The 69,622-nt window shown below is 44.8% G+C and overlaps 4 protein-coding genes across 9 annotated transcripts; 2 read left to right on the top strand and 2 right to left on the bottom strand.

Moving 5' to 3' along the window:
- Nucleotides 1-9,078: 9,078 nt before the first annotated feature.
- rif1 (replication timing regulatory factor 1) lies at nt 9,079-27,058 on the top strand. 4 transcript variants are annotated; one of them, XM_054747243.2, is made up of 35 exons: nt 9,079-9,231; nt 10,074-10,210; nt 10,295-10,373; nt 13,930-14,026; nt 14,102-14,232; nt 14,319-14,413; nt 14,494-14,683; nt 14,769-14,861; nt 14,939-15,077; nt 15,158-15,309; nt 15,393-15,507; nt 15,590-15,766; nt 16,073-16,183; nt 16,442-16,504; nt 16,929-17,029; nt 18,419-18,505; nt 18,574-18,647; nt 18,719-18,899; nt 18,974-19,081; nt 19,159-19,308; nt 19,386-19,485; nt 19,557-19,846; nt 19,926-20,128; nt 20,215-20,308; nt 20,393-20,524; nt 20,743-20,888; nt 20,971-21,057; nt 21,136-21,184; nt 21,271-23,706; nt 23,784-23,912; nt 23,987-24,073; nt 25,486-25,601; nt 25,684-25,834; nt 25,913-26,039; nt 26,361-27,058. In XM_054747243.2, the coding sequence occupies exons 2-35, from the start codon at nt 10,095-10,097 to the stop codon at nt 26,627-26,629; spliced, it is 6,675 nt and encodes a 2,224-aa protein (XP_054603218.1). In that variant the 5' UTR covers nt 9,079-9,231; nt 10,074-10,094; the 3' UTR covers nt 26,630-27,058. The 4 variants fall into 4 exon arrangements, with proteins under 4 accessions (XP_054603218.1, XP_054603217.1, XP_015821237.1 ...); XM_054747242.2 differs by having other exon boundaries at nt 23,781-23,912; XM_015965751.3 differs by having other exon boundaries at nt 15,587-15,766.
- Nucleotides 27,059-33,520: 6,462 nt separating this feature from the next.
- Nucleotides 33,521-49,232, top strand: LOC107389562 (acetylcholinesterase collagenic tail peptide). The gene is made up of 15 exons (XM_015965753.3): nt 33,521-33,803; nt 36,402-36,488; nt 36,792-36,901; nt 43,085-43,126; nt 43,236-43,262; nt 43,329-43,400; nt 43,526-43,591; nt 43,767-43,793; nt 43,887-43,931; nt 44,025-44,060; nt 44,132-44,212; nt 44,356-44,452; nt 48,079-48,176; nt 48,347-48,466; nt 48,714-49,232. The coding sequence occupies exons 2-15, from the start codon at nt 36,413-36,415 to the stop codon at nt 48,744-48,746; spliced, it is 930 nt and encodes a 309-aa protein (XP_015821239.1). The 5' UTR covers nt 33,521-33,803; nt 36,402-36,412; the 3' UTR covers nt 48,747-49,232.
- Nucleotides 49,233-53,212: 3,980 nt separating this feature from the next.
- On the bottom strand, nt 53,213-54,598 carry LOC107389565 (gamma-crystallin S). Its single transcript, XM_015965757.3, has 3 exons — nt 54,419-54,598; nt 54,027-54,269; nt 53,213-53,613 (listed from the first exon to the last, which is right to left on the bottom strand). Exons 1-3 carry the CDS (start codon nt 54,425-54,427, stop codon nt 53,341-53,343), a joined length of 525 nt encoding a protein of 174 aa, XP_015821243.1. The 5' UTR covers nt 54,428-54,598; the 3' UTR covers nt 53,213-53,340.
- A 4,610-nt stretch (nt 54,599-59,208) lies between these two features.
- tbccd1 (TBCC domain containing 1) lies at nt 59,209-66,932 on the bottom strand. Of its 3 annotated transcripts, none has more exons than XM_015965754.3 (9): nt 66,396-66,932; nt 65,810-65,874; nt 65,454-65,720; nt 65,180-65,338; nt 64,944-65,060; nt 61,957-62,209; nt 61,673-61,859; nt 61,053-61,580; nt 59,209-59,664 (listed from the first exon to the last, which is right to left on the bottom strand). In XM_015965754.3, exons 2-9 carry the CDS (start codon nt 65,870-65,872, stop codon nt 59,469-59,471), a joined length of 1,770 nt encoding a protein of 589 aa, XP_015821240.1. In that variant the 5' UTR covers nt 65,873-65,874; nt 66,396-66,932; the 3' UTR covers nt 59,209-59,468. The 3 variants fall into 3 exon arrangements, with proteins under 3 accessions (XP_015821240.1, XP_015821241.1, XP_054603222.1); XM_015965755.3 differs by having other exon boundaries at nt 61,957-62,206; XM_054747247.2 differs by having other exon boundaries at nt 66,439-66,932.
- Nucleotides 66,933-69,622: the final 2,690 nt, after the last annotated feature.

Raw genomic sequence — 69,622 nt, 5'->3', positions numbered from 1 at the left:
TATAAAGCGCCTTCCGCAACCCTATCGGGAAGTCCAAGGCGCTGAACAAGGTACAAGAGAAAGTTAAATATGGTGAATAAATCGAAAATTAAAGCAATTCAAATTACAAAAAAAGGTAAAACATTCTAGTAGAAGACAAATGTGTATAACAAGGGATAGAGTGAACCAATGAAAACAGGGAAATAAAATCAACATAAAAGAGGGCCAAATTCTTACATGTTCTGGAAACGCCAAGCGGAGGAGGTGGGTTTTTAGGTGACTCTTAAAGACTGGCAGAGATGGGGACAGCCTAACTGAGGGTGGCAACTGGTTCCAGAGTGACGGTGCTAGGACTGAGAAAGCCCGGTCCCCGCGAGTACGACATTTAGAACGAGGGACAGCGAGCAGGCCTTGGTCGGAGGAGCGCAGAGCGCGTGATGGGGAGTGTCTGTTCAGGAGTGTGGCCAGATAGGGGGGACCACCACCCTGGATGAAATTATAAACAAAGACCAGGAGTTTGAAGTGTGAATGATAACAGGCCGGAAGCCAGTGTAGGGAGGCCAGAACCAGACTGATGTGGTCCCGTTTCCTGGTCCCAGTCAGGAACCTGGCTGCGCTGTCCTGCACAACCTGTAGGCGACGCAGTGTTGACTGACACAACCCTGCATAGAGAGAGTTGCTGTAGTCAAGCCGAGAAATTACAAAGGCATGCAGTACCCGCTCCAGGTGGGCTCTCGACAGCATGGGCTTGATTTTTGCAAGGCGTCTCAGGTGAAAGAAACTGGACCGGATCACAGAGTTGATGTGAGCATTGTTACGACCCCAACCTGGTCTAGGAGCCAGGGAGGTCTTACACAGAAACGTGAGAAATTAAAGGAAACGATCTGACACCAAGTCACAATCAAAGAAAGTCCTTTATTAACTAAAAGCATCCCAACGGGAGGAAAAACCTGTTTAATTAAATGGGGAGTTTAACTTAGGCTGCAGGAGACAAAACTGAGGACTAAGTAACTTCATAGAGATTAAATGAGAACTAAAAACTCACTGGTTCCAAAAGTGAAAATCAGGAACAACAGAAACTTGCCCGAAGGCCTTACCAAAAGTCCACTGGTGACTAACTCACCTACACAACCGTCAGCTCTGTTAAGAGCAAAAGGAAAACAAACATCTTGAAAGTTTTCCCAAGCAGGTGGAAATTAACCATCCGGGGGCAACTATGAGTTCCCAAAAGTTCACAATCACAAGTCTCTCCTTTCTGCGTCCTCTCTCCGCTCGCTGTGCCTCCCTCTCTGCTCGCTGTGCCTCCCTCTCTGCTCGCTGTGCCTCCTCTTCTCCGAGCAGCGTTGATCTTTATCTCCTCCAACTGGGTGATTTCTGATGAGCGTCAGCTGCGTGAGTGAAGCCAGGGAGCCGGGCGCTCTCCATGGTCCTGGAAACGGCGCAGGAAGCGGTGCAGAGTAGAAACTGAGTGCCGGGGAACTCAGGGTTCGTAACAAGCATCAAATTTAAGTCCAGCATCAATTTTCACCCCAAACTGGTGACAACTGGTTTTGAGTAGAAAGCATTAAAGCATTAAACTTTTTTAATGCTTTAAAAGCATTAAAGTTAAGAGAATTAGTTACATTAAGAACTGCACAATTTATGTATAAAGTGATGAATAATTTGATGCCAAAACAAATTGAGGATCTGTTCCAGATCAGAGTGTGTTTATGATCTCAGAGGGTATAAAATGTTTAGAAAGCCTAAAGTAAGAACTAAAATGAAACAACTTTGTGTTTCTTGTGTTGGGGTTGATGTGTGGAATAAATTAGACCAGGATCAAAAAGATTGTTCAACAATGGTAAAGTTTAAGGGTTTGTTTAAATCAAATGTGATTAAATATTATGAATCAAGTCAATGAAAAAAGGCATAAAATATTAAAGGTCATTACTGTTTATAAAGCAAGAATGGGGATTTGAATATATTCTCATAAATTTCAATAATGGTGCATAAATTATGGAATCGGTATGCTATTCTAAAACTTTGTTGAAGTTTCAGATGGTTTGGGGGGTTGGGGTTATAAGCTTCTGCTTCTGCCTGTACCCAATTTTGAATTGTACAAGTTGTGTGTTTACTTGTAAACCTTCAAAAGTTTTTTATTATATATTAAAGAATTAAAGGAAGATGGCTCATCCATCTGCAGAGCTTGCAAAAGAAAAAAAACCGATGATACCCCCAACATGTTTCGTAATCTCTGAGATCATCACGCAGACAAATGACCTAGGACTGAGTCAGATTAGGTTTGTGACTGAAGTTATTCAACAGTTACGTTAGAACAGCCCAGTGAACAAGGGTTCCTTTAGTAGTGTGGTACTATGTGTCCCTTGCGCTGGTCTATCACAAGCCAGTGCAGCAAGTCGTTTGAAGATTGAAGAAACAAAAGCTCTTTGTAAACCCTATTCTACATAGCAGCAGTAATAATATAACAACAGAATTCAATATGACATTACTTATTGTTGTCTTACTAGTCACTACTGAAATATAAATAAGCCTATAAAATAATTCAAATTCAAAAATACTTTATTAATCCCAGAGGGAAATTGATTAAATAAATAAATAAATATTATAAAAAAAAACTTTGAAATATTTCCAGTCAATATTGTCAATATTGAACATTTAGAAATTATATTTAAGGATATTTAGAATAACAACTTCATCAGTAATTTAGCATCTCGTTTCATCAGGTGACTCTACTCTTCCGTGTTGAATAAACATCATGCCCTCACTGTAACCCTGACCCTGGCCAGTTGTCAACAGTTAAACCTTTTTTTTGTCATTTTACAGAAACTGAAAACGGACCAAAATCATCAGACAAGCGGGGGAGTAGAGGCAGGTGGAGTGTACAGTCAGTAAAGACGACTCTACCTTGCCCTGCCTCCAACATGCCTCCATCTAAAAGGCTAGGTTATCCAGAGTTATCTTTGTAGTTATGCTGCTATAGGCTTAGACTGCTGGAGGATACACTGACCACTTTCTACACTCTACTACTTTCTTCTACAATCTGCTCTTTAACTGTATTATTTCCTGCTATTTCAGCTGTTAACTTTATTTTTTCTCTAAGTGTTTTTCTCCCCAGAAGAAGCTACAATGATTTTCTGCTGAGCTGTGGTGGCCTCATGGAGGGGGCCCTCGGCTAGCACACTGCTGCTAATCACTTAAACATTCTCCTTCTCCTGATAATAACTTTTTGTTTCCTTGACGTTGGATGTGCTACTACTAGTTTACCCGTTTATAGATTCACTAGGATAAATACAATAAAGTTTATCTCTCACCAAATAGAATATTTACTAAGCAATCACGGTGTAACCATAGACACACTACTTGGTATATATGGTGTGTGTGTGTGTGTGTGTGTGTGTGTGTGTGTGTGTGTGTGTGTGTGTGTGTGTGTGTGTGTGTGTGTGTGTGTGTGTGTGTGTGTGTGTGTGTGTGTGTGTGTGTGTGTGTGTGTCTGCTCTGTCTTCTCGATCCCCAGTGAATCTAGGGATGGGTACCTTTGACATTTGAATCTATTTGGTACTAATTCCCGGTACCTAGGAATCGATACCGGTACTTAACGGTACCAATTTTAGATACTTTTGAGTGTTTAATATTTTAATTCTCTTTTGTGATTAAATATATATTTTTCTCAATATATAACAATATTTGATAAATATCATGATAAATAACATTCAACTGTTTGTATTTTAACATCGTCCTTGTAGTTTTAAAAGCTGATAATTAAACTGAAGCAAACGTCTTCACTGTGAACTAAATTTACTGTGTATCTTCATTCCTTTTACCGTCCTTTTTCATTTGATTTTTCCCACTGGGAAGTTAGAATTTCCGAGGAGAAAGCGAACGCACCATTAGCTGATAACAATGGTGACAATGGAAGCTAATTTATCGAGCTAGCATTATCTTAAACAGTTTATTTAGCTGCTGGAGCAGATTAAAACGATGATGCCTCACACTTAGATCGTTGTCGCTGGTTTCATCTTCACCCAATCACTCGTCGCATTTAGTAAAGTGAAGCCAAACTTTAGAGTGCGTTCATGTTCTTCTAGCCAGATATTCGGAGTTCCGAGGAGAAAGCGAACGCACCATTAGCGGAACGGAAGCTAACAAATCAAGCTAACGTTATCTTAAACATTTTATTTACCTACCGGAGCAGATTAAGATGAGGATGTCTTACTTAGATCGTTGTCGCTGGTTTCATCATCACCCAGTTACCCATCACATTTAGTGAAGTGGACCCAAGCTTTAGCGTGCGTTCTTTCTACCATGCTGCTCTGTTTACAACTCGCTCGCAGCGACAGAAGACATAACGCTCATGCACATGCGCAGCTGACTAGGCAAGTTCTCGTTATGAAGAATGGGTACCGAAACGAGGGACCGTTTCAAATTACGTGAATCGGTGCTCAGTCGGTACTGTGGAATTCGGTCAGTACCTTAAAATGTACCGAATTCGGTACCCATGGTGGATGGCTGCTTATACTGAGCCAGGATCCTCTGGAGATTTCTTCCTGTTAAAAGGAAGTTTTCCTCTCCACTGTCGCTATATGCTTGCTTAGTATGAGGATTGCTGTAAAGACTCTGACACTAGTCAGTGACTTGATGCAATTTGCTGGGTTCCTCATATAGGAAACTTCTTACTGATTGGCTTAATGAACTGACCTGAATTGGAATGTCTATTATGTGAAGTGCGTTGAGATGACTCTTGTCGTGATTTGGCGCTATATAAATAAAACTGAATTGAATTGAATTGAATTGAATTGATTGATTTGAGCCGGGTAACACTGTAACACTGGGGCGACGGTGGCACAGGAGTTAAGTGCTCGCCCCGTAATCGGAAGGTTGAGGGTTCGAGCCCCGCTCAGTTTGTCGCTGTCATTGCGTCCTTGGGCAAGACACTTAACCCACGTTGCCTGCTGGTGGTGGTCGGAGGGACCGGTGGCGCCAGTGCTCGGCAGCCTCGCCTCTGTCAACGTGCCCCAGGGCAGCTGTGGCTACATCGTAGCTCATCCCCACCAGTGTGTGAATGTGTGTGTGTGAATGGGTGAATGACTGATTGTGTTGTAAAGCGCCTTGAGGGGGTTCCAGGACTCTAGAAGGCGCTATATCAAATACAGGCCATTTACCATTTAACCTGCAAGATTTTGGTCACTCATCTCTGGAATATTGCCACACACGAGATGAAAGAAAATGATGTGTGAAAAAGTTCAATGTTTTTATGGTAAATGGCCATGTAACAACATAAAAGTAATGCTTAAGTATTGAGGAAGTACCTATTTGTTCCTCAGTAGGTACTTGGGAGGAGGCTTCACTTTCCATCATCTCGAGATGGACGGATGCTGACAAAGGACGACGAAGTGACAGACGGGTGAAATCAAGATGAAACAGTGATGTTGCAAATTACCTGCATCCTTCATGAAGTTTACAAAAGAGAGTCCACAGGCACTGCATTTATCTGGGATTTGTTCCTTATCGCTTTATTAGTCCCTGACAAGAGACTGATGAGCGTTTTCACCAGTAACTACTCGTTAACTACCTATTCTTCCCCGCTTCATTACTCATTGCCCCCTAAGTCGTCCCCAAGTAACAAAGCACAGTTTTGCGTACCTTATTGTAAAGTGTTACCAATTTATCACATTAATTATTTATTCCTCACAGGAACCTCTCCTCACGACCGCATTTGTAACCTCTGCAACTTGTTTGGTTCTTCTGCACTTCGGCAGAAACTGTCTCGATCTTGCAAGTTTTCTTTTTTTCTGAGTAGAACACAGGGAATCCTCTCACTTGCTGAGGACGTGGCGTGACCAAATATGGTTAACTGAGGGCGTTTATGTATGTAAATGACTGAGTACGGACACGAGCACCTGGGTATACACACATGTGCGTACGAGAGGCCACCGCTTGTTTCATAAATCAGGATTTTGACTGTTGGTACAAACATTCTAAATTTCGTTCATAGGAAGGAATTTAGAATATTTTCTACGAGTGTTTGATACATGAAGCCCCAGGTCAGGGACGAGGTCCTGCCCCATGTGGAGGAGTTTGAGTATCTTGGGGGAAAATGGTAGGCGGATTGGTGCTGTGTCTGCAGTGATGCAGGTGTTGTACTGATCTGTTGGGGTGAAGAGAGAGCTGAGCCGGAAGACAAAGCTCTCGATTTACTGGTCAATCTACGTTCCTACCCTCACCTATGGTCACGAGCTTTGGGTAGCGAATGACAGAATGAGATTATGGAATGAGATTTGCCCAGGGTGGCTGGGCTCTCCCTTAGAGATTGGGTGAGAAGCTCGGTCATCTGGGAGGGGCTCGGAGTAGACCTGCTGCTCCTCCCCGTTGAGAGGAGCCAGTTGAGGTGGCTCGGGCATCTATTTAGGGTGTCTCTTGAACGCCTCCCTGGTGAGGTTTTCCGGGCACGTCCAACTGGGAAGAGACCCAAAGGAAGACCCAGGACACGGTGGAGGGACAATGTCTTTCAGCTGGGCAGGGAACGCCTTGGGATTACCCCGGAGGAGCTGACCCGATTGGTTGGGGCGAGGGAAGTCTGGGCCTCTCACCTTGCTTCCCCTTCAACCTGACTCTGGATAGGCAGCTGAAAATGAATGGATGGAATATGGAAGCAGTGTCTTTGAAAAACAGAAATTGATAACTTTTGCGGTTCACACCCTTTGTAGAATGTGTTTGTGTGATTTATACACAAAACAAAAATTCAAATGCAACACTTTTGTTTTTGCTCCCATTTTTCATGAGCGGAACTCAAACATCTGAAACTTTTTCTACATTCTACATTATTCGTGCTGTCTAATCAGCCCCTTGAAACGCCACAGCTGTGAGGTGGGATGGATTATCTTGGTAAGGGAAAAGTGCTCACTAACACATGTAGTCAGATTTCAGAACAACACTTGAGAGTCGTGGGTGTTTTGTGCTTGTAGAAAAGTTTCAGATTTTTCAGTAGGAATCATAAACTGTGATCATGTTGCAACCCTGGTTGATCAGTGGCTTAACATGGCTGAGCGTGTCCCCGGTGCAAGTTTTGCACACCTGAACTCCGCTCAGAGGCATCAACTTGGCAAATAAGTTTGTGAATGGTTGAGCTGTTACCAAACTGATTTGGGTGTTTTAAAATAATCAAGTGATGTCATTTCCTAGGAGGAACAATGTTTGATTCCTTCCCCAACTCCACCCCAGAACCAAAAAAACTAGAGCGGGAACGGGAACGTCTCTGCCACCGGGAAGAGTCAGTGGAGACATACGTGAAAAGGTCCACACGGCAGCGCTTCTCAGTTGATGGTAGATTGGCAGAAGGTGCAGGAGCCCCACAACATATCTTACATTTGACTCATGATGTGGCTCGTTTGGCTGGACATGGTGAGTGTTTGTTAGAAATTAGCTCTTGAGTGCATAGCGTGGAGACAATGGGAGACGACTGCTGGGCTCATGCCCCTTACAGGAGAGAGGCCCGCGGTAGGCCGGCTTATATTGAAAGCTCTTACATGGTTGGATAATCTGATAATGTCTAATCCAATAGTAGCCTTAAAGGGCAAAGCGTATACACAACAAAACTAAAACTTAGCCACCTGGCATTAATATCTAGTTAAATGTTACAATTGCTTACCACAGTCCTACTCATCTCAAGAAAGCACTTCTAAAAACAACAAAATCTGATTGCGTTCTTGATAGATAAAATTTAAAGTAAAATGTCAAAAGAAAAAAAGAATGGCAAGAGTAAGGATAGAGACACTGACATAGGGAGCGTTGGTGGAACTGGTGCAGGAAACCCGGGGCCCATGGGTCCAACGGGCCCAGAACAGGGCCTGGAAGAGAGAGAGAGAGAGAGAGAGCGTTGGTCAGCCGGCCAGCCAGCCGTGCAACAGATGAGAATGCGTCTCAACTCAGACACCCGATGCATTAATATTCATCCATGGTATAGTTCTATGTGTTTGCTAAGGAAACACAACTCAAGTGCGTTCGGGCTTGTAAGTGATCATGTTGGGAGGACTGGTTTAGGGTTGAATTTTAGTGCGTGCTACTGCAGAGGAGCACAGGAGACGGGAGTGGATACCAGCTGTGAGAAACAGCGACTGTCAGGTACTGATAATGATGCTGATAGGATAATCAGACTTGTCTGCTTTAGGGACAGAGAGAAATAAAAACTTGTAACAACACTGTGCTGCTGTGTTAGAAGTTCTGGCTAAACTTCATTATTTCCTTTCATGGGTCAAGGTGACTTTAAATTATGTCAAATTCAACTTTAATCTTCTGAGATGCGAATTTGTATTTGGTGGTATTTAAAAAAAATTCTAGCTATTAGAAATGAGTCGACTCATGAATGTGAACAAAATAGTACTTAGATAAAAATACATTAAAATAAGAATGTTGACAATTTTACACAAAAAGTCCATAACAATAGTTGTTTAATATTATTTATTAATATTATTATTAGCAAATACAAAATAAACATCCAACATTTTCATTGGAAGTTTATAAATTTTGAATATTTAGTGTTTTCTGTTTTAAGCAGCGCCTGGTTCATGGTTGTACATGTTTCTGAAATTTAGAGAATGAGATCGTTGAGTTCCTATTTATTGATGATATTTTAGTGATGATTTTGTTTGTTTTTAAAGCACATATTTCATTAGTTAAATTAGAAACAACATCATTAAAATTCAATAACCTAAGAAAAAGCACTAGACTTTTATCAGAATAAGATCTATATGTGATCGCCACTCTTTTCACAACAGTGTTTGGTTTTTTGATTCCTTGAGCTTTTTTCTTTGTTGGGGAGGCTAAAGCAACAGTTGCCCCGGAGCCCAGCTCAAACTTGCTACGCCACTGGATAGAGAATTTCTAAAAATCGAATAAAATAAGTGAATAAAATAAAGTAGAAGAGCACAACAAACTACCGCTGCGGTAGTCGTTTGACCCAGAAAAAACTTCGTATGAAACGTTCATAACTGAAGTCTGTCTGGCTGCTAAATGTTAAAACGACTTTCCAACCATTGTTTTGTCTTGATAATTAAGGAAGGAGGTCCTTGAAGTGACGTAACGGGGTCAAAGGTAATTTCGTACGTCTGCGTGATCATTTGGCGCCAGCAGATTTCGCGGGGTAAACGCTGCGTGGAAAGGCGCCGCCGAAGAACCGAGAAAAAATACGAAGTTGGAGGCTGCCTCCGGAGCACCAGGGGCCCGCAGTGGGGGCAGCGGTCGGTGAAGTGAACCGCGGTAAGAGTTGAGCCCTTTTCCGCTCGATTGTGCCCCGTTTCCCGTCAGATAAACTTGGAGGGTAGAAGGCGGTGTGGTAGCCAGGGGGGAAGCGGCTCGGCTCGTGTCACGCAGGTGAGTGTAGACGTGTTTGTGCCGCTGAGAGGCTCCTGTCTGCGGACAGGTGAGGTGGGACTGGGACCAGCAGCCCGGCTCGGTGTCTGCAGGTTCTGCTCGCTGAACTCCGCATGCCGCCTGCTAGCGAAGCTAACGTGTGGGAGCTAGTTAGCGAGTAGTTCGCTAGTTCCGTCGGCTCATTCGTTGGGTTCTGTTGTCCAGCTGTAGAGTCCAGATCAATGTTTACATTCTGGACCCGCACTTTTCTACTTCTGCAGCTGCCTGGAGCAGCGACTCCTCCGTTTACCTTCATGTTTAGATGCATTCATCTGCAAAGATCTGCTGAACGTGTTCTGTTCCGTTAGCAGCGACGTCTGTGCCCTTGTAAGGTAATATGTGTGACAAAGCCAGAAACTTCACCAGTTCCTTAGTTCTGTCTGGATAAGAACCAGCAATGCTTAATGACTACCCAAGACGTCAGCCACCTTATGAGCTGCACACCTGTTGGGTCACGTGTTCAGCAGGGTGGGCTCCAGTAGAACCACACAGACCGTTTACTGGTTTGTTTATATTATTCAGAAGGAGGTGGGAGCAGAGTCGCTCCTCCTCGTCTAAAGGACCCAGTGGTTCAAGCGTCACCGGGTGCCCTTCGGTGTTTCAGACATATTTGTGATCCGTCAGTCTGATGCTCATCTGCTGGGTCCAAACCCTTTTCTATCTGCTGACTTTGTCCTCTTGTGTCAAAGCTTTAGAAGAGGTGGGTCATAATGATGGCGACGGCAGGGCCCTCCACTTTCTCCAGCTTCCTGCCTCTGTTGGAGATTCTGGAGGACAGCAGCGCTGGACAGTCGGAGCAGACGGATGCCTACCTCACCATCGCCATGTAAGCCCCCAGTTCTGGTCCTCTACAGCACAGAGACGACTCCCGAGGCCTGAGCGGGTAGAATAACGTCTTTTTGGTTTTCAGTCGGCTCGGTGGAGAAGAAGGCCGCCAGTTTCTGCCAACAGTTGAGAAGAACTTTAGTCGTCTGTGTAAAGTGTTACTGGTAAGTTTGAGCTGTGTTTCCAGGGGTTCCGGGACATTTTGGGCAGGAGATGAGACGACTGTCCTCTCAGCTGTTGTCTCCGTACCAATGGCGGTTTTAAACGGGGGCCCACAGGGGCCTGGGCCCCTGTAGAACCGGCCCTGGCCCCTGTTATGGCCCCTGTGCTGAAGAGATCCGATTTTTTTTTTCGCGCGCTGCCTCGGAGACGGGAACTAATGCGCTGCAGCGTTTCACACGGAGCCTTTAGAGCGCAGCACACTCTGTGGACAGAACTGTTTACCCGGTGGATTTTTGAATAAAAGATTAAAAATAGTTTAAATGGAACCCGAAGAAGTTCTTGAGGACGCCAAACGGAAAAGACGCTAAGAGACGAAGGTAAGCAATAGTTTATTTTCCTGACATCAGTGTTTTGATCGTAGTCGCGCGTTTCGGTCGTTTACTTTTAAGTTCCTAACTGAGTCTATCCACAGTTAACACTGATTTGTTTTTCCTTTGTAACATTAACTGTAAAATAAACATGAAGTTGCTGCATTTTAAGCCTTAGACACGTTGAGATTAGATCACAGTATTCATTTATCTATGACTTTCTCGCAGCACTGACTGGAAGCATCAGCGGGACGTTTTGTCCTTTTTTTACCGCTGTTAATAAAGAACAGCGTAGACAGAGAGAGGATGAAAGTCACGAGGGAGCTAAGAAGCAGGATGAAAGAGAGAAGGAGGAGATGGTTGGAGAGGAACCAGAGAGGTCAGAGACTGTCCACCCTGAGAGTGAGGAGGAAGATGTAGGCTGTGAGGGAGAGAGTGAGGAGCAAAAAGAGGGACATCTTCTGTCGTGCACCGTGTACACTACCGTCAGGTTTGTGGGTGTTGAACAACCCCCTCTGTGTTTGCAGCTCATATTGTGTGCATTTGAGGCATGCTGACTCTGGACCAACATTTCTGTTGTTTATATTTAATAAATAGATAAAATAAGACTCTGAATTAACTAATTATGACTTTTATCCTCATGCTAACATTTATTTTTTTCAGATATCAGCAAGTGTAAGGATGACCCACCTACTCAGCATCATTTGAGGACATTTCCAGTGACATTAATAGGAGACAGAAGCTTTCAGCCAAGCTGGTATGAAAGCCATCCTTGGGTTGAATATTCTGTTACTATGGACTCTACTTATTGTCATGCATGCAGACATTTTAGCTCACCAAGTAGTGCAGGAAGTGTGTTTGACTCACCATGTGGATTTAGGAACTGGAAAAAAGCAACTGAGAGAGGAGGGGGGTTTTCAGTACATGCAAAGTCTGAAAGGCATAAGGATTCAATGATAGTGTGGAGGGACTACCAGAGGGCTGTGAAAGCTAATACAACATTGGCTAATATACTCGACAAGGAACTCAGTAAAAAGGTTAAAGAAAATCGTGAGTATATCAAAACAATTGGTGAAGTGATTATGCTTACGTGTGTGTGTGTGTGTGTGTGTGTGTGTGTGTGTGTGTGTGTGTGTGTGTGTGTGTGTGTGTGTGTGTGTGTGTGTGTGTGTGTGTGTGTGTGTGTGTGTGTGTGTGTGTGTGTGTGTGTGTGTGTGTGTGTGTGTGTGTGTGTGTGTGTGTGTGTTGACTACAAAAAACAAATTGTATTGTGCAGATATTTTATTTGTTTGAATGTTTATTTTTCATATGTACAGTTCATATAATCTTCAAATAAAGTCACAAACTATAATAATCAACTAGAATTATTTTTTTTTACTCAAGTCTCATGTTGCGGTGAAGCATTCAGAATTGTTTTCTGAGTACCATAAAAACATGCCAGTTTTACTTTCACAAGTAAACCATTACTGCATTTGCTGTAATAGTTTACTTGTTCATTGTCTTTAATTATGATTTTTTTTTCTTGCGCCCCCATGAAAAAATACTGGCCCCACTGTGGCCCCCCTGGAAAATTTGGTCTAGAACCGCCCCTGCTCCGTACTAACGTGCCGCTGCATTTTCAACGTGAATACTGCTCGTGTTTTCCTTTTATTCTGCTTCACCAGAAACTCTTCCAGTTTTACTGATGCCGCTTGTTTTGGGTGATGTCGTTTTCTTACGAGTTACAGTTCTGCTCAGGGACTACCAGGTCATTCCGAGCAGTGATGGGAATAACGCCGTTTAAAATAACCGCGTTAATTTTTTCTGTAACGAGCAAACTAATTAATTACCGTCTTCTTTTATCAAAACATCGTTTCTGTTACTGATAAGGAAATGCGTGCGTTAAGCAGCGCGGTGTGTTGAAGCTGTCATCAGCTGATCAGGAGCTAAAGAGGCAGATGTTTTCATCCAAGAGCATCACGGCCGTGAAGAACGAGGAAGACGTGATGAATAGTCTACGACTGCAGGTGTGGATCTGCAGCCGTGCCCTTCTTAGCGTGACAGCGGGACGTCCCGAAGGTCCGCTCACCTGTTCACCACTCAGACGTCCTGATCTTCTACCTTCCTAGATCATCCAGCTGTAACCTGTTCCTGATCATGTCTTTAGTCCCGCTGTAGCACTGATGCATCAGTCTCACACGTCATGGAACTCAGGTGTTATCAGAACTACCTGTGTGTGTTTACCATCCAGCTTCAGCTCTTCTGTGGTTGGGTCTGACCCACGTTAGTAAATGTAAGTCCTCCATCAGGCTTGTGCCTCTTCTAGTGTCATTTTAAAGGATTTTATTTATTTTTTTAACCATTACTAGATTACCATCAACAGAAATGCTGCTAAAAACACACAATTATGTGAAGCTGGAAAAATTAGAATACTGTACAAAATTACATTAATTTCTGTAATTTAACTAGACTGATAGACCATTTAAAGGCTCAGGAACCTTTACAGGTGTTTCTATTTGCAATTTTAAATTTTAGCTGATTGGGGTCTTGTTAAATATCACACAGTGACCTTTTAATAGTCTAGATAAGTGTAATGTTCCTGTTAGTAGTTCCTCCTGTTAAGTGCTTATTTATTTATATTATTCAGGTTTATAAAAACATTTGGACATACATTTTATTATGTTCCAGTCATTAGTCATTTATATTTCACTATTGTAGTAATTCTTGCATGCTTTAATGAAAAAAGTAACTAAGTAGTTATTTTTCTTGGTATTTAGTTACTTTTATAATCTTGTAACTCAGTAACTGAATTCCTTTTTTGACAAAGTAATTAGTAACTATAACTAATTACTTTTTTAAAGTAACGTTCCCAACACTGATTCAGAGGACCTACCTCAGCTCCGGTGCTCTTCTGGTTCCTGAAAATGTTCCTCTGTTGGCCCGCTGCAGGAGCATGCTGGGAAGTTCCGGCATGCTCCGTGAGTTTGGTCCTTTCCGGTAAAATTACCCTGACGTTCCGATGTTGGAAACGTGCCTTTAGGGGCCGTGGAGCTTTCTAAGTTTATAAACCACAAACTTATTAAACCATCAGTTAAAGTCAGTTTCCAGCTCGACGAGCTCAAAGGTTCTCTGACTTCACTTGTGTGTGATTTCTGGAAAGTGTTGGAGAGGGCTAGGGCGAAGCCTAACGTGCAATCTTGTTTGTCTCCAGGACCACATGACCAGTCCCAATGCCGAACTGAGCCAGGCCGCGCTACAGGCTTTAGGGTTTTGTGTGTACCACTCCCACGTCGTCGCTGGAGTCTCTGGTAGGTGCTGCTGTCCACCAGACGTCAGCGCCGACCTGGGGGTCCCTGCTCAGTCTCCGTTCCTTCTCTCCACAGAGACGTTTGCAGCACAGATACTGTCGGCACTTTGTTCCCTTGTGACTAAATCAACTGATAAGAACACTTGCACCAGAGCATTATGGGTCATCTCCAAGCAGAACTTCCCTGCAGATGTAGTCGCCAAACATGTGAGGAGGATCGGATGCGCGACAGTCGGGAGATCTGCTTCAGTGGTGCTGAGGTGCCGTTGACCCCTGCTGCTTGTGTTCTGCAGGTGTCGTCGGTGCTGAGTTCTCTGGAGAGCGTGTGGAGCAGGGAGGACCTTCAGTCGGTGGTGATGGAGCATGAAGCCCTCAACGTCATCATCAGGTGAAATCTGGCTCCTACCTGAAAGTCATTTAGTGTTTAAGCATCTTAGCGTGACGCTGGCGTGGGTCTGCTGCTCACAGGATGCTGGATCAGGTCCCGACCCAGATGGGTGACAGGGCGGTGCAGTGGGTGAAGCTGGTGGTCCCTTTGGTGGTGCACTCTGCCTCCAAGGTGCGTCTGCGCGCTGCTTCGGCCTTGGAGATGGGCATGCCTCTGCTCCTGGCCAAGCAGACGGAGGTGGCTGCTGTCATCGAACCAATGATGTGCTCCGTGAGTTTGGTCCTTTCTCACTCCGGCTTGTTGTGCGGACAGGTCAAAGGTCAGCTCTGACACCAGGCTGCGTTTCACCCCACAGAAACTGATCCCGGAGCTGCAGAAGCTTTTCACCTCCAAGAATGAAACAAACGTGCTGAAGCTCTGGTCGTTGTTTGTCAAGCTGCTTGGGAAGGTGAGGGGTTGACATGTTGTCTCCACACATCTGTAGACAGATGGGTAAACTCACCGGGTCACACGTTTCCTGGACAGCTTCTGCACAGAGGAGGTCCGTTCATCAACGCTCTGCTGTATCTAGAGGAGCTGGGTTTCCGCAGCTCCTCTCCCACCATTAAGAAGATTGCCTTCATCGCCTGGAAGAGCCTCATCGATAACTTTGCTCTTAATCCAGGTGAGCTCAGTCGTCCCTTCTTCACTCATCTGAACTCTTCAGCTCTTCAAGCATGGAAGTAAAGTTTGGGACTCTTCCAGATATTCTGTGCAGTGCCAAGCGCATGAAGCTCCTCATGCAGCCACTCCTGTCCATCCAAGTCAGGACGGAAGCCCTGCTGCTCACTAAGGTGGAGGTGTGGTGGTACCTGGTGGTGCAGCTGGGACCCAACCTGTCCTCTAACTTTGATCAGGTCAGCCTCACTTGGGTTGTTTCATTCTGGTTTCCGAACTCTGAGCCGTGTGTAGGGACTGAGTGGTGTTTGCTTTTCCACAGGTTTCCGCGCCTCTACTTCAGTCCACCATTGGCTCTGACCCCTCCGCTGTTCCTGGCACACCTTCTCGTGCAGCCGCTCAAAATGGAGCCATCGTACCCAGCACGCCAAAGTCTGGTAGGGTCCGTGTTTGTGCTGAACGAGCAGACCCCCGAACACCTGAAACCCTGATGGTGCTGATTGGTTCTGTCTGCAGCAGGAAGCTCCAGCTTCAACAGCCCAGCCAGGTCCCCTTGGTTCAGCCTGAACTCCAGCATGCAGAGTTCCACCAACTTCTCCTCCATCCAGCTGCTGGGCCTGGAGATGCTGCTCCACTACTTCCTGGGTCCGGAGGTCATTGCTGTTGCAGCAAAGAACAAGCTAGTTCTGAGCCTGGGTGAGTCAGAGCCACACATCAGCTGTTTGTGAACAAACCCAGCAGGATGTGTAAACGCCAGCTAGCAGTGTTTGTGATTGATGTGGTTACTAATGGCGTGTTTGAGTCGGAGAGGTGCGACGTTAAGACAACTGTGTGTATTACACGCGTGGATATGACTGACTTGGGGTGAGAGCCAATCAGCTGTTGTTCCTAAACCTTACCTGGCTGATTGTTGCTGAAGGGAAAAGTGAAACTAGCTCAGAGATTTTAATCGTCTCATTGGCTACTGGTGGGCCTGAACTGGCCTCCTGCTCCTTGTTCCAGAGCCCTTACACCACCCGCTGCTGACCGGTGCTTCCTCCTTTATGAAACACGCCGCCGTGCTCGTCTCCAGCATCAAAGATGGATTCATCAACTCTGGCAAAGAAGCTCCAGGTAAACGCTCTCGTAGAACCTTGTTTCAGTTGAAGCGTTCTGAGCTGGTGGTGGTCGGAGGGGTCGACGGCGCCAAATGGCTGCCTCGCCTCCGCCCCAGGGCAACTGTGGCTACAAAGTAGCTTACCATCACTAGCAGTGTGTGAATGTGAGAGTTCATGGAAGCGTCCTAAACAAGCTCTATAGAAGTTCGATGATGATGATTATTGTTCTTAAATAAAATTAACATAAACATTACTGTCTCACGTCTGTCTGCAGAGCCCCTGTTAGCCGTCATCTGGACTAGTCTGGTCCGGTTTGTCAGCATGGCCATAGAGACTGGTAAGAGACGAACTACAGATAAGTAGTAGCCCGTCCCAGGGCCAGTGAGGGTGTGATGTGATGAAATGCATCATGGGTTAAATAGAGTTTGGGTGAAGGCAGACTTTGTGGCTGCTGCTCTGTGGGCAGGTCTCGAGTTGTGGGTCTAGCCCAGCAGCTCCACATAGAGCACTCTGATTGGGTTGAGGACTTGGTCTCTCATAGGGAGGACTAGCGAGACCCCGTCCTCATCTTCTGTCCCGCCCACTCCCAGCTCTATCATCAGTTTAGGTCTGAGCCTCAGTTCTTTGTGGCCGGGGCCGCTGTGATGAGATGAAAGACTGAGGGGGCGTGTCCCCAGTGATGACTCGTCTTTCAAACCAAACTCACCAGAGTGGCTCCTGCTGGGTTCTAAACCAAGTCTGTGTTGTGGTTCTGTGAGTAGGCAGTAAGAAGGATCGCCAGGGCTGTGAGGTGCTGACGCTGATGCTTCAGGCGCTGCAGAACATCGTAGCTTCACGGGCTCTGCCTGCAGACAAAGTCCTGGTAAGTTCCTGATGCCACGGAGCCGTCTGGGTTAGCTGAACTAGAGCTGCGTGATGCCGGGACGACCCTGGTATGCTGCACTCGTGTAGATCCACTAACGATTTTACCCATGGAGTCATTCTTCTGGTGCTAAAACACCCGACCGGAACCCGATGTCGTGTTACATGTAGTCACAATAGTTAGTCTTCCCATTTTTATGATGTTTTAATCTTTTTATTTAGTTAATATTATTTAAAATGTATTTCATTACATTTTAGTCCTTGTTAGGGCAGCACATTAAGAAAACCTGCGATATTCGATAACAGTGATTAATATTGCGATGACGATACTACTTGCGATAAATAAAAACTTAACTCGGGAACAAAAATAATCAAAAACAAAAAAATTTAAAAATCATAAAAATGAGAAAAGCTAAAAATGTGAGGAAAGGGAAAAATAAAATGAACAAGGAAAGGCGATTCGTGGATCCTGGGAAGAGCAGAATCAGCTAAAAGAGCTAACGAAGCTAACTCAGGTGTTTGCTAACCATCTAAATGAAGTGCCGTCCGCCTCGGGGGCGGGCGTCTAACCTATGAGAACCCACCCGATTGGCCAAATGGGTGAAGAGCTCTATTTGATTTGTTAAAAAACATCATGGTTCTGTTTGATGGACAGAATTAATCATGTGTAGCAAACATTTAAGCTAACCATTCATTACGATATTTATCTGTTCTTTGCGACATGCATATCGTGCCTGCTGATATCGATATATTTGCGATATGTTGTGCAGCCCTAGTCCTTGTGAAAGTCTGGTGATTGTGTTTGCGATGCGCTGGATTGAAGATGGAAGTTTTTGTCAGAGCGTGCTCTCTAAAGGCGTTGGAGCGCATGACAGGTGCTCCGCCTGGAGCCGTGCTGGGATGTGGGACTCTGTGGAGCGACAGATAAACCGCATGAATCCGATTCCAGTCCATGTTCTGTTCCACACCTGCGAGAACCTCCAGGACCTCCTCTGCTCCTCGGTCGCACGCGTTGCCAAGTAGTTTAGTTAGCATTGTATGATGTCTGCGGTTACCAGTAGCCGGCTCTGGACTCTGATTGGATTTTTGTCGAAACTTGCGGGATAAATTTAGGTTTCTGTTTCGTTTTTGTGCAAAAAAAGTCCTGAAAAAGAAAAAATGTCTTTAACGAAACGAGCACCGCTGCACTCGCGCCACCTGGTTGACGACAAACCCAATGGTGTTCAGAACACGCCGAGACATCACAGCGTGAGTGTTGAGCACACGCACGCTGTGATGTCATCGCTCAAATGCAGCTCTAGTTCAAACTTAAGCTCCTGCCTGTTTTTCATGCTGCTGTGTGAGGGTTACTTACAGTTACTAACGCGACTGATCTGCTGGACCGGTGCAGGTTCTGTTTGAGGCCACAGTGACGGGCATCCCACAGAAAGTTCTGGGCTCTCCTTCCTACCAAGTGGGCAAGATGGACGTGCTAAACGTGAGTACTTCCTGTTTCTCTTTTGCACATTGGTGCTCAGACTAAGCTCTGCCTTGTTTCATCATCAGGGTACTCCGTCTCTCTTCCTCATCCTCCTCCTCCTCGACAGCCACCTGCTGCCGACCGTCATAGAGGACGAGAAGTGGGTCTGGCGTTTGTGTTGCTAATAATCCGGCCGCTGTATTGGTCCGTAACCGTCTCATTGTTCCGCAGGTTCTTTCGCTGCCTGCAGCTGCTGGTGTCCTGTGGCCTGTCGGGTCCTACCTCCCCTCTGGCATTTACAGAGACGGTGCTAGGCGCCATCGGGCACAGCGCCGGGTCCCTGCAGAACAAGGAGCAGCTGTGGAGATTGTGGGCCGTTATCGTCGGCCCGCTGACCGACAGCATCACACAGGTAGGCGGGGCGGGTCTGGGCGTTACCTGGGGGGCGTTTACTTCATCTGATGCAATCCATTTCCATGTTTCCAGTCTAATGAGGTAAACCAAGGCGATGCTCTGGAGCACAACTTCAGCACCGTGCATTCTGCTCTGATGTTTCCGGTCCAGCACCTCCTCTGTGGACCGCCGCTCCCACAGGTCCGGTTTTAGATCTGATCTCGCCGTCATTGGTGTTTGCTGCTGCTCTGCTGATCCGGCTGCTGTGTTTGGTTCAGGCAGCCCAGAGGTCGATGCTGTCCTCGTGGGCCAAGCTGTACAAGGTTTTTGCTCGCTGCTCCGCTCTGGTGGCCACGGCCGAGGAGAACGTCTGCTGTGAGGAGTTTTGTTCAAAGATGGCCGCCGTGGTGGACCGAGAGGTGTTGGCGGTGCGTTGGCTGAGCGGCTCTCATAGGTCCTCGTTAGTTTGTGCTTTAAGCAAACTCCTTATGTGGTCTTCCTGCAGGTTCCTGCAGCTTTGAGCGCTGTTGCCAGTATCCTGCATGTCATGGTGGAGTGTGTGGACTTCTCCCCGTACACTCCTCACTTTCAACAAAAGCTGAAGTGTAAGAGCTCAGATCGACTTCAGCTGCTGTTTGTAGAGTTCCTGCCGCTGACGGGGTCGTTTGTTTTCCAGCCCCTCACACTCCTGTGAACTGGGTGCGGAAGCAGAGCAAAGCCCTGAGGAACCTGTCTACCTTCCTGACCCTGCTGGTGGAGTGTCTGCAGGTGTACCTCCACTCCCCAGACCCGTCCTCTGAGCCCACTGGCTTGGCCCTGGTTTCCATCCTGTCGGCCCTCTTCACCAACCTGGTCCTCACCAACGCTGTCCAGGAGACGCTGAGCCTCCTGATGGAGACCCTCGTCCTGTTCTACAAACAAGCTGCCAGCGAACCTCCCAAGTTCACCCCTCGTGTTCTGGAGAAGGTCAGCTCTTTCTGAACCATGGAGCACAGACATCAGGAGTCTGTCCACGCATTAAAAGCAAATCATTTTCCTTCTACAGCTGGAGAAGCTTCTGGGTGAAGTCCTTAGCTGCCTGCAGACCCGCGCTGCGTTAGCCTTCAGCGATGAGCTGCTGGCCCTGCTGTCGCCTCTGCTCTGTGTGCTGTTTCCTCACAAGAACAAACACCTACGCCTGTTGGTCACTCAGTTCTGGAACGCCACCTTCGCCTCCTGCCTCAGCCTGACGTACCCAGAGGAAATCAGGTGAAGTATCTGCGTTCTGGTCCTGCCAGATGTGATGTAGATGAGTTTACAGCTGCAGAAAGAGTCATGGTGTTCCTGTCACACAGGCCGGTCCTGAGCCAGGTGAAGCAGAAGACTCCCATCATCCTCCCTGGCTTTGAGGCCGTTGGCGTTCCAGAGGAGCTCAGTGGATCTTACTCGGTGAGTTTCTTTAAAGGTGCTTCCCTTACCTTCATGTTTAGACTCCAGTTTGAGTCTGAATTGTATTCCTGGGTCCTTTTTCAGAGTGAAAACTCTCAGATGGAGACCAAACTCAGCGGGGTGCCCATTTCTTCCACGAGAAAAAGAGATTCTCTTCTGGGCAAGGCTGCAGAGCAAGAGAGCCAGATCTCCACCAGAACGTCCAAATCCGTTTCTGTACGTTTAAACTCGCCTCGGGGGGGGCTCAGGTTGCACGTAACCCAACAGCAGTTGCCTTGTGTGAAGTTTGGTGAAGCGCCGGCGTGGAAACGGTGCTGGTATTGGGATCGCTGTAGCGAGATGCCGGGACTCCTGGGGGGATCCCGCTTGTTCCCGGATGTGTTGGCACGCTGATCTGGGAATCTGACAGCTCGTGGTGTCTCTCTTCTCTGCAGACTAAACTGGACTTTGGTTCTCCCAAACCTCCACACAGACCGTCGCTCCTGGAAGAAGAAGATTCAGTCGATTTTGTCTTCATTCCCCCTGAGACCAAAGAGCGGGTGCTGACGGAGCACCAGAAAGAGATGAAGAGGACCAAAAGGTCAGATTAAACACACACTCACGCACGCACACACACACGCACACGCACGCACTCACCTTTATTGTTCTGACTTGTGCGACAGGGTGGACATTCCTGCCATGTACAACAACCTGGATGCGTCTCAGGACACGAGCGTCTTTACTCGGTACACCCAGAGCCAGGAGGACTCGTGAGTTCAGACGGAGATCTCGGTAAATTCCTCCGTTGTGAGTGAAAAGCTTTCGTTTCACCTCTGACGCTCTTACAGGGACAACAGTGTTGTGGCTGAACCGGAGAGCAGCACTGCTAAAGAGGAGGTAACGGCGCACACCTGCTGTAGAGACACGGATGTTCTGTGTTTTACCGCCACATCAGCTGACAGGTCTCACCTTGGTCTCCTCAGGTTCCTCACAAAGACCAACAGATGAATGACGCTCTAACAAAGGAGACCCAAGACGATGCAAGCCCTACGACTGGTGGAGCGATGGAGATCCAGCTGCAGGAGGACATCATCCCAGACTCCTCACACACGCCAGGAGGTGGCGGGGGGGTGGACGATGGCGACGCAGACGATAAAGCGAGTCCAAACACATCCGCTTCTTCAGATTTGGTTTCAGGGACTCCTCAGAAGTCCAGCAGTCGGCGGCAGTCGTTCATCACTCTGGAGAAGTATGGCGAGGGGAAACCTGCCAGCCCCAGCAGTGTGTCCTCCTTCACCGGTCCTCTAGTTAAGACCTCTAGCAGCCCGGACCACTCCAGCACCACCAACACGCTGGCCAGTGAGGCCCCCCAGGACTCGGCTCATATAGAGTCTAGTCCTCAGGTCCTGCTGGGCGAGTCTCCTCAGAGGCCTAAAGACTCCAGGACAGAGAGTGAGCCTGTGAGACTGCAAAGAGACTCCGCTGAGGATGAGGATGTTATCCCTGACACACAGGCTGAAGGTCAGGATGGCACAACTCCGATGGAAGAACCCGAACCCTCCATCCAGGAGCACACACCCTCACCAGAGGCTTCTCACTCACCTTCAGAGGAGCCGAGGAGATCCGGACGCCACAGAGTCAGACCGCAGCTCCCTGGAGAAGATCCGGTGGAACGAGAGGCAAAGGTCAAACCCAAAGAGTCTGGAGAAGATCTGAAAAAGGAATCTCCTAAAATATCACCCAGGGGACCAAATACCAGGAGTAGACAGGTTGCCGAGGAGAACAGCCCCAGAGACCGGCTGCGATCACGGACTCTCAGAACCTCCGGAGAACTGAGCCAGCCCAGCTCTCTGGGTAGACCTCGAAAGAAGATCCGACTCTACAGTAACTCCGCAGACTTCCTGGATTATCCTGAACACAAGAGGAGCTTAGAGTCCAATCAGAGTGACGTCCAATCAGAAACACTCTCTAGATTTGAAGGCCGAAAAAGACGTGGCCGGCCGAGCAAGTCACCAAAGGAGACGGAGGTTAAGAAGGTCAGAGGTGGGTCCGGCCAGGCTGTTGTAGAGGACTCTGTAGAGTTTAGTAACAAACAGGATGGAGGTCCAGAGACGGACATGAAGATCCAACTGGTAGAGAGGACCGCCACAGAGTCCGGTGCACAGGAAGACACCGCCACTGATCAGTCCCTCGACCGAACACCAAACACGTCAGTAAGTGAGGAGATGATTAAAGATGAACCCCAGACGGAAGATTCTGTAGGAGAAGACCTGAGTCAAGAGGACTCTCAGGTCATGAGTCAAGAGGACTCTCAGGTCATGAGTCAAGACGACTCTCAGGTCATGAGTCAAGACGACTCTCAGGTCACACCTTCGTCTCTCAGTGGTCAGTCCAAACGAAGATCCAGACGGGTAAAGTCCTCTGAAGCAGCAGACTCTGGGAACAAAGGGGACAGCGACGTCTCAGTGAGACAACTGAGGAGTTGGCAGAGCTCCACACCCACCAGTCATGCCAAAGGAAAGACCAGAAGAAGGAAGATGTTAGAGTTCAGTCCTGGCTTCGTCGCCAGCAGACGTCAGTCGTCACAGTCTTCTGAGTCCGAGTCTTCCCAAAGCAGGGCTAGGTATTCAAAAAAGAGGTCTTTACCTGCACCAGAGGCCAGTTCAGAGTCCTCCCCGCTCCAGGAGAACTCGCCTGTTCTTCTAAAGAAGTCCAGAAAGCCCAGAGCGTCTCTGCAGAATCCTCCTACACCTGAGTTGAAGGAGGAAGAAGCTGCTTTGGAACAGGTCTGCGTTTCTCTGAGTTCAGAAGCTAAAGTAGAAGAATTACAAACTCCAGATTTACGCGAATCACAGCAGACTGAGGAGAACGTAGAAGAGCTGATGGAGGAGGAGACGGCTCAGAAGGAACCTGAAACTGAAGACCTGAAACAGAGCAGCACGTCTGCAGGGGATGATGTTGGTGCTCCCTCTCAGGAAGTGGACATGCGGGAACATGAGGACGCTGTCCCTCCTGATGAGACGCCAGCAGACCTGTCTGAGGTGACTTCAGAGAATCTGATGGAGGAGTCGGTGCACCACAAACCTGCAGGGGTGGAACCAGTTCAAGATGACCAAACGCAGGGCCAGGAGGAGCAGTCCTCGGAGCATACTTCAGATGCCCACACTGAGGAGGACCGAGACAGTGGAGCGGAGACAGGACGGTTAGATTCTGACACCTCAGGCTCCTCAGAAGGAGGTGTCAGAGGCATCAAGAACTCTCCATCCAAACAGAAGGACCAGGAAACCGGAGCAGACTCGAGTCCCAGCAATGGACAAGGCAGAGTGACGTGGTCTCCATCAGCTTCCCCCTCTACCAGTATTCTGAAAAAGGGCCAGAGGAGGTCTTTGGTGGAGGAGGTGACCTCCCCTCTCGTTAAGGTGCAACACAACTCCAGCTGTACAGGACCGTGGATCTTCTGTTGGTTTCACTTCTAATCTCTGGTTTTCCTCAGCAGTCCAGACGGGTCTCCTTCGCTAATCCCATCCAGCAGCAGGAGACGGCTGATGACATCGATCGGCGCAGCCCTGCAGTCAGAACCAGCTCCCCCAGAAGGTCCAGAGTCAGCGGCATACCACAGCTGAAGGTAGTGCGTGCAGCCCGCTGTGCTCTGCACTCCCAGTCAAACAAACACGTTCAACAGATTTCTGCCTTTTCCAGCAAATCACCACTCCAACGAAGGGCGTGGTGGTCCTGAGCCCACGAACTCTGCACAGCCCCGGCTACAGGAGCTCCAAGAAGTCTCTGGTACGTTATCTAGTGATGTAGAACCATCTGAGCTTAACTCTGGAGCAGAAGACTCCAGGTGGTGCTGAGAACCACCTTCAGCAGGTTGCTGGGTCACATCCTTTCTGGTTGGAGTCTGGACCAATAAACTGACCCGACACAACGGGCATGGTCCAGTTGGTGGTACCCAGGTTCCATGTTTGTGTTTTATTCATAGTGGAGAGAAGCTCAGACCCATCAGTCTAGCTCCTCCTGGAGATCCCAAGGCCTTCTCAGGCCAATAAGGCCAGCAGGTTCTGGGTCTGGCTCGGGATCTCCTCCCAGTAAGAGTACTGGGAGGAATCCTGATCAGGTATCCAAACCACCACGTTTTGGTGGGAGGAGGAGCAGCGCTTCCTCAGAGCTCCACCTGGAGGAAGCTTTGGATGTGATTTCCAGATCAGGTGTTTTTAACGGGTAACTTTGATGTGAGACAGGAAGTGTTCATTTCTCCTGTTTGTGGAGGTTCTGGGCCTCTTTAGTTAATCAACTCAACATATTTTATTGTGCACTGCCACATCACCCCGCTTCTCCTCCAGCTTCACTGGCTGCCAGTCAACTTCAGGGTTCATTTCAAGATCCTGGTTCTGGTCTATAGGGCCTTACATGGACAAGCACCATCTTACATTGGTGATCTTCTTAGTCCCTACACCCCCAGCAGGTCCCTGAGGTCCAGTGATCAAAGCCTACTGGTTGTGCAGCACCAGGCTAAAGGTCAAAGGTGACAGATCATCTGCTGCTGTGGCCCCCAGACTCTGGACCTCTCTCCCCCTGAGCCTGAGATCAGTGGACTCAGTGGTCTCCTTTAAAAAGCAGCTGAAGACTCACTTGTTCAAGCTGGCTTTTGTATGACCTTCTTCACCACTCTCTCTTTATTCTGCTCTCCCCACCTATTCCACCTTCCTCAGGATCCATTGATTTCCCTCTTTCCTGTTCACTCTCTCTCTTAACATTTTTTTAATCACAATTGCCTATTTTTGCTCATTTTAATATATTTTTAATCATTTTCTAAATTCTTTTTATATTTTTACATTTTTTGTTTTGTGAAGCGCCTCGTGATTTTTATCTTGAGAGGCGCTACAGAAATTATATTTTCTTCTTCTATTTGTATTATTTTTGTGAAAGTATTTTGCCCGCTGGCTCTGAACACACACACCCACCCACACACACACACACACACACTCTGATTGCATCTACATCGTACGAGACACAACGTTCTAACATGTGAGCGGGACAGAGTGCACCACCGCTCTCTTCCTGTGCCCTGCGTCTGTAAAGTTGCATCGTGAGCGCCATGGTTGGGTGAACACTGATGGTTCTGAAACATTTAGCCCCTGAAAGGATAAATTAGAATAATAAAGTCAAACATTAACGGCAGGCTTTGTTCCTCCCAGATCTCTGAGCTGAGCCAGGAGCCTCGAGCCGTCCCCAGTGACTGCATCTACCCTGCGCTGGTGGGCTGCTCGGCCCCCGTGGAAGCCGTCCTGCCCCACTTATCGTCCACCATGTGGTGAGAACAGCACCGTGCGCACAGGGACCACGCGTTGGCTCTGTTGTCTTCATCAGCGCCGTGTCTTTGGCTCACCCTGCAGGTCTCGCGGCTTCGGGCAGCTCGTTCGCTCCAGAAACATCAAAACGGTGGGTGACCTCAGCGCTCTCACTCCCACCGACATCAAGACTCTGCCCATTCGGTCCCCAAAGATTTCCAACGTCAAAAAGGCCCTGAAGATTTACGAGCAGCAGGTAAGGTGCAGCGCCCCCGATGCTCGTGGTCACACAGCTCATGGACGGGTGTCTAACCTCTGAGATGTGCTCCTGCAGCGGAAAGGGCGAGGAGGAGACGAGCTGAAGAGTTTTGACGAAATGGAGATGATGACATCTGAGCTAGAGGAGACGAGTGCTCCTGAGAACCAGAATGAGGTGGAGGAGGCCTCGGGAGAGACGGGAGGTCTGTAGACTCAATAAGTTCCTCATAGTAGGTTTGTGAGCAGGAAGTGGTTTACTTTCTGGAGGTTTCTTCCTGTTAAAAGGGAGTTTTCCTCTCCACTGTCGCTAAATGCTTGCTTAGTATGAGGATTGCTGTAAAGACTCTTAACACGAGTCAGTGACTCGATGCAACCTGCTAGGTTCCTTATATGGGAAACGTTTCCTACTTGGAGTCATAAACTGAACTCTGCCCTGGTAAAGTGCCTTGAGACGACTCTTGATGTGATTTGGTGCTTTATGAAGAAACTGCCCACGATGATGACTTCCTCTTGTGTCTCTGCAGCCACAGAGGTCACGGACAAGTCGAGCGCAGACGAGGATGCCACTGCAGCTCCTGACGGGCCAGCGGGGGGCCAGAGACCAGAGGAAGCCGTGCACCCTGACAGGCTGGTATCGGCCGTGGAGGCTCTGACCTGCAGGATGACGCCGCTCGAACTTAGTTGCTGCACGCCGCAGCAGCTCGTAGAGATGCACGAGCAGCTGGGGGGCATGATGAGGAGCGTGGTGGTGGAACTGCAAACGCGTCTGGACCACAGCGATGGTGCACACTGAGGAGCTCAGCAGACAGAAACACTGGGACACAGACAACTTGAGTTTAGTTTCATCTGTGTGGACAGGAGGTTTTACAGGTCTAGCTCCGACTTTGGGATGCTTCTCTCCGTTTTTAATGAATATTTGCAGCCATTTTTTAGCTTGACCTGTTGGGAAGAAACCTTTGAGCAGTTTCACCATGCTTGGAGGATTTTAAACAGTGAGTTTTAATGACCTGCTTCCATCTGCAGGCTGCGTGACGGCCCATACACACCTTCTGTCGATACCCCCCACCCCCAGTGGGCCGTTGTATATTTTTTACCTTCATGTCTGATTTGCTTTATATTTTAGAACGGTGGTACACGAGCGCTACAGCACTGCATTCTGGTCTGTGCTGCATGTTTTATTTGTTATACATACTTCAATAAAAAAATCCATCTAGATTTTAAATCATGGCCATCGTTTTAGTTTTTCCGTAGAAAGCAGACGTCGGGGTGTCCTCGTCCTGGTCCGCTCCTGAGTCAACGGCTCCAGCTGTCTCAGGTCTGACGGGTTTCAACAGGATCTGGGTCAGGGCTCGGTGTTTGGTTCGGATCTGTTCTTGGTGAGTTGCGGTTCTTTATCCTGCCGGAGGACCCAGGACCTGAGACTCGGACCAGTTTTCTGACTGAGCAGCACTTCTGGCTCCAGATGGTCTTGAGTTTATTGGACTACGGACAGATTCAGGACTCTGGTCCAGATGCAGCAAAGGAGGTCCAGAAAGGAACCAGACCTCCCATGTACCACAGTAAATCCAGTGTCCTTAGAGCTGATGTGACCAAAAATCTACAGTTGAAGAAGAAAGTATCATTTCTATAGCGCCTCTCAAGATAAAAATCAAGAGGCGCTTCACAAAAGCAAAAAATGTAAAAATTTTAAAAATAATTTAGAAAGTGTTTAAAAACATATTTAAAATTAGCAAAATAGGCAATTGTGAATAAAATGTTAAGAAAGAGAGAGAGTGAATAGGAAAGAGGGAAATCAGTGGATCCTGAGTAAGGTGGAATAGGTGGGGAGAGCAGAATAAAGAGAGAGGTGAAGAAGCCAGCATGAACAAGTGAGTCTTCAGCTGCTTTTTAAAGGAGACCACTGAGTCCACTGATCTCAGGCTCAGGGGAAGAGAGTTCCAGAGTCTGGGGGCCACAACAGCAAATGATCTGTCACCTTTGGTCTTTAGCCTGGTGCTGCACAACCAGTAGGCTTTGATCACTGGACCTCAGGGACCTGCTGGGGGTGTAGGGACTAAGAAGATCACCAATGTAATGGGCCATTCCCATCTGTACCGGGTCGGCCCGGGCCGGGTAGCCCCATTCGACCCCAGCCTGGCCTGGTTGATTCCACACATCCTTGCCTTAAGCCCATGTGGGCTGATTCTACCCACCAATCAGAGGCTTGCTCTAATGGAAGGTGTGAATTTGCTGTCAGCAGTGGATGTGTTGGCCCTGGTCGGCCTGAAGCAGACCCCCTCGAGAAGAGGGCTGAGAATGAGCCTTGGTTGGCCCGGAAAAATACCAGGCCACCCAGATATGTAAACAACCTACGCTACCCGGCCCGGGCCGACCTGGTACAGATGGGAATGGCCCATTAGATGGTGCGTGTCCATGTAAGGCCCTATAGACCAGAACCAGGATCTTGAAATGAACCCTGAAGTTGACTGGCAGCCAGTGAAGCTGGAGGAGAAGCGGGGTGATGTGGGTGTGTTTGGAGGACTTGGTCAGAAGCCGAGCACAGGCATTCTGAACCACCTGTAGACGGTTCAGGGAGGTTCTGCTCAGATACGTGAAAAGAGAGTTGCAGTAGTCTAAGCATGAGGACATGAAGTTGTGGATAACTGTCTCAAGTTCAGAGCGGGACAGAATGGGACTCAGCTTAGCAATGTTCCTGAGATGGAAGAAGGAAGAGTGAACAAGAGAACTGACATGAGAACCCAGGGTTAGAGCTGGGTCAAAGGTCATGCCAAGATTCCTGACAGAAGGTTTGGCGTGAGAAGCAAGCTGACCAAGAGAGTCTGACTTTGGGAACCAGCTTGTCTGGGGCACAGATGATGATCTCAGTCTTATCTTCATTCAGCTGAAGAAAGCTCCCAGCCGTCCAGGTTCTGATAGTCTAAGCAGGTGTGTAACAGCTGCAGCTTAGACATCTCATGGGGCTTAAAGGAGATGTACAGTTGGATGTCGTCTGCATAAAGATGGTAGGAGATATTTTGGTAGGAGAGTTTAGTCTCATCGGTCCTAAGGCCATTCTCTTCACAGGTTAGTGTTTCGTCAGCAAGTCCTGTCTGGGTTTAGGATCCAGCAGTGTTCTATTTGGTCCATGAAGTCCACTTTGTCTCTAATGGATGGGTAGTGCACAAATGCTGGTTTTAAAATGAGAATATCAGGACAAAGTTGATTCATTTCAGTAATTCCATTCAAAAAGTGAAACTTGTGTATGACACGAAACAAAGTTGCACAACACAAGTCGATGAACAGTGTTGCCGATGCATTTCTTCCATTTTTATCGATTTTATTGGTTTGTTGTTGCAGCCCTGCTGTTCAGTGTTCTGTGTTCAAGCACATAAGTAGAGAGGTGAAGGGAAGGATAGGATGTGGTAGGAAAAAGTGTACAAGCAGTCAGGCTAACCACACCCTGGAGAGGACTGTGAAACTAAACCCATTCAACAATGTGGGGAGATTCACAAAGAGTGGACTGCAGCTAGAGTCAGAGCTTCAAGAACCACCATGCAGATGTGTGCAGGACAGGTTTCAGCTGGGTTCCTGGTGTCGGGCCACTCTTGAACAAGAGACAGCATCTGAAGCATCTTACTTGGGCTAAAGACAAAAAGGACTAGACTGCTGCTCAGTGTTCCAAAGTTATCTTCTCTGATGAAACTAAGTATTCCATTTCCTTTGGAAATCAAATCAATGTCCCAGAGTTTAGAGGAAGAGAGGAGAGGCACAGAATCCATGTTGCTTGAGGTCCAGTGTAAAGTTTCCAGTCAGTGATTGTTTGTCATGCGGGTGTTGGACCATTGTTTTTTCTGAGGTCCACGGTCAACACAGCCTGTTTTAGAGCACTTCATGCTTGCTGCTGCTGAACAACTTGAAGGAGATGCAGATTTTTTTTCCCCCAACAGGATTTGGCACCTGCACACAGTACCAAAGCTACCACTACCTGGTTAAAGGACCATAGTATCCCCGTTCTATATATATATATATATATATATATATATATATATATATATATATATATATATATATATATATATATATATAGAACATGTTCAACTGGAAGGGAAAGAAGCTGTGGTAGCTTATATAATCCCAAAGAGACTTTGCTTTAGATCCCCACTTAGCTTATTCCAAACTTTTACGCCCGTAACAGAAATACAAAATGATTTTAATGTTGTTCTAAAACATGTATGCCTAAAGTTAAGTTTGTATTTGAAATTATATACATTATCTTGTTTTATAAATAGCATTAATAATTTATTTGGTTATAATTTCCTATGCACTTTATAGATGAACGTCGCTGTATATAGTTGAATTAAATCTTTACATTTTTGTGTTTTTCAATATATAAATAACAGATTAGTGTGTTCTCTAAATCGAACGTGAATGACTCTCAAGGCTCTTTTTTGTATGATAGACAAAGGTACAATAGATGTTTTATAAGTGTTACCCCATACCTCCATACAGTAAATAAGAGGGATAAATCAATGAATAATAAAGAACATGGAGCGATCTATAATCCAAATACTGTCGAGCTTTATTCATAATGTAGATGCTTCTCGCAACCTTATTATGTACAGGTAAAATTTGTGGTTTCCAACTTAATTAATTATTATTCCAAGGAACTTATTTTCTGTTACTTGCTCAATTCCACATCCATCTATTTGCAGCTTAACATCAGTTTTATTAGCCATACCAACTAGCATACATTTTGTTTTCGCTATATATGTCCTACACAGAAAATAGTGGTATCATCGGCAAACAAAACAAATGTCAGTGTATTTGTTACATTACTCAAATCATTATTATATAACAAAAATAATTTGGGACCCAGCACAGACCCCTGTGGTACTCCACAATGTCCAACAATGAAGATGAACATTCTCCAAACTTCACAAACTGTCTCCTCTGCAAGTTTCACTTTTAGAATGAAAATCAAAAGTCAACTTTGTCCTGATTTTGTAACCAGCACCTGTAGATGAACCCTAACCAAATCTTTTAGGTTTCCTTGGTTACCATTAGTTTTACCATTCTCCTCTTCAGTTTGTCATTCAATTCAATTCAATCTATCCATCCATCCATTTTCTGAACCCGCTTTGTCCACGCAGGGTCGCTGTGGGGGGGGGGGGGGGGGGCTGGTGCCTATCTCCAGCAGTCAACGGGCAATCACACCCTGGACAGGACAAACAACCATGCACACACACACACACACACACACCCCTAAGGACAATTTAGACAGCCCAATTAACCTAACAGTCATGTTTTTGGACTGTGGGAGGAAGCTGGAGTACCCGGAGAGAATCCACGCATGCACAGGGAGAACATGCAAACTCCATGCAGAAAGATCCCAGGCCGGGAAGCGAACCCAGGACCTTCTTGCTACAAGGCAACAGCTCTAACCACTGCGCAGCCTTCAATTCAATCTAATTCAATTCATTTCAAGTTTATTTATAAAGCGCCAAATCACGATCAGAGTCGTCTCAAGTCACTTCACACAGTAAACGTTCCAATACAGGTCAGTTCATTAAGCAAATTAGTAAAAAGTTTCCTATATAAGGAACCCAGCAGGTTGCATCGAGTCACTGACTAGTGTCAGAGTCTTTACAGCAATCCTCATACTAAAGCAAGCATTTAGCGACAGTTTTGCGCTCGTGCACGTGTCGTGCACAGGCGACCCAGCGACGCGATCCCAGAAAGCTGAAATATTTTCAACTTTTAATCGCTGTCGCTCGGACGAGGACCAATCAACGGAGGTTTCATTCACTGACCAATGAGCGGACAAGATGCTCCGTACACCTCCGAGCAAACATGAAGGAGAAGTTGATTATTATTATGTTTTATAGTAAATTCAGAAGTAAGATTTCACACAACTCTAGCAGCACCTTGTGAAACATCATATCTACCACTTTTTTTAACTCTGAACCGCTTAAATAACCTTAAGTCCCTCCAGCCTGACACAGCCAAACAAAACAACGGAAGTTTCGATTTCACCATGGAACAGAACACGTAGACGGCTTTGCCGCTGGCCGCTGCCGCGGATCGCCTCCCGTGTGTCAGGTAATAAAAACGACAGCGACAAATTTCGCTGATTGCGGTCGTTTGTCGCCTCCCGTGTGTCAAACCCATTCTGTGGTGCATGTCCAGTGTGATACACACCCTGATACCAAACAGCACTGTGACTACCCTCAAGGCTGGATTATAATATGGGCAAACTGGGCACAGGCCCAGGGGCCCACAGCCACAAGGGGGCCCACGCGAGCAGCAGTCTTTTTTTTGTGCAGCAATCTTAATGTTGGAGAAACAAGTTGACGAGTAATTAAAATTGCGCCCACATTTTCTAAGTTAACACACATTCCTTACTTTCGAACAGGGGGAACGCTATTTTAGGTTTTGTGTGAAAATAAGTCCAGGACTACAAATGAGTTTCACGAAAGTGACGTGATTGAACCAGACACGGAGAAAACTTTGGGAAAAGGGCTGAAATTTCAGTAAACTTCCCACAGGAGGAGAGAACCACCATAAATCTGCCCTTGTGGTAAGCAGCAGATACGTTAGGAGAGAGGAGATTATGTGGTGACGTCACATATGCAACGTGCAATTTCTGGTAATCATGCTAATTACAAACTTTTACAAGCTGATAAGTCTCAAGGTATATGACTGGCCTGGTCGAAACACCCTGTGTGATGTGGAAATGGAAAATCTGCACCCTGGCTGCTGGATGATTACCCCCTTGCTACCAAACCCAACAAGGAAGACCTCTAAACCTCCTAATAGGACTGAACCTCTCACCGGTGCACCTCTAGTTGTTTTATTTCCCCTCCCTCCATGGAGCGCCTTTACTTCATCTCCCCTGAATTAAACTCATTTCCTTTCTTCCGAGTCTTTGGTCTGAGTTCACTCATTTGAGTCCTTCCTCATCACGACAAAAATATTGTAAAAACTACATTTTTGCCAGTTCTTTTAGAAAATACGGAGATCTGAAAGTCACTTTACAGGTTTAAGCTTGTACACAATTGATTAAATTATGCCAATTTTGATTACAGAAATATTTTCGGTTAAAAAACGTTATTTATAATTGCATCATGAAACGAAGTTATCATGTGCTGCTGGGATCACGAGGGAGTCGGGACGAATATCAAATGACTACTCTGATAAATGTCTAATGGATAGCTCAACTGGTAAAGCACCTGACTTACATGCAGAGGACCCGGGTTGAAATCCAGGCTGGGACAAATACCAACAACCAGCCTAAGTCATTAGGTGCTACGTCCTACCTCATACCATGATGCACAAAAGACTGGCTGCAGTGTCACCTGACTAAATAAGTTTTGATACAAGAAAGGGTTTATTTATAAACACAATTGATATGCAAAATTAACAAATACTTTTTGTAGATTTAACAGATATTTAGTGTGATTTCAGTCACTGTGTATTCATTTACAGTTCTTCAGTAAAGGTGTTTACTGTGCAGCTGTAAAATCTACAGGAAAACTCTGGTATTCACTGCTGCCAGGGATTTCCTGTAAAAACAACATGTTTTTTTTTACAGTGCAGGCTTTTATATACCATATTGACCTGAATATAAGACGAGGTTTTTTTCATTAAAAATAATTTTAAAATGCGGGGTCGTCTTATAATAGGGTCAATACGGTACAAATATCCATCCATCGTGGGGGGCTGGTGTCTATCAACAGTGGTCAACGGGCAAACAGGCAGGGTACACCCTGGGCAGACGGCCAGTCCATCGCAATAGCGCTGCAAAATGCTATGATCTGATGAGCTAGCTCCTCTTTGGCTCAGGGTTTGGGTCATTTATCTGATTATTTCTGCTGAGTGGCTCTGCTGCATTTCCACACTTCATTAGGATGAGTCGGACTCGGTGTGCAAGCCTTGCAGATTGTGCTCCAGCTCTGCAGAACGAGAGCTTCCAGAGGAATCAGCTGAAGGTAAGACACACCGCATCTAAAAACCATTTTAAACCAAACAAAACCAGATTTGTTAGGTATTTGTTAAAACGGCCATTTATGATTGAAGAAGACACTTTTACTGTCCTACAGAAGAGGTTTCAATCAGCTTGACTGATGCTTTGTTACTAATGAAGGTTATTTATTATTTTGGATTGAACTTATAATTGGTTCAAATGATGAATACGATCTTAAATGATCGTCTAAGTTCATCGCTGAAGTCGCTCAGATGTTAGGCTTAATGTACTCAGAGTAGGTTTTGTAGCTGTTTGCAGTGCAGGCATGTTCTCTGGTGGAGAGGTACAGCAGCTTGACGTACTACAGAGTGAGTGGTACACTAATGTGCATCTGCCAACTGTGCACAAGTGCACCATTTCATTGACTCTTTTCTATTCTATTGCAAATCAAAGAAAGTTTCAATCCCTTCTACAGTCTTTTGACGCAGCAGGAGCTGCTGCCTGACACGAGTCCCACAGACAATGCTACTCCTCTTCATAATTAGCATGAATGCTTTCTAGGCAACAGGTGTGCATGTTCAGGTCAGAGCAGTGTGTTCGACTTCTGAGCACACACAATGGTGCTGGTGATTTTCACTAACGTGCCCTAAAGATGTTCAGCATTCCCAGAAAATCACTGCAGGTTTTCCAAACACAGAAAAACACAATTCCAGGCCAGACTTGTGTTGAAAGACATAAATCTCTGTCTGTGTACGGCAGGCTCACCTCTGTGTAACTTTATGTAAGTGGTTACTTTTAATAAATTGGCAGCAGAATATAAAGGTATTCAATAAAATCTAATAATCCATAAAAATATGGAATATCAATATTGTTGAACCTTTAATATTCGATTGATGATGAAAATAGGCCATTTGGGAATGCCAGGAAACCAACACTTTATAATAATTGGACACAGAGACAAAAATACAGCTTATAAAAATCTATTTATTACTAAATTTCTACTAATAATAATGATGCAGAATAAATGATTATAAATGACGAGTTAAGGTGATGTCAGCTGAGACACTGAATGAGCAGGGGTGGAATGTGAGTTTAGTTGTTATGTTAAAACCTGATTTAGTGTCTTAGAAAATTGTGATGCCTGGGTTGTAAAATAAATCCGGCTAAATTTTTACTTAGGATTAACAAATGATCAAATTACTAAAACCATCCGACGCCAGGTGCAAGTATGGTCCCGAGTGATGAGGCTTCTCAGCAATCCTGTGAAACTACAGAAGGTCCAAAATGCAGCAGCCAGGTTACTGACTGGTACCAGGAGATCTGAATGCATCACGCCTGTCTTGACATCCCTACACTGTCTTCCAGTCTCTTTTAGAATTTCGTTTAAAGTTCTGGTGTTTGTTTTTAAATGTTTAAATGAGTTGGCTCCATGTTATCTGGCGGATCTGATCCATCCTTATGTTCCCGCAAGGAACCTTCGGTCAGCACAACAAGGACTGCTGGTCGTTCGTAAACACAGACTACAATCTCGAGGGGGTCGTGCTTTCTCGGTGCTGGGGCCGAGGCTCTGGAATGAGCTACCTGCATGTGTTAAACAGGCCACCACACTCGGGAAGTTTAAGAGCCAGCTGAAAACACACTTTTATTCTTTAGCTTTTATTCAAGAAGAGTCCCGTTAAAGGATGGCTTTGCACTTTTTGCTGCCCCGCCTAGATTTTATCTACATGTTTTTGTTGGTTTTTAAATGGTTTTATATGTTGGTTTTTTTCATGTTTTTTTCTGCTGTGCAGCGCTTTGTTTGGTCCTTGGGCCATGTGAAGGCGCTATTTAAATAAAGTTTTAGTTAGTTAGTTAGTAGTTCTCTGCAAGCAAGTCTGACTTCTCGAGGTCAAAGGCCGTATTCCTCTGAATCTACATCAGCTGGTCAGAGGTAACCTCCAGGTCTGCTGGTGAGACATTTAACATCGGAAGAATTGTTCTTCTGATGGAGTTTTGCTGCTTACTGACCCAGTTTGGCCGAACTCGTACAGCTTGCTGGCACTGAATTTTAGAGCAAATGCTATCTCTTTTAATAATTGTTGTTTATGGAATTAGACAAATCAGACTCTAAAAAGTGTAAATGGGCATTACCAAGAACCTCAGACATCACTCCTTCCTCACACACTTAGAGCAGGCCTATCTCTTTTAATAGGAAGTAAATATGTCAAACAGTCTTTCATTAATATAATAATATTAATATGTGAACATACTGATAATAAATCATTATTAAAATCGTCAAGTAGACTAATTTGGTGTATATAAGATCTGAAATAAGTCATGAAATAATAAACATTAATGAGGATTCATTAATTACTGTGAAGCAGTCAAGGCATTGTTAAATCACTTTAGAATATGATTGTAAATAACTTGTAAAGTTATGAAATCATTTATTGAGCACAATAAGAATCATCTGGGACTCTAGCAGGTGCTACATAAATACAGGCCCTTTACCATTACCAGTCTAGCTTTAATCAGAGGTTTCAGCAATACAACACTGTTAATCGTCTGCTGTTGAGCAGCATTTATCCCCAAAGCTCACAAATCACAAGATGCTTGATTAGTTTTCTTGGTTTGGGTTCTGCAGGTGGAGGAGACATGCTGAGACTGCTGGTTCTGGGATGGACTGCCTTGCTCAGTGGCCTTCAACCGACAGTTTGTTCTGTAACATCCAGTGAGTTCAAAAAGAAAGTACACACACACACACACACACACACACACACACGCACACACACATGCAGACACGTACACACACACACACACACACACACACACACACACACACACACACACACACACACACACACACACACAAACACACACACAAACACATAAGTTCACACACACACACACACACACACACACACACACACACACACACACACACACACACACACATGCAGACACGTACACACACAAACACACACATTCACATGGCTTTCACACAGGATCTATCACTGCTGGTGTGTTTCTGCAGGATTTCCAATGAGCAGAGGGACCAGATGGTCAGCACCCACATGTCAAGTCTTCATTCCACCTCCTCTTCCTCCTTTGTTCCCTTCAATCAGATACAAAGCAGAACTGATGGTAAAGTTTCTGTAGGAGCCAATATTGTTTTGGTTTAGATTATATTATGGTCTAAGTTTATTTTGATAATGTTTTATGTACATTTCAGTTTATTGCACCATGGTTTGTATTTCCTTTAACCACTGGTGGCACTGCAGAGCCTATAAAGGCGTTGAGGTGGCAGTGCACTAACGTTTTGTGGGTGACGGGAGGTCACACAGTTTTTACCGCTTCGTTTGGTTTCATATGCCACATCTAATTTGCCGTTATAATTTTCATCATTTACATAAACCTGGACAAGAAATAGCCATTCTGGACCCTGCATAACTGTGATCGTCAACATATTCAATAAATGGGACGATAAACCCAAACCCGCTTTCTGCCTTGTTGAAGCGAGTCATTGCCTCCACCCGCACCCAAGGGTGACTAAAAGTGGGGCTTGATAGTCACTACAGTTTCTTTGGACTTTTTCTGATTTAGCAATCCAGAGTTTTTGTTTAATATTTTAACTGAAGGTAGGTGAATTTTTAATGTTTCACTTCTCATCTGAAGAAGTTTCTAATACCCTACATCCATCTACCCGCCCAAATTCAGTTCAATTCAAAGATACTTTATTAATCCCAGAGGAAAATTAGAGTTTCAGTACACACAATTCTGAGATTAGACATGCATACATAGACACATGACAAGAATTGGTGACTGTGGTCATTCGCAACCCGAGTCGCGCTACCTTAATAGAGATCAGAGGGTTTATATGAGGATTGGGTCAGGTGGAGGAAAAAAAAGGCACTTCAGAGTTACCCTCCACAGGGAGGGCAGCTTTGCTCTGCAAACAACACCTCAGACAGAAATGCAACAGACTTCAGACATTACACAACATAAGTGTCCACTAGGTGGGGAGGTAGGGTTTGGGACTCTCCACACATCAGTGCATGCAGCCGCAATAAGCAGCGCGATAAGCAGCGCTCGTCATCAGTGCATGCAGCCGCGATAAGCAGCGCGATAAGCAGCGCTCGTCACCTCCGTTTGAACAGGGGAGGGAGGTAATTGGCTTAGAAAGCACAATGACTCCTGGACCGATTCAACGACCTTCAACGATGAGAATGGGAGAAGGAGACAGAGTTGCCATGGCAACGGCAGCATTCCACATTTCTTCTGAGTGGGGTATTCGCTTCAGCCTCACAGGCTCAAGGGCACCAGATTCAGATAAGAACTTGTTTTGGGGCCAGACCATAGGCGTCATTTTAACCGGGGACGCCGGGATCAAAATTTGTGATTGGCAACTGTGTCCCCCCACTTTCAAAAAAGCCTGCTGATAAGGATTTTTGTTTTACCAGCTCAGATCTTATACCAGGGGTCGGCAACCTGTTCCCATCAAAGAGCCATTATTACCCATTTCCCACGGTAATTTTGGACGGTCCTTAATAAGCAGTGACTTAAGAGAAGCAGGCGGGTCGCGCTAGAAAATTTAGTTTAAAAAGATGTCATAAATGTTTTCCCCGTCATTTTTATTTATAAAATGTGAAGTAAAAACTCACAATTTAATTTTCATTCATTTGTCATTAATATGTAGTCTACAACTGTGCGTTAAGTGGACCATCTTTCAGTAAAAGCAAAGCATCCAGCCCACCTCTCCAAATGCGTAAAATGTGCATCAGCCGCTAGTTAGGCGCGCCGCGCGCACCATCAGCTACGTCTTCCCAGACAAGAGCAGAGCAAATAGAGACAGAATAGAGGATAATTGTGTCTGGATGTGGATGGAGATTACATTTTACAGCAGCCTGATCATCATTTAAATACGTAACCCATCACCTGGCTTCTAGTCCACGCTATCAGCATTATTTTAATTGGTGTGTGTGTGTGTGTGTGTGTGTGTGTGTTTTCCACTTCAAACACTGGTCTAACCAACCAGACCAGCGTGTCCAGTAACATATTAATGTTACAATTAAACAGTTTCACTTCATGTAGGCTAGGAACATTTCACGTGCCGTGGCCCGACCGCTTCTGCTCCACATAAACTTTGTGCGTGATCAAATGTCTCTACAGGTGCTTTCTGAGCTTAAGAGGCTATTCTGCCTCAGACTGGATGCGTCATGCGTCTCCATATTAGAGACAGGAACAAGCGCTGTTCAGCCAAAGTTTCATAATTTCATAAAAAGAACATTTTTCCAGGTGATTCATCCCTCAGAAAGACCGGGTTTCCAGACCGCTTCAGTGGGAGGAAACCTTATCGCATGCACCGTGGTTCTGCACTGCGCTGCGAACCCCTCTACAGATCTTCAGCCCACTGTCCACCGTGTGCACTCCGATCCGCGCTGAACACAGTGTCCAGTATAAAGCTCTGATGTTCTGATGGGAATCATTTCTTGATGGATTTAGTTACCTCTGCGATGTGCGTAACGATTAAAGCAGCTCATCTGTGTGTGCATCAGTGCGCGTCGGGGTAATTCTTTCAAAACAACCAACATCCTTGAGTTTATCCGTCAAAATAAAAGTCAAATGTAAATATATGTAACCACCCCAGAGCCACGCATACTAAGCTGTACTTCGTGACTGTAAATGAGGGGGAAACGATTTAATCAGATCCTTTTCTTTTCAACATGGTTTAATGTAGTTTCATTCAGTAGTTGCACCAATCCAACGAGACAGAGCCTGGATTTGTATTCTGAACAGTTTAAACTGGGGAAGGTCAGAAAAGGATCCGATCAATTTGTTTTTCCCTCATTTACAGTGACAGAGATAACGGCGCAGTACGCCTGGCTCTGGTGTTAATCAAGTTTAATTTTATCTCTTTGCAACAATTTTCACAAGAAAACAGAACAGTTAAAAGCAGGGCTTGTGTTGACCGGATAGTTCCCGTTTTGGCCGTTTGACCGTTTATTTTGACGGAGAAAGAATAGAAAGAATTACCCTGACGCATGCAGACGAACTGACATTTTATTCTTCTTAAATCGCAGATGTAGCTAAATCACTCAAGAAAAGATTCCCATCTGAACATCTGAGCTGGACACTGCTCAGCGCAGCTTGCTGTCAGAGTGCACTACAAAAGGTCCACAGCGAGCTGAAGATGTGGAGAGGGGCTTGGAGCGCGTTGCAGAACCAGAGCGCATGCGTGAAGATTCCTCCGACTGAAGCGAGACTTGTCACTTAGAAAATGTTCCCTGATTATGAAACTTTGGCTGAATAGTGCTTGTTCCTGTCTCCAATGTGGCGACACATCCAGGAGCCTGTCAGGAGAAGCCCAGAATCTCACATCCTCGTCATCTCAGGAAGCGCCTATGATTACGCACAAGCGTGACCCGTCAACCCGGTCTCACAGTAAGACCAGGTTGGACCTGTTCAGGTTTACGCAGACAATCTTTACATTTAGAATTAACGTACAGATGTAAAATTAATGCAGTAAAATATAAAGCATTTTATTTAAATACCCATTCATTATTTTACAAGTACAGAGAGCCACATCAGATGGATGGAAGAGCCGCATGCGGCTCCAGAGCCGCGGGTTGCCGACCCCTGTGCTAGCCTACTTTATTGTCCCCAGCAATTCTGAAAACAAACTGACGCCCTTGGGCCAGACAGAGATAATTTCTTCTCTGTCTTAAAGTTCTGTTGATCTCCAACCCCTCTAGATCCAATAGTAAGTAAGTAAGTAAGTAAAGTTTATTTATATAGCGCCTTTCACAGAAATAAATCAAAAAGCGCTGTAATGGTGTAGATTAATCTATCCCAATCCGTGCTGATCCGTCAACTCTATCCTTGATGGCATCAACCTTCTGTGCCAGAGTCTGAATCCCAGCCAAAGTTCCAAGCTTACAACTCATCTTGACAATTATATGAGGTTGTGCATTCACAGTGCAGAGCCCCGGGATTGAGCCAATATTCCTCGACAGCTCATTAACTTTCCGGCAAGCCAGGTAACCACTCAGGCCAAAAAGCCCGAAACCTGACACCAACACCATGAATAACGTCTTCAGAATCCTCTACAGACAGTTGAAATAGGCAGATCAGGTTCCACTGTTTCCAGGAGTCCAGCTGGCTCTATCCCAGAGGGGCATCCGGGAGCCCCTTCTCCCGTTCTCATTGTTGAAAAAAATGTTGTCAATCGCGTTGAGAGACCAGCTGACCAGATCCATTTTAATAATTTCCAGTTTCCAGAAAAAATGCAGAAGCGCCGTACACCCAAAGACAGACAAAGAGCCTTGGGATAAGACAGGGAGGAGAGGCGCGTGCGTGCATGTGTGTGTGTGTGTGCATGCGTGTGCGTGTGTGAGTGTGTGTGTGTGCATGCGTGTGCGTGTGTGAGTGTGCGCACGTGCGTGTGTGCTTGTGTGTGTGCGTGCATGTGCGTGCGTGCATGTGCGTGCGCATGTGTGTGCGCACGTGCGTGTGTGTGTATGTGTGCGTGCGCGTGCGTGCATGTGTGTGTGTGCGTATGCGTGTGCTTGTGTGTGTGTGCGTGTGTGTGTGTGTGTGTGCGTGTGTGCTTGTGTGTGTGTGTGCATGTGCGTGCGCATGTGCGTGCACGTGCGTGTGTGTGTATGTGTGTGTGTGTGCGCGTGTGTGTGTGTGTATGAGGGTCTACATGTTCGGTCATGCCAACATAAGCAGGTCCCATACTTACACCAGCTAAAGCTCTTTCTTCACTGGTGAGGTTACTTTACATGCCACAAGAGCCAGCTTCTGTACCCAAGGGTCAGATCGCCAAGGTCCTCATCATTAGCTGCTGCCCAGTTTACAATGCAACCTTTGGCTCCTCCCACAAAACCCCATTAGAAGGGTCATCTTTTTGGCCACCTGGCTACCAGGTGCTCACCCATGTGCCCCACTCCCAGGCCTGGCTTTAGAGTGGGGCCCTGGTGACTCTCGTCTGGACAAGAGAAGGCTGTTTCCATTGGTAATGATCATCATGAGGGGTCTTTGGGCTGCACTTTGGTCTTGGGTGGCCCTACCATGGGTATAACACCCATTGTTTTTTGTTTATTATTTTAGGAATCCCATTAGCTGCAGCAAGCTGCTGCTATCCTTCCTGGAGACCTATTTATACAACTTCAAAAACAATGTTTACATCAAATAGATAAAAGACAACAAAAATAAATTAATAAAATAAAATATAAAAACACTAAAAATACAGAAACCAGTCCACCCCACCAAATCAACACATATAATTTTACCATCCCAAGGCTTCCATTATATTATACACTTATTTTTCATACTATATCATAACATAATTAACCTTTTAAAAAAATAAAATAAATAATATCAAAATAATACATACAACATAAATGTTCTCTTAATCTAATTGTAAATACGTTTTTACCCCTAATATGTGAGATTTCTTTTGGGAGACGATTCCACATCCATCCATCCATCCATCCATCCATCCATCCATCCATTTTCATCCACTTATCCAGGGTCAGTTTGCAGGGGCAGCAGCCTAAGCAGGGAGGCCCAGGCCTTCCCTTAGCCTCTTGGGCCAGCTCCTCCATGGGAGTCCCAAGGTGCTTCCTGCCCACCCCAGAACCATAGTCCCTCAATCGTGTCTTGGGTCTTCCTTTAGGTCCCCTCCCGGGTGGACGTGCCTGGAAAACCTCACCAGGGAACTGCCTCTTATGTCCACACAATATTACAGAGCTGCATCAGCCAACACAGCGTGCTGGTGGGATTAAGGAGGTTTTCCAAGTACTCCACCCACCCACCGACATTCAGAGTTAAGATCAGTAGCACACCATCCCAACTGTTAACAGTGTTGGTAGTGCACTGCTTTTCCCCTCCTAAGATGCGGGATGATGGACCAGAACCTCCTCAAAGCCATACAGAAGTCTTGCTCCATGGACTTCCCCACCTCCCCCCACTCCCAGGTTTATGCCTCCGCAACCACTCCAGCCGCATTCAGCTTGGACTGTTGGTACCTATCAGCTGCCTCTGAAGTCCCACGGGCCAAAAAAACCCCAATAAGACTTTTCCTTCTGCTGGACAGCATCCCTAACCACCGACGTCCACCGGCAAGTTCGGGGGTTGCTGCCACAACAATGGCAGTACGGAACATGGCCCACTCTGACCTAATGTCCCTCTCCTCCCCGGCATAAAACTCCAAGGATCACTGGGACACTCAAACCCTGAAATCTAAAAGGCAGACCATGTTTATGCATTCATTTATTAATGTTGTTGTGTTTGTTTCATGCTCATTTTTGTTTTAATCCCCAGGTTGATATCACAGAACACATCACAGGACTCAAAGGAGAAAAGGTGTGACCCATTCTTTATGTTGGTGTCACAACAAGGTGTTTTTATTGGCCAAAACAAATATTACAATGAACAGGGTTTTTAGCTCACCTCCTGGTGTTGGTGGTTGCAGGGCTGCAGAGGACCAAGAGGAGAACAGGTACAGTATGATCCACTTTGGGATGATAAAGTCCACAAACTGTGTGTGAAGCTGAGTTTGTTTTAGGGTCAGCCTGGCATTGTGGGCCTGGAAGGAGAAGCAGGATCACAAGGCACCATGGGGAAGCTAGGTCAAAAGGTATCACTGGACACACACACCCACACACACACACACACACACACACACACACACACACACACACACACACACACACACACACACACACTAGCGTGAGGTAAAATGAACCGATGTGTTGTCCACAGGGAGAGAAGGGCAGCACAGGCTGGAGGGGCCTTTATGGAGACATTGGCACTCCTGGGCTGATAAAGGTACCTCAGACTCCTCGTCACCATCAGTAGAACACCAAATCTGCCCCCTCCCAACAAATGTGTAAAATGTGGTCTTTTACATGAAAGTTCATTTCTTACACATCCTTCTTTATGACCAGAATAAGGGATAGTTTTCCTCAGTCTCCACTGCTTCTCCTTGTGTTTGTGCTTTCAGGGCACTAAAGGACACAAAGGATCCAGGGTGAGTCAGTCAGGCTTCTTTCTGGTTTTAAACAGTAACTTTAAACCTCCCGCTCGAGGTTAGAGTTACATTTTATTTCTATAAACTCGTCAGGGTGAAAAAGGTGTGAAGGGAAGCAGAGGAGTCAGCGGAGAGAAGGTGAGGAACTCATTTTCTCCATCACCATCTCTTCAGTTCATTGTTGTAATATAATCAACTTACTAATGTGTGTGTGTGTGTGTTTCTCCTCAGCATGAGCGAGGCTTACCTGGGATGCCTGGAGAGAAGGTAAAACACTAGCAGATGAACAGTGAGCATTGTGGGTGTACAGAAGGTGACTAATTTTCTGTGATGCTCAGGGTGACTGGGGTCAAAGGGGTGAAGTAGGGCTGAAGGGGGAGCAGGGACCCCGGGGAGAACCAGGATCTAGAGGAAGCATGGTAAATAAACACTGGTATTGTTTGTGAGCTATGTTGTGGTTGTAGCTGAGAGGCATTCTCAACACACACTGTGGATGCAAATAGACTGTACAAGATCTTGTTGGCATGAAAACCAGTAGTCAGTAATGATCTCATTGTGTCAGGGGCTGAAGGGATCTCACGGACCCGCTGGACAGCTGGGGAATCCTGGTTCAGCAGGACTGCATGGTCTGACTGGACAGTCTGGACTGCCTGGACAAGGTTTGTGACATTAGAATGTACGGGGCAGCTTTTACAGCAGGTTAAATCTCTCATTCACTTGTTAGTTTAGTAAATCTGCAGTGGTCTCTAGTATAAATGAACGGTGTGAGTCATTCTCTGTGGAGTAAAAGCTCTGGCGCTCCTGTTTCAGGAAGCAGAGGTTGGCTGGAGGATGGGGGGTAGAGCCTTACTCATTATTTCCTGATATTTGGACATCTCACCTCAGATTGGCTAACAGCTACACGACTCTACCTCTGACTGTTTGCTCTGCAACGTTGATGTTTTAAAGGGACTATGAGGAAGTTTGACAGCCAAAACATGTATAAAAATAATAAATGTCTTCTTCATACATTCTCCTGCAATGCCCTGGTCCTGTAGAATGAGCCCTGGCATTTTTACTGTGATTGCCTGTTTTTCTGTAAAATCACAGAAAAAGAGAGATGCTCGGGTCGAGCAGGCTGCTTCATGCGCATTCACGCTCAGGCATAGCCCGTAGCATTTGCTATCAGTAGCTTTAGCAGCAGAGAGTGAGGCAGTGCCACTTTGCCGCTGTTCCTAACGCCTAGTGACAAACCTAGCTACATTTCTGAGGACCCTTAGCCACTTTCTGTAGAACTTTCTTCTAGATATTTCCTGCAAATTAGCAACAAAATAGCCATTTTCGCTCCAAACTGTTCTTTGAACATTGTTTCAGCTGTCATCAAGGATATAAAAGCTACAGATACAAAAGGCATCACTGTTACTATAGCTCACCTAGTAAGGCGTCGGACCCTCGTGCAGAAGACCTGGGTTTGATTCTGGATGTGAACATGGTTTATTTAGTTTATTTTTTACATTAATGGTATATTTTTTTTACAGTAAGATACCCAAATTTTTATTTGAGACTTGCCGAACGGCATTGAATTCACAGATAAAAAAGATGTGGGTTCAACTTTCATTTTGGAACAATTTTTCAAGCAAGGGAAGGGAATGATCTGAGCATGCAGGAGGATTGACCCACCATAAACCTTTGTTGGCTGTGCTGAAGAGAAAGGTACAGAACCAAATTATTTAATTAATTAGCTGCGTGTTCTCCTGTCCTCTGGGACACACATACACACACACACACACACACACACACACACACACACACACACACACACACACACACACACACACACACACACACACACACACACACACAGGACTGTCTCTCTCAGCTGTTATTTTCGTTAAGGAGTGTGCACATACAGCATGCGCACCTCGTGCACAAGCCTACTATTGAAGCTGCTGTTACGCTTTTGGCCTGAGGGGGCAATCGTGAGTATAAAAATTCAAAATTCCGTAAAGTTCCTTTAACAAGTAACACAAGTCTGGAGGAGTTCTGCTGTGTGGTGCAGTCGCTAATGCTAACGGTTAGCTGCTACTAGTCGAGACGTTCCCTGCTGTTTACTGGATGCTAAACCAACAACAGCCTTCCCCGTCGTGAGTTGAGATGGGTGAGTCCATGAATGCTAGTTTCCAGCGTGACGTAGATCTGCGTGGCCTTTCTAACCCGAACATTTCTCCGTCTGTTTTCTATCAGCGTCTCATGCAGGAAATAGGGGTAGAAGAATATTTTCATGTTCAGCTCGGGCTGATGATACTATTTAAAATAATCACAAGTGAAAACTGTTTCTCAGTGAACTTGCTCTTTAATGACTCCCAGTGACTGTAGAAGCTGGTCATATTCATGGTTAAACCTTAGCGTGCTGAAAATAGAGTTTGTCAGGGCAAATTGGTTCTGGGTGAGAGAACCAAAACTAGAGGTAAGAAGTCTTGCCCCAGAGCCAGGCTGGACCATTCAAAGTTGGACCTTATCCATGAAATCTGGTGGGGCACAGAATAAATGAGCTACATGGAACAACCTTGTGTGGACCCACCACCTATGAGATGCTGTAAGGAGTGTTTCAGCAGTGGGACCGGTCTTCCTCCCCTGGAAGTAAAGAGCCAGTTGGAGATGATCTAGACAAGAAAGGAGCTTTCGACAAAAACAAATTGATCCATCGTGGACTGAGTAACAGAGGTCTGCTCTGAAAAGGTTGGAAGGGGCACGCTTACCTACAACTTCCTGTCTCCATCCACGTGAAGTCTTTGATGACAGATACACCTGTGTGGATGATGGCAGTGTGGCTTTTCCTTTGTGCTTGTGTCAGGAGAAACATAACCTCTACAGGTGAAACGGGAACATTTAGAATCTGCTGAAAAAGATCATTTGTCACTAATTCAACCTAAAAGGATAAACTAACCTATGAGACAGCCTCATTCCAACACCTACAAAGTGTTCCTGAGCCTTTACAGCAGGGGTGTCAAACTCAAAGTCACACTGGGACGAAATGAAAATCTGGGACGAAGTCGAGGGCCGAACTTAATATTTTTTGAAAAAGTGATGGCAAATTTGCACATTTTCTTTATCAACATATTTAGAACCTTTTAATTAGGAAACAAACTTATTTTTGCATTAACACTGAATGTGGAAAAATCAAATTACACACGAGCAAGTCAGTTTTAAATAAAACGCATCAGTGGTATTCATTACTTGTGGAATATTCAGCATTTTTAAAAACTATTCAGGATTTATGTTTTGTTGTTCATTTTTCTTATTTTTTATTCTCCTTTTTTCTCCTGTAATAAGTGTCATCGCTGCTGTGACGTCTAGCTTTCCCCACTGAGGAACAATAAAGGGATTTTCTATTCTATTCATCTATCTGCAGCCTTTCCACTTCCTGTTTACTGTAGGTTAAATCTTTTCTCACGGGCCAACAACAAAATAAAAGCATAATTTTATCTTAAATGAAAATGCAACATCTCACCTGTTAACTTTCATGTTTTGGAGCAGAAAAAGAGCAGAAAACCAACATATTTAAAGCTCAGTTTGCTCCACTGGTTTACTGTGATGCTCACCTGTTCCAGCCAGATACCTGCATCATGGGGTTGATCTGAGCTGAGGAGGAGACTCCTGTTGTTTTGTTCATCTTCATCATAATAATGACAACATTAGATGACAACAGGTGCTCACATAGTTTTGTGCTGCTGAACATGTCTGAGCATCTTGACCACGTTGTTGTGTGTCGGGGAGGAAAAATAACAATGACAGCAGCCACAGAGTCGTGCTGGTTTGAGCGTGTCGCTGCTTGCTGGAGTTATATCAGCTCTGTCTGGACGTTAGTTGGAAAACTTTCTCTTTCAGTCGTGAACACGTTACTGAGCGGTTAAAATCTCCGTTTCTGGGTTTCAACGTCGGCAAATAGCTGAGTGAACTGGGCGCTGAGTGAGAGGAGTGTTTAGTTTGTCCGAGACAGCGGAGCTGCAGACACCGGCAGCAGACGCTGGAAAAAATACAAAGGAGGGGGTGCTTCGGCTCCGCGCTGACGCCGTAAAGCATCATGGGAGTTGTAGTCTTTGTGGTCAAATCGGCCAGCGGGTCAGTTTTAATATATTTTTGATATTTATCTCATGGGCCACATAAAAATGCTCCTTGTGTCTGTCCCATGTGCTTTAGATGGTCTCCCAGTCTAAGATGAGTTACTGATATAAATGGACTTTTGCACCATATTCTCATTTTTTGGGTTCTACATGTATAAACTACATACCATGTGCCGTTCCAGTGTATATTCTGCCAGGACTTCAGGGAGACTCAGGAGACCCAGGACCATCGGCTCCATGCAGCTGCTCTCAGGGTCCATCCCTACAGAAACCTCTGATGGTCTGTGTCACATAGACTGAAACAACAATTCTGTTCACCTGATGATGTATTATCATTTATCTTTTGTGGAGTCTGCAGAAAGACACGTTTTTCATGTGCTGTCTGTTCTTCTGAGGCATTTTCTCCTCAGATCCTTTCAGCAAACGTTGCTCTTCTCTGCCTCTCTGCAGATCTTTGTTGCAGAAGGAGAGAAGGAGATGAGACAGCTACGAGGGGACAACGTGATGGTGCTTCGGACAGACAGAAAAGCTCTTTACGTCTACTCTGACTCTCAGTGGATGAACATCCTGGTAACCACTGCTGCAGGGTCATAAATCACAGTCACAATATTATATTTAGATGGTTGCCCAGTGACACGCACCTGGATGAAGCAACTGTCTTGGTAATACAGAAGGATGGAATGGGAAGTGGGAGTGATGGGGGAGTGCTATCACGGGGGCCTCAGATTCATAGTTTTACTGACTCTGTCTCCATCTTCAGCATCGTCATAATCTAATGTCTTTATTTATTCTTTGTTGTACTTTCTTTCTGGACCAGGACGCCCGCAGACATAGACTACACTCCGACTGATCCACCTAGGCTTCAGAGGACATCGGATCCTGAGTCCTGATGGATTTCTGTTTGTCCATCCATGTCTATCACCATTTCATCATTGCTTTTATTTTTAAAGCTTGCCTCATGAATGCATGAAATGTAAACACAGCAGCAGAAACCAGATAAATACTGACAATAGAGTATGTTTTATTATTGTCCCAGGACTGTCAGAAACAGGGATAAAGACTGGAGTATCCTGGAAGCGTGTGACTGGCTGGAATGTTCTCTCTGATCTTAACCCAACCTGTTATCACCTGTGTCACCTCAGATTTGTTTCTGGCCACACAGGGAGGCCATGGTTCTGAGTGGCTAGCCTGAACAGAAGTTTCTGACACACTGAAGCAACAGTAGAAACATCATTGTTGCACAACTCATATGAGTCCAAGTACATTATTATGTTTTGTCTCTTTTACTTGGAGCTTTGTTTTGACTGCATGCTTCTGCAGCGGTTTCGTTTCTAAATAAAAGTTGTTGTTTTTCTCCTCCCGGCCTCCTAAGACTGCTCCTTTTCTTGGTAACAGAAGAACTCTTTACCCTCACCAAGTTATGCTGCAGCCGCAAACGAAATGTTGCAGGTAAATAAAACCTTTCTGTGTTTTAAAAAGAACTAAAAGATGGAATTAAAATTTCACTATAGTCTGTCTCTATCTGACAACGCTGTTGCATCTTTTAAATCAACTGTTCCATCTTTACTGTCCTCTACATCTCAGAGGAACGTAGCAGAGGGCAATATTTTCAGTTCTTGCCCCTCACAAATTGATGCCTTAGTTCATCATGTTAATTCCTCTTTACGTGTGGCATTAGATGATATTGCCCCTTTGAAAAAGAAGGTAATAAGAGACAGGAAGTTGGCTCCCTGGTTTAATTCTCATTTACGAGCCTTAAAACAAAACTCTAGGAAACTGGAGAGAACATGGCGCTCTACGCACCATGAGGAGTACTTAACCTGGAAAAATAGTCTTGTGCTTTATAAAAATAAGCTTCGACAAACTAGAACTGCTTATTTCTCAGCATTAATTGAGGAGAATAAGAATAATCCTAAATTTCTTTTCAGTACAGTTGCCAAACTTACACAGAATCATAGCTCTGAGCCATCTATTCCCTTAGCCGTCAGCAGCAATGACTTCATGGGATTTTTTACAAGTCAAATTAATTCTATTAGAAACAAAATCTTTAGCATCCTCCCTAATGCGATTTCTTCTTCCTCAGTAAGTGAGGCAGCTTCTGAGGTGACTCTAGAACCTCATCTGTGCTTGAACCGTTTTGATCCAGTTGAGCTTTCAGAGTTATCAAAAATATTAGCTTCATCTAAACCTTCAACTTGCATTTTGGATCCAATCCCAACCAAATTATTTAAAGAAGCATTTCCTTTGGTTACTGCCCCCATTCTAAATATAATCAGTCTATCCTTAGTAAATGGATAAGTACCACAAGATTTTAAGGTTGCTGTAACAAACCTTCACTTAAGAAGCCTTCTCTGGATCCAGATGACCCAATGAATTATAGACCAATATCTAACCTTCCATTTTTATCCAAAGTCCTGGAGAAAATAGTGGCCATCCAAGTATGTGAGCATTTAAACACTAATGATCTGTTTGAGGAATTTCAGTCTGGTTTTAGAGAGTATCACAGCACTGAAACTGCATTAGTGAGAGTTACAAATGATATTCTCATGGCCTCAGATAAGAATCTTGTGTCTGTTCTAGTCTTGTTAGATCTCAGTGCTGCCTTTGACACAGTTGATCACAATGTTCTTGTAGAAAGGGTTGAACATGTTGTAGGGGTCAAAGGAACAGCGCTAGGCTGGTTTAAATCCTACCTGTCTGACAGATTTCATTTTGTAAATGTACATGACAAATCTTCTTCATACTCCAGGGTTACTTGTGGAGTGCCACAGGGTTCAGTGCTTGGACCAATTATTTTTACTATACAGGTGCTGGCCAGTAAATTAGAATATCATCAAAAGGTTGAAGATATTTCAGTAATTCCATTCAAAACGTGAAACTTGTACATTATATTCATGCAATGCACACAGACCAATGTATTTCCAATGTTCATTACATTTAAATTTGATATTCATAAGTGACAACTAATGAAAACTCCAAATTTGGTATCTCAAAAAATTAGAATATTCTGAAAAGGCTGAATATAGAAGACACCTGCTGCCACTCTAATCAGCTGATTTACTCAAAACACCTGCAAAGGCCTTTAAAAGGTCCCTCAGTCTTGTTTTGAAGGCACCACAATCATGGGGAAGACTTCTGACTTAACAGCTGTCCAAAAGACAATCATTGACACCTTGCACAAGGAGGGCAAGACACAAAAGGTGATTGCTAAAGAAGCTGGCTGTTCGCAGAGCTCTGTGTCCAAGCACATTAACAGACAGGCGAAGGGACGGAAAAAATGTGGTAGAAAAAAGTGTACAAGCTCTAGGGATAACCGCACCCTGCAGAGAATTGTGACGACAAACCCATTCAAAAATGTGGGGGAGATCCACAAAGAGTGGACTGCAGCTGGAGTCAGCGCTTCAAGAACAACCACGAGGAGACTCATGAAAGACATGGGATTCAGGTGTCGCATTCCGTGTGTCAAGCCACTCTTGAACAAGAAACAGCGCAAGAAGCGTCTCGCCTGGGCCAAGGACAAAAAGGACTGGACTGATGCTGAGTGGTCCAAAGTTATGTTTTCTGATGAAAGCAAGTTCTGCATTTCCTTTGGAAATCAAGGACCCAGAGTCTGGAGGAAGAGCGGAGAAGCACAGAATCCACGTTGCATGAGGTCCAGTGTAAAGTTTCCACCGTCAGTGATGGTGTGGGGTGCCATGTCATCTGCCGGTGTTGGCCCACTCTGTTTCCTGAGGTCCAGGGTCAATGCAGCCGTCTACCAGGAAGTTTTAGAGCACTTCATGCTTCCTGCTGCTGACCAACTTTATGGGGATGCAGACTTCACCTTTCAACAGGACTTGGCACCTGCACACAGTGCCAAAACCACCAGCACCTGGTTCAAGGACCATGGTATCCCTGTCCTTGATTGGCCCGCAAACTCGCCTGACCTTAACCCCATAGAAAATCTATGGGGTATTGTGAAGCGGAGGATGCAATACGCTAGACCCAACAATGCAGAGGAGCTGAAGACGACTATCAGAGCAACCTGGGCTCTCATAACACCTGAGCAGTGCCACAGACTGATCGAGTCCATGCCACGCCGCATTACTGCAGTTATTGAGGCAAAAGGAGCCCCGACTAAGTATTGAGTGCTATACATGCACATTCTTTTCATGTTCATTCTTTTCAGTTGGCCAACATTAGAGAAACAAACATTTTTTCATTGGCCTTTAGAATATTCTAATTTTCTGAGATACCAGATTTGATGTTTTCATTGGTTGTCACCTATAAATATCAAAATTAAACGTAATAAACATTGGAAATACATTGGTCTGTGTGCATTGCATGAATATAATGTACAAGTTTCACGTTTTGAATGGAATTACTGAAATATTTTCAACCTTTTGATGATATTCTAATTTACTGGCCAGCACCTGTATATATGCTCCCAATTGGTAAAATCATTAGACAGCATGGGATAAACTTCCACTGTTATGCTGACGATACTCAGTTATATTTATCCATTAACCCTGATGAACCTAATCAGTTGGGTAGATTACAGGCTTGTCTCGAGGACATAAAAAATTGGATGACTCTAAACTTTTTGCTTTTAAATCAAGACAAGATGGAAGTTCTCATCTTTGGACCCGAAAGTGAGAAAAGGAAATTGCTTAGTCAATCACCTGACCTGAATGGCATTACATTAATCTCTGAGAACAAAGTAAGGAACCTTGGTGTTATCTTCAACCAGGACATGTCATTCAAATCCCAGGTTAAACAGGTTTGTAGGATTTCCTTTTTCCACCTTCGGAATATTGCTAAGATTAGAAGCATCCTTTCCAGGAGTGATGCTGAAAAACTAGTTCATCCATTTATTACATCAAGACTGGATTACTGTAATTCATTCTCTTCAAAAATCCAAAATATGCCCGTATTTCCGACTTTGTCTTCTTTGAGGGCTGATAGAGGTCCTGAGTGCTGCCGTCCCCTCCTTCGGCCATTATTTCAGCTTCAGCTTCATGAAAGTTTTGGTTGTAAACTATAAAGTGAGCATGTGAGGCAACTTCAGCAGATGCGACGGTGGCTGGTAAGGGTCACTGCGCCTACGGTAATCCACCGAGATAATATATATTTTTAGAAAAACAAGACAGATATTATTATTATCAACATTTTTACCAGGGTTTACCGCTACACCGGTTACCGTGACATCCCTTGATCCTATGGAGAGTGGCTACACCAACATGAGGCTCCAGTAAAAAATCCAATTTCTACCACAAAAAGGAAATGTTCTGTTTCAAAATTAAAAAAAAATGTTCACAAGTCCTGGATCTACTTGCTGGGTATTTATTTTTATTTTGAGACCTCAGTTCAAAATTGCAACATAGTCAAAAAGAGCCATATTAAGTGAGCTTGTTCCCTGACGGAGCTCATATTAGTGTTTTTGAATATTCTGGATGGAATTTCAATCATTCAGTGAAGCGTCTGAAGGACTGCACCGTAGGACTGACTGCTCCCCAGTCACCAGGCTTGCGGTACTCCCCCTTCTCCAGGAAGTACTGATGTCCACTGTAGTTTGGGCGCTCGTAGAAAACCCACCAGCCTTCAAAGACCTTACAAGAGTTCACCTCTCTCCAGCGGAACTTCTCTAGGAGTGAGGGGCAGTCTTCCGTGGCCTCCATCACCTGACCCCCGAAGTCAGCCTTCTCATACAGCTGCATCTTGTACTGCATCCCACTGGTCTGGAAGGTAAGGAGCACAGCAGATTTACATGGAGATGGAATGCACAGCAAACAAGACTTTCTACGTTTTCTAAGAATTTTGAAGTTCTGCTGAGTGATTTACAGTCAATTTTACTCTTGTAAATCTTGTCCTAATATCCAAGATGTTCAATAAGACACAATAGAAAAGCATTAATGAGACACCGTGTCGTCATTTTCCCCCTTAAAAATTTGCATAAAGTTAAACTGCTAGTTGTATTGATCTTTGATTGCGAGACCCTGTGGGCTGTGGGTGATTCAGACCTCGAATCCTCTAACAATAATTGACTGAGCAGAGGCAACAACACTCCAACATCATTTCTCTCATGCCTGACTTGTTCTTGCCGCTCAGATCTACTCAGTTTGGGAGCAAACAAGACAAAAGGCTGGCTTACAAAGTGGATCACTTTGCAGGAACTGAGGCGATCGTTTAGCCCCATCCAGCGCTGGTACTCTGGATACTCCCCCCTGGTCAGGACATACTGGTAGCCCATGAAGTTCGGCCTCTCATACACCACCCAAGCCCCATTCTCCACGCGGATGGAGTTGCAGCGACTCAGGTAGGCATGAAAATCCGAGCAATCGCTGTCACACTCGTAGCGTCGACCCTGGAAATTCTTGTCCTCGTAAAAGATGATCTATAGGACGAGAGGAGGAATGTCAGTGGCTCGTCTTACAAATATTACCTGAGCTGCCTTACCAATTGATCTCCCAAAAAAGTTTTTCCAGTGATCCAACAGCTTTAATTTTCACCAGAACAGTCTACAGCCTTAAGGCTCCCACTCACCCTGCCCATGACGGATGTAATGTGTCGGACAGCTTTGGTGATGAATGATGGTGGTGGAGCTGGTGAGGTCTCAGTGTTGTCTGACCTTTCAGTTGGTGCTTTTTATACCCCCCATTCCCCCACATGTATAGACAGCAACAGCTGAGGCAAAAGGGGAACAATCGCTTTGTCATGAAAATGAGATCCAAAAATTGAGTCAGTGATTCTAGTTCTATTCAGCTTATCCAGAAAAGCGAGGAAGGATTACGGCATAATAGCCAGGCACTGGTACGTGTCCACTGACCCCCACTTCCCACTGGCTGGGTCCAGTGCCCACTATAACACATGCCAGCTGTACCAGTTTGCCCCTAGCCTGCTTGCTCATGACTTAGCCCTGCCTTTTGGATGGATCCAGAAGGATCACTGTACAGAATGGGACTATTGACATGTTTTACTTGGATATGAACAGTTATGCCACACAAAAATACATCTTTCATTTAAAATGCAAATTTTAAATCAAAGAAACATCTAGGATTAATGTATATGTATAGTTTTATAGTCCCAATTATTTAATTTGTACAAAATGTAGCAAAAAACTTCCGTCAGAACTGTCGCTGGTCATAGAGGTAATTTATTATCACATGACATCTGTAGCTAAGGCAGTTTACCTTGGTAAGGTGCTAGTCAATCCTTCTAACTGTCATATACTGAAAAACATTTGGTTTGGGAGACCTCCTAATTGCCCCAGAGAACTATGGAGTCCCTGGTTGGAGACCTCCAAAAAGGGTGGGTGCTCTGAGCCATTAGCAACCTGCTCCCTGATCTGAAGGTACAGGAAGCTACTGTAATTAACTGTTAGTACTTTCAGTTGATTTCTGCTTTCTAAGTTGAAATGCACTGTGACATCAACAACTGACTACCCACATACCCGGCAGGTTGTCCTGTGCAGATCCTTGGTGCTTGACATAAGTTACCCAATTATATGAATAATATTTTGCTTGTTTGTTAACGTTTTAAATTTTGATGTGCTTATAATCTGAGATATTTGTGCAGTGGGCTTTCATGTACTGTGCACAGTACTGACATGTACCAGTCCGGCTGTCAGCTTCGTGAGTGAGAAAATGCGTGTGTTGATCGCAGTTTTGTAATTCAATTCAATTCAATTCAATTCAAGTTTATTTATACAGCGCCAAATCACGACCAGAGTCATCTCAAGGCACTTCACATAATAAACATCCCAATACAGGTCAGTTCATTAAGCCAATCAGTAAAAAGATTCCTATATAAGGAACCCAGCAAATTGCATCGAGTCAGTGACAACTACAGCAACCCTCATACTAAGCAAGCATTTAGCAACAGTGGAGAGGAAAACTCCCTTTTAACAGGAAGAAACTTCCAGAGGATCCTGGCTCAGTATAAGCAGCCATCCACCACGACTCACTGGGGATCGAGAAGACAGAGCAGACACTCACACACACACACATTATTATTATTATTATTACGGTATTTATTGTGGCAGAAGCTGGTGTGGTCCAGAACAGAGAAGCTGCTCTATAATGACTAATTATTCTACAGGTTATTGTTCAGCCTTCTGACACTCACACACACACACACACACACACACACACACACACACACACACACACACACACACACACACACACGCACATGTACGCATGCACGCACGCACGCACACACACACACACACGCACACGTACGCACGCACGCACACACACACACGCACACACACATGCACACGCACACAGTCACACTCACACTCACACACACACACACACACACACACACACACACACACACGCACACGCACGCACATACACACACTCACACTCACACACACACACACACACACACACACACACACACACACACACACACACACACACACACACACACACACACCAAGTAGTGTTTCTATGGTTACATTGTGATTTCTTAGTAAATATTCTATTTGGTGAGAGATAAACCTAATTGTATTTTTAATGGATAGCAACAGTGTTCAAGACGATGGCCCCCTCCATGAGGCCACCACAGCTCAGCAGAACATCATTGTAGCTTCTTCTGGGGAGAAAAAATAAAGTTAACAGCTGAAATAGCAGGAAATAATACAGTTAAAGAGCAGATTGTAGAAGAAAGTAGTCGAGTGTGGAAAGTGGTCAGTGTGTCCTCCAGCAGTCTAAGCCTATAGCAGCATAACTACAGAGATAACTCTGGATAACCTAGTCTTTTTAGATGGAGGCATGTTGGAGGCAGGGCAAGGGAGAGCCGTCTTTACCGACTGTACATTCCACCTCCCTCTACTCCCCCACTTGTCCAGATCTGGGCTAACATCAGATTTTAACTATAGACCCTATCAAATAAAAATGTTTTAAGCCTAGTCTTAAAAGTAGACAAATTGTCTGCCTCACAGAATAAAGCTGGGAGCTGGTTCCACAGGAGAGGAGCCTGATAGCTAAAAGATCTGCCTCCCATCCTAATTTGAGATATTCTGGGAACCACCAGTAAACCTGCAGTCTGAGAGTGAAGTGCTCGGTTAGGAACATATGGAACAATCAGATCACTGATGTATGATGGAGCTTGATGATTAAGAGCTTTATATGTGAGAAGGAGGATCTTGAAATCTATTCTGAATTTAACAGGTAGCCAATGTAGGGAAGCTAAGACAGGAGAGATATGATCTCTCTTTTTAATTCTCATCAGAACTCTAGCTGCAGCATTTTGGACAAGCTGAAGACTTTTAACTACATTCTGTGGACTTCCTGAGAGTAATGAATTACAGTAATCCAGTCTTGATGTAATAAATGCATGAACTAGTTTTTCAGCATCACTCCTGGAAAGGATGCTTCTAATCTTAGCAATATTCCGAAGGTGGAAAAATAAAATCTTACAAACCTGTTTAACCTGGGATTTGAATGGCATGTCCTGGTCAAAGATAACACCCAGGTTCCTTACTTTGTTCTCGGAGACTAATTTAATGCCATTCAAGTTAGGTGATTGACTAAGCAATCTGAATTTTAGGTCCAAAGATGAGAACTTCCGTCTTGTCTTGATTTAAAAGCAAAAAGTTTTGAGTCATCCAATTTTTATGTCAACAAGACAAGCCTGTCATCTACCTAATCGATTAGGTTCATCAGGGTTAATGGATAAATATAACTGAGTATCGTCAGCATAACAGTGGAAGTTTATCCCATGCTGTCTAATGATTTTACCAATTGGGAGCATATATATAGTAAAAAGAATTGGTCCAAGCACTGAACCCTGTGGTACTCCACAAGTAACCCTGGAGTATGAAGAAGATTTGTCATGTACATTTACAAAATGAAATCTATCTGACAGGTAGGATTTAAACCAGCCTAGCGCTGTTCCTTTGATCCCCACAACATGTTCAAGTCTTTCTAAAAGAACATTGTGATCAACTGGGTCAAAGGCAGCACTGAGATCTAACAAGACTAGAACAGACACAAGATTCTTATCTGAGGCCATGAGAATATCATTTGTAACTCTCACTAATGCAGTTTCAGTGCTGTGATACTCTCTAAAACCAGACTGAAATTCCTCAAACAGATCATTAGTGTTTAAATGCTCACATACTTGGATGGCCACTATTTTCTCCAGGACTTTGGATAAAAATGGAAGGTTAGATATTGGTCTATAATTCATTGGGTCATCTGGATCCAGAGAAGGCTTCTTAAGTAAAGGTTTGATTACAGCAACCTTAAAATCCTGTGGTACGTATCCATTTACTAAGGATAGATTGATTATATCTAGAATGGGGGCAGTAACCAAAGGAAATGCATCTTTAAATAATTTGGTTGGGATTGGATCCAAAATGCAAGTGGAAGGTTTAGATGAAGCTAATATTTTTGATAACTTTGAAAGCTCAACTGGATCAAAACGGTTCACAGATGAGGTTCTACAGTTACCTCTGATGCTGCCTCACTTACTGAGGAAGAAGAAATCACATTAGGGAGGATGCTAATGATTGTTTGTAATAGAATTAATTTTACTTGTAAAAAATCCTATAAAGTAACTGAGCGGAGAAAATCTGTTAGAAACATGGACGGGTTGGTGGTGGCCCACGGGCTGGGTTCTATGCTTCCTGCGTACCGTCACCCAGCCGGCCTAAGGTCCCGGCTGTTCGGGCTCTGCTGGAGAATGGCTACGGGGTGGTTCTGAACTAGTTAACCCCGCGCTAGCTAAGTAGCTACAGCTGTTTACGGGCTTTTCAACCGTGCTGAGCCAGGCCTCCAATTCAGACACCCTCGCCTCCAAAGCTACAAAAAATGCTACATTTTTTGCACGTACCATTATCACTAAAGGAGGCAGAGGAGTAACTAAACATCTGACACAGAGCAAGAGATAGGAGACAGAGAAGCAGAGACAGAAGTAGCCATAGCCGTGCTGAGGCTAAGCTAAATGGACGAGCAAACTGTTCAACACCAAATAAACTGCGTGAGAACTCAAATGGTTCCTTAAAAGCTAGGTGGAACAACAGAAAATGTGTTTTAGCGTGCTTTTGTGCTACAATAACTCAAAGATGAAATGAAAATAAAGTAATAAACTTTGATAGGGGCAACAACTTATTACTCCAAAAAACAAATGAATGCATTAAAAATGTAAGAAATCTGGAGAGGCTTAGCCAGAGACAGGGTACCTCATGTCCTCACCTCCCTTATATCTATGAGAAATGTTTTATGACAAAGCTGGTTTCACATTAACTATTGTCAGTTGATCAATCATCATTTCATGCAGAAGAATGAGTCATGTTATGAAATCAAGGCTTACAGATGAGCTCTGTTATTTTAAATATAAACTTTATTTAGTACATAACATATATAAGTCAAAAAAAATCTTAAATGTCATCGTATTTTCTTTCTTATGCAAAAAAGGAGAACTAAGTTCGGCAGAGGGGCTTCTTCACTCTCATGTACTGTTCTGCTTCGATACAAATCCCAACAGCAAACTGTCCACGGAACCACGCTGCCTCGGGTACCAGGTACAATCATCCTGCTAGAGAACACGTCACGTCAAAGCTTTAAGAAGCCATGAGTGGCTATCCCTCCTCTGGGGCAGTCCTGCTATGCTTCCTGTCTTTAACTCTGATACGGTCTGTTGCTGCTTCTTTAGGGTCCTCCAGAGACGTGACTGCAGGTGGGATGAGGCTGTAAAGTTCCTGCCGGTGCCCAGTGTCCAGAAGCCACTCGTGAAACTTCAACTCCACCAGCTCCTGAAACTGTCTCTTCTGCTCCCTGCAGACACAAAACAAACAGAACATCCTTCACACAGACAGAAAAGGAAGATGGTACAACTGAGGCAAAGCATTAAAAGTGCAGTCTGGGATGTTTTTCAGGAGCTTTTTTTAAATTTAACTTTAAATGCTCTTCAATTCAATTCAAGTTTATTAATATGGCTCAAAATCACAACAAGAGTAGTCTCAAGGCACTTCACAAAGTAAGCATTCCAATACAGGTCAGTTCCTTAAGCCAATCAGTAACAAGTTTCTTCTGTATGGAATCCAGCAGGTTGCATCGAGTCACTGCAGGGTATCTGCAGGTTTAAGGGCGCCAAATGTAAGGCTTTTTAAGACCTTTTTTAAGGCCACTTTGACCAAATTTAAGCTATTTTTTTAAAATTCAATTTAAGCTATAATTTCCAGCCATTGCCTGGAACCGGTGCTAACCACGTCGCGAATGTGGGATTAGCCATCCAGTTACCATTAAACTTGCACTTTCCCATGGCACAAGCTCTCACTAGCTTAACCTGCTAATGTGCTCATCTAAAAATAGCCCCCTTCCACGACCAACTGCATGTGTACGGTTCCGCTTACACCCACATCGTCCACAAAAAACGCTGAACACTAACTAGAAATTCGCGAAAATTTTACAGAAATAACATAATCTTGTTTATTGGGTCTTTGGTAATTTAAGACCTTTGTAAACTGTGTTTAAGGATTATTTGTCATTTTTAAGGATTTTTAAGGCCTTAAATTTGGAAAAGCAAATTTAAAACTTTTTAAGACTTTTTAAGGACCCACGGATACCCTGTACCGACTTGTTTCAGAGTCTTTACAGCAATCCTCATTCTACACAAATCAATAAATCAAAATCTTAGTCAGAAAATGAATACATGTAATCACCTCTGAGTAGATTATTAGAGGCATTGGAGCTGCTGTGATTTTTAAGGTAATAAACCAGGAAAGCTAATGGCTTCCTCATATTTCACTATTAAGACACCACTATATATTAGCCAGAGACTAAGCTTTTAGGTAAGTGTTTTAAGAATTATGGCAGAAAAGGTGTCGACACCGGGTGAAAAGCGTAACAGAAAGTTACGGTTTTACAGTTGTGTCTGGTGTTGTACTGTTTCTGCAGCCATCACATTCTGTCACTCTAAGGGGAGTCTGAGGAAAGGATTCCTGCTGGACTTGTTTTTTTATCTCCAAAAAGTAGCTTGCTTGAACGGCTTTTCCCGAAATCTTACATTCCCCATTCACAATAACAAGCTACTAACACAAAGACTGGACATGTTAGATAATTGCTTATTTGCTACAGTGAGCTTCACAATGTTTCAACAGCAGAGCAGCAGAGCCAAATCAATTCTGACTTTCATAACAGATTTTCCACTGATAAACACTCACTTGTTCAGCCGGGCCTCCATCACGGTTTTCTGCCAGCTCTGTATTCTCTTTTGCTTTTCATCCAGCGCTGCCTGGTACGCAGGAGGCAATCCTCCAGGTACTTCACATGTATCGCCTTCCATCTGGAAAGGCACAGACAGTGTATGAAACTCAGATGGGGGCAGCAGTTTGTGTGTGGTGTCCTGGCTGGATGGCGAGTTGTTTGAGGAACTGACGAGGCCATCTGTCCCCAAAATTAATGGCTGATCCCAGACATTAGGGACTACAGCGAGACCCACGCTGGCCATGTGGTCCTCCAAGGAAGGGTAAAAAGTATGAAAAGGACCCAGGGTGATGTCTGTGTTCCCAGGCAAAAGCTGTGGGCGGGTGGGGGTCATGGCATGGATGGTGCAGTGTGAGGAGGCTCCAATTGCAACCCTGCCAGCTGCACACACCACGCGTACATTCTGGCAGCTATGGACATGGACACAGGTCTGGACAGGACCAAGAACCACGGTACTATCTCGACATTTGTCCACATTGACAGACCTAAAGGACACAACACAAAACTGGGTTAAAATCAGATGAACGGTGTTTGAGTAGTGTAAAATATTTTATCCAATGATAGAAATGTCCCACACCTGAGAGGAGAGAGGAGGTAGATGAACGCTTCAGAACACTTGTGGATTTTGATGTTGGCACCAGTTAGCTTATCTGACGTCTCAGCCAGAGTTTGTTTAAAGACTTGGGACATAAGCACCATTTTACTGCCAGCTGGAGCCATGTGGGTGTTCCTGGCTATCATGGCTCTCTTCATGGCCCCTTCCACTGGAATTAAGAGACATCAAGCACACGGTCAAACATCTTTTAGCATGCAGGTATAGAAACAGACTACTAAGGAACTCAGGTGCCAGGAGAATCAAACCTTGTTGAGACCAGATTTGTTTCTTTCCTGAGTTGAGGCAGGCAGTTATTCCAAAAGGAATGAGTGTGAGGCAGCGTTGGAGACAGGAGAGGAGCTTGCGCAGGGGGAAGGAGCGGCTCTGAGTGGAGTAACCAGCTTGTGTTTGGAGGGGACCTTTGACCAAAAGCCGGTGGACAGGCTGAACTGGTTTCCCGTGGTCAGCTGCACCTTCCAAAAGCAGACCCAAACTCCGTACAGCTTCCCGGGATATCTGCTATACACAACTGGGGATCAGCTACATCAAGTGTTCAAAACGTCATTTTAGTCCAGATTTGAAAAACATCAGAGATCATACAACAGTGGCTGGAATTTCACACGCAATCAGAAAGCAACACTACAGAAATAACACTTTTAAACTGGTTTCAGTGGTTCTTGAGCAACTTCACATTGAGAAGCACTCTGTAGCCCTCTGCTGGCCAGAAACCGAATTACACTGTTTTGTAGGGTGGGTAAGAGCACTGGTGGGAGCTCCCTACCTGCTTTAAGGCAATAGCTTTTACTGTACTGGTAGCAAAATATAAAGGCTAGCAGTTAGTTCTTCAGTTCCCTGACCTCCAATAAACAGCACACGAAGAAGAAAACATTTATTTTCTGAGTAGGCTTGTGTTAGCTCTTTGTTAGCGTTAGCTACAGCAAGGTTATTAATTACAGTTGTAATTCAGCTTTCAACCAGTAGGAGGAAAAAGCATGAAACTTATTTAAGTCCCACTCTAATAACCTTTTATAGCTGTTGTGAATAGCTACGATTATACCGTTTTAAGCCAAAATCACAAAAACCCTGTGCCGTTACCTAATACTTAGATTCTAGATAGCCCAGTAAAGTTCGCTTCTGGGTTATGGGCGGAGCCGTTGACGCGGAGGACAGGAACACTCTTTCATGCAGGGGGCCCGGGTTCGAATCTGAGCTGGGCCAGATTTCTTCAAATTAGTTTAGAAAGTTGGACCGAGCTCGCTCGCACACAAGCAGGTCAGAGGTCAAAGCAGCGGCGTGCAGCAGGTGGGAGACAGAATCAGACAGGTGGAGTGAAGGAGGAGCTCAGAGTTGCAGACAGAGCAGGTGGATGACTTCTACGCAACAATCTGGACCACTGAGATTATCATTAGGGTAAAAAATAGACCATTATTTATGCTAAGTCACTGGCTTGTGTGCGAGCGAGCTCAGACCAACTTTCTACACTAATTAGCAGAAATCCGTCAGCTTTGTGTTTTGGAGTTGTGTGCTGGCTGCCTGCAGCAGCAGAATTTTCCTGGATCTGCGTGTCAACTGCGCGACATAAAGCAAACTCTGGGTTCCCACGGCTGTGCGACCTACTCGAAGCCTGGCCCCTCCCTCTCTTCTGGACTGAGTCTTGAACTACACATGGTGCAGTTCTGTTCAGCGGGGTGAGGCGGGCCTTGGTTGTGATGAAGGTCACACAAATCCAGCTTGAACAGGTGAGTTTTCAGCTGCTTTTTAAAGGAGACCACCGAGTCCTCTGATCTCAGGCTCAGGGGGAGAGAGCTCCAGGGTCTGGGGGCCACCGCAGGGACCTTTTCTTGGAGCAAATGATCGTTACATTTAAGGGAAGGTCAACTCTGAAGATTTTCAAGCCCCAAAAAAATCTGACCAATATTGCTAAAAAGCATTTAACTTGAATGAGACTAACCTTGACCGGAAAAGGGTGGCTTGCCAACTCCGGGTCGGGGGAGAGGTCCTAACTCAAGTGGAGGAGTTTAAGTTATCTCGGGGTCTTGTTCAAGAGTGAGGGTAGGAGGGATCGGGAGATCGACAGGCGGATTGGTTCGGCGTCTGCAGTGATGCGGACGCTGAACCGATCTGTCGTGGTGAAGAGGGAGCTGAGCCAGAAAGCCAGACTCTCGATTTACCGGTCGATCTACGTCCCAATCCTCACCTATGGTCATGAGCTTTGGGTAATGACCGAAAGAACGAGATTGCGGATACAAGCGGCTGAAATGAGTTTCCTCCGTAGGGTGGCCGGGCTCAGCCTTAGAGATAGGGTGAGGAGCTCGGACATTCGGGAGGGACTCGGAGTAGAACCGCTGCTCCTCCGGATCGAAAGGAGTCAGTTGAGGTGGTTTGGGCATCTGGTCAGGATGCCTCCTGGACGCCTCCCTGGGGAGGTGTTTCGGGTATGTCCTGCCGGCAGGAGGCCCCCGGGTCGACCCAGGACACGTTGGAGAGGTTACATCTCCAATCTGGTCCGGGAACGCCTTGGGGTCCTGCCAGAGGAGCTGGTGGAGGTGGCTGGGGAGAGGACGGTCTGGAGCTCCCTAGTTGGGATGCTGCCCCTGCGGCCCAGACCCGGATAACACACACACACAAACACACGAGTGTTGGTGAGCGGCTCCGTGTGTTTTTATTTCTGCAGTGAGACAAACTCACCTCACACCGTCCAGAGTTTGGTCTTTAAAGCTTCTATTAAATCCACCGTGTTGATGTATTTAACAAGTTTCCTCTACGCTGCAGGAGTTAAAGTTTACGTCACGGAGTAATAGTTCGCCAGACGCGTTTGTTTATATCCGGATGGGCGGAGGGGGGGGGGGGGGGGACTCGGTGCTGCACAGACAGCTGGTGGGATCAGCTCTGAAAAGCGTTGATCACAATTTGCAGATCACGTTTATTTTTCATGGAGATCGGCCGCGGATTCCTCTTCCGTTGGCATTCTAGGAATCGAAACTAGGAATTGAAATAAAAAACTTTGGACGAATCAGGGAAAAATGAACAGTTGGAACCGGTTCCAATCGATGCCCAACCCGAAAAATGATTTTATTTTTCTAATTAATTAACCGTGGCACAATGAATGTCACACAGATGTCATCCAAAGGAAAGTTGCCTCCAGTTTACATAACTAGATTCTAGATACCCTCATCAGGACTGCTCAGAACTCCTTTAGTACTGTTCGCGTAAGGTTCCCTACACACCGCTAGGGCACTCAGTAAGAACCGACCTGGCTGTCTCTCTGGGCCTGCCCTGACGGTGAAAGTTGACCAGGTTCCGCTAACAGCTCCAAAATCTCAGCCAGGTGACTTTGCATGAATGACAGATGGGCTTGGTCGTCCCAGTTCTGCTGATCGAAGAACAGGAACAAACACAGACAATGTGGAACGTCAGACAACAACTGAGCGTGATCTTTGTTTTCAATGAGATCTCACAAATACTGCTTGCAGGAACAGTACACAGCACCCTGTTCTGATAACTGATTTTGGCCTCTCGTTCTGATGGGGAAGGGGAACGAGCACGATGGCTGGGCCACTCTTCACCAATCAGAGATGTGCGCAGAGACATGCGGTTCAGCTGCTGGATGTAGAGGAAGAGGAGGAACTGCAGCGTGTCCACCGACAACTTAAGACAAAAACACAAAGCCTCCAAATCAACACAATGTTCCCTTTTAAATATGAGAGGAGCTAACAAACAAATACTATCAAACAGACAGAAGTATCGTTTAACTATACTACACCATGTTCCTTGCATGGTCCAGCTCGCTTTTGGAGGAGCACTGGGATAGACGCTCAGCCCACTCTAGCCTCTGTTGTGGACGGTGATCCACTAAAAGGTCAAAGGTCTCAAAGTAGAGCCAAGCCACATCTTCTGGAAGCAGCAGCTTTCCACAGGCAATGCGTTTCCACCTGGGCCAGCTCAGAACAGGGAAGCAGCCATCCCGCGTTTGCACGTAGATCGCCATTTTACGAAGGTAGGGAAGGCCGAGTTTGGAGGAAGGCGCCACCTATTGAGTCAGTGGCTCTAGTTAGTTTCAAAACATTAACATCAGCTGGGCAATATATTACAACATCACAGCAGCAAGAATGTGTTCACCTGCAGGGCACCCAGTAGGAAAGGCTCCATACGTGGCCATATGGCCACTCGGCCTGCCTCCATGTCTGATGAGAGAGCAGTGGCACAGCGTCACTCAATGCGCAATGTCTGCAAACTATGTTGTTTCAGTGCAAGTAGTTCCACAAAGCGCACACGCTCAAAAATCAGAGCAACATGTAACCTCCTCATAAATCTGATTTTATCCAAATGAAGTCTGTACTCTGGCACCAGATCTGAATCACAGCAACTCAAGACAGTCAGATTTAAAGAAGAAATAAAAATCAGTAAATGATTAATGTCTTTAAAATGATCTTATTTCAGTTTATTTTGGTCCAAGTTTGTTAACTTATGTTTTTGAGCCACGTCTGCTAAAAAGGAAACAAATGGACTTTCTGTTTGTTCTCATCACCTACATAGACATCAGCGGTGAACGGCTTGATCGTGTGTTATATCTAATTCCTGTATGAGAGTTTGTTTACTATAATCTTGGCTTTTGTACATAGCAACACATCACTTCAGACACAAGCTAACTAGCCAAACAAGCTCTCCCTGCTGCGTCTATTCTGTGTAAACAACCTAAACTTACTTTTAATGGCGCAACGACAGCGGCCACTTGTTCAAGCACTTGCCTGAAGTTCGGTGCTAGTTACCGTGGCTACCGCTGGTTAACAGCTGGGCTCCTACCGCCAGTCTCCGGCCCTCGCCCAGGGAGCTCGGTGGGCCGTCAAGCGGACAACGACGAGCGACAAACGCTGTAGTTATATTAAACTTAAGACCCGGAGTTAACCAAACCGGGAGATACATTAAAAGAACTGATGCTGTACGGGTAGGAAGGACCGCTGTCGGTACAGGACCTGCTCGGGTGCAGGATCGACTCGGGGTCCTTCGATTGTCGATGACGTCAAAGTAGTTGATTGGCTAAACATGAAGTTTACGGAAGTTACGTTATCACGTTATGATTTTGATTGGTCAGAACAAATTTGCGGTCGTAGTTAGCGGTTGTGGTCCTGTAGTCCAAAATCAACACTTTTTGGAGAAAATACGTTTGAATTTCTAAATGAAATGTAAAATATAAGCAAATGATAAATGGTGACCCTCAAAAGCTCTTGATGTTGATGAAATGAGGTAAAATAAAATATAAGAACTTTATTGAAAGACACCAAGCAATATTTTGAAGAAGAAGAAAGTATCATTTCTATAGCGCCTCTCAAGATAAAAATCACGAGGCGCTTCACAAAAACAAAAAAATGTAAAAATATAAAAAAGCATTTTGAAAATGTTGAAAATTTTATTTAAAATGAGCAAAAATAGGCAATTGTGATTAAAAAATGTTATGAAAGAGAGAGAGTGAACAGGAAAGAGGGAAATCAGTGGATCCTGAGGAAGGTGGAATAGGTGGGGAGAGCAGAATAAAGAGAGAGTGGTGAAGAAGGGCATACAAAAGCCAGCTTGAACAAGTGAGTGTTCTGCTGCTTTTTAAAGGAGACCACTGAGTCCACTGATCTCAGGCTCAGGGGGAGAGAGTTCCAGAGCCTGGGGGCCACAGCAGCAAATGACCTGTCACCTTTGGTCTTTAGCCTGGTGCTGCACAACCAGTAGGCTTTGGTCACTGGACCTCAGGGACCTGCTGGGGGTGTAGGGACTAAGAAGATCACCAATGTATGATGGTGCTTGTCCATTTAAGGCCCTATAGACCAGAACCAGGATCTTGAAATGAATCCTGAAGTTGACTGGCAGCCAGTGAAGCTGGAGGAGAAGCGGGGTGATGCGGGTGTGTTTGGAGGACTTGGTCAGAAGCCGAGCACAGGCATTCTGAACCATCTGTAGACGGTTCAGGAGTCAAAGAATGTATTTAGATAACAACTAAGGAAATATACAGATGAACTCCACATTAATACAAACAGATATGGCTTCACATATAAGAACTGTTCTATATTTTGTCAGTCCGATGTTGGTTTTACCTAGTTTCACATTTTTTACAAAACAAAGATAATATGGTGTTTTATTAACAAATTACAATTATAAAGAAAACATTTAGGTGTTGCAAAACTTCTGATGTCTTTCCAAAGCGTATGTGTGAAAGCTGAGTAGATTTGCAGTAATGTGACGTCATCAGCAGGACCCCGGTATTATTGATCCTTTTTTTTAACTTTAATTACCACATTTTGAACAGACAATTGTAAGACAGGGATCACATAAAGCATACCATTGTAGTATTACAATGAATTATAGTATTACAATGAAGAACGATGGAAATGATGAAGACATGGAGGAAAAAGGAAAAATAAAAATAAAAAAAGAAAGGTTTGGAAGAGGTTAAGTCAATCGAGCAGTTTCAGATGGTTACAAATGTTAACAGACTTGAGAGCTTTGGTGTTTTTTGATAAGGAGATCGTCCTTATTGTTCAAGTTTCATTTTTAATACAAGAAGTTCAGGTTTTCTGCCAAGGACTTTGCTTTTTTTGTATGTGAAATTTTGCCAAAAATAAAAACATATTAACAAAGAAGAAAGCATCATTGTCCTTGTTTTTAAAATTATGAAGACCAAAGATAACATCTTTGTAGTATAGTTGAAAGTTAGGGAGAACAGAGTCATTAATAAACTTGCGGAAGTCCTTCCAGAATTTACTTGTAAATTTACTCGACCATAACAAGTGAGTAGCTGTTTCAGGTTGCTCTTGACAAGAGGTACAATTTACATTTATATCAGCTATGAATTTTGACAAATATTGTTTGGTAGGATAAAACTTATGAATCAATTTAAATGTAATCTCTTTAACTTTGACTGTTAAAAGAAATTTTTGTGGTAAGGTCCAAACTTTTTTCCATTCAATATCTGTTACAAAATTAGCCCAATAAGATATGGTCGATGGAACAGAAGTCATTGTATCCTGAAAGAGAGTTCTTATTTTGTTATTCACCAACGAGAGGAAAAACAAACACTGCCAAGAGAAGAATGTAACACATCCGGGCGACTGACTGATAGTGGAGCGCTGTGGGAGCATCTGAACAACATGGACAGACCGGATGGGATGGCATCAAACACTATTGAGAATTCTCTGGGCGTTATTGGTATATTGTATTTCCTAAGGAATTCAGAGTAATTGTATAAGAGCCCCTTTTCATCAAATAACTGGCTAACCAAGATGGTTCCATTATTAAACCAGTTATTTAAAAAATTGTTTTATTTTTATAAATAATATTGCAGTTATTCCAAATAAAACAGTTTTGCGGGGAGGAGTTGTGTTTGTAAATCAGTGCCCACGCCAAAAGAATTTGTTGATGGAAGTGAGAAAGTTTTAGTGGTATTTTTGGAATACTGTAACTGCAGAGCAGTAGGAAGTTAAGACCACCTGAATTAGAAAACACATGATGTGAGATAAAATTCCAGATAGAAGTGGGATTTTTTGAATACTTTTAAATCCAGTTTATTTTAAAGGTGTCGTTAAGAGCACCGAAATCAATAAAGCTTAAACCTCCTTTATCATATGGATTTAAAGCTACTGATTTACGTAAGTAGTGGGTTTTATTTTTCCATAAGAAATTGTATAACAATTTGCTAATTGATTTACAAGTTGTATTATCAACGTGTAGTGACTGTGCAGCATAGGTTAGACGGGAGATACCCACAGCTTTTGAAATCAGAACTCTTCCTTTTGATAGGTCTCGCTGTAGCCAACAATTAAAGATCTTTTGGGTTTTGTCTATAATAGGAGTAAAGTTCTTGGAGCATCTGGATTGCTCATTTTTTATTATTTGAATTCCAAGGTATCTTACAGAGTTTTTTTTACAGGTATTCCATGGATTGAAGTT

Source organism: Nothobranchius furzeri, chromosome 14 (genome assembly GCF_043380555.1).
Source record: "Nothobranchius furzeri strain GRZ-AD chromosome 14, NfurGRZ-RIMD1, whole genome shotgun sequence".
Classification (NCBI taxonomy): Eukaryota; Metazoa; Chordata; class Actinopteri; order Cyprinodontiformes; family Nothobranchiidae; genus Nothobranchius; species Nothobranchius furzeri.
This window is presented reverse-complemented; position numbering and strand designations above follow the sequence as displayed.

What these genes read in the sequence shown, in the direction of transcription:
- rif1 (XM_015965750.3), top strand. Translation starts at nt 10,095, where the DNA reads ATGATGGCGACGGCAGGGCCCTCCACTTTCTCCAGCTTCCTGCCTCTG. An exon ending in CTCTGGCAAAGAAGCTCCAG is followed by an intron (nt 16,184 to 16,441) that starts GTAAACGCTCTC and finishes GTCTGTCTGCAG; the next exon opens with AGCCCCTGTTAGCCGTCATC. An exon ending in AGCTCAGTGGATCTTACTCG is followed by an intron (nt 20,309 to 20,392) that starts GTGAGTTTCTTT and finishes GTCCTTTTTCAG; the next exon opens with AGTGAAAACTCTCAGATGGA.
- LOC107389562 (XM_015965753.3), top strand. Translation starts at nt 36,413, where the DNA reads ATGCTGAGACTGCTGGTTCTGGGATGGACTGCCTTGCTCAGTGGCCTT. An exon ending in CTGGGATGCCTGGAGAGAAG is followed by an intron (nt 44,061 to 44,131) that starts GTAAAACACTAG and finishes TGTGATGCTCAG; the next exon opens with GGTGACTGGGGTCAAAGGGG. An exon ending in GTCTGGACTGCCTGGACAAG is followed by an intron (nt 44,453 to 48,078) that starts GTTTGTGACATT and finishes GTGCCGTTCCAG; the next exon opens with TGTATATTCTGCCAGGACTT.
- LOC107389565 (XM_015965757.3), bottom strand. An exon ending in CCTGCAAAGTGATCCACTTT is followed by an intron (nt 53,614 to 54,026) that starts GTAAGCCAGCCT and finishes CTTACCTTCCAG; the next exon opens with ACCAGTGGGATGCAGTACAA.
- tbccd1 (XM_015965754.3), bottom strand. Translation starts at nt 65,872, where the DNA reads ATGGAGGCAGGCCGAGTGGCCATATGGCCACGTATGGAGCCTTTCCTA. An exon ending in AAATCAGTTATCAGAACAGG is followed by an intron (nt 65,061 to 65,179) that starts GTGCTGTGTACT and finishes TTCGATCAGCAG; the next exon opens with AACTGGGACGACCAAGCCCA. An exon ending in ACAAATCTGGTCTCAACAAG is followed by an intron (nt 61,860 to 61,956) that starts GTTTGATTCTCC and finishes TCTTAATTCCAG; the next exon opens with TGGAAGGGGCCATGAAGAGA.